At 31.2% G+C, this 55348-nt stretch overlaps 3 protein-coding genes across 4 annotated transcripts; all 3 read left to right on the top strand.

Moving 5' to 3' along the window:
* Positions 1 to 18334: 18334 nt before the first annotated feature.
* Positions 18335 to 37994, top strand: LOC131842492 (uncharacterized). The gene is made up of 7 exons (XM_059191030.1): positions 18335 to 18556; positions 24804 to 24930; positions 29519 to 29694; positions 32251 to 32421; positions 34893 to 34990; positions 35648 to 35749; positions 36283 to 37994. Exons 1-7 carry the CDS (start codon positions 18554 to 18556, stop codon positions 36656 to 36658), a joined length of 1053 nt encoding a protein of 350 aa, XP_059047013.1. The 5' UTR covers positions 18335 to 18553; the 3' UTR covers positions 36659 to 37994.
* Positions 19259 to 21070, top strand: LOC131842491 (dynein intermediate chain 3, ciliary-like). The gene has a single exon (XM_059191028.1). The coding sequence runs from the start codon at positions 19312 to 19314 to the stop codon at positions 21049 to 21051; it is 1740 nt and encodes a 579-aa protein (XP_059047011.1). The 5' UTR covers positions 19259 to 19311; the 3' UTR covers positions 21052 to 21070.
* Positions 37995 to 39909: 1915 nt separating the features above from the next.
* On the top strand, positions 39910 to 55076 carry LOC131842562 (protein phtf). Of its 2 annotated transcripts, XM_059191133.1 has the most exons (16): positions 39910 to 39951; positions 41029 to 41152; positions 41231 to 41306; positions 41912 to 42057; positions 43186 to 43388; positions 43621 to 43760; positions 44314 to 44460; positions 44768 to 45413; positions 46985 to 47099; positions 48169 to 48285; positions 48623 to 48801; positions 49437 to 49576; positions 49993 to 50221; positions 50801 to 50896; positions 51199 to 51441; positions 52048 to 55076. In XM_059191133.1, the coding sequence occupies exons 2-16, from the start codon at positions 41095 to 41097 to the stop codon at positions 52195 to 52197; spliced, it is 2685 nt and encodes an 894-aa protein (XP_059047116.1). In that variant the 5' UTR covers positions 39910 to 39951; positions 41029 to 41094; the 3' UTR covers positions 52198 to 55076. The 2 variants fall into 2 exon arrangements, with proteins under 2 accessions (XP_059047116.1, XP_059047117.1); XM_059191134.1 differs by lacking the exon at positions 41029 to 41152 and having other exon boundaries at positions 39916 to 39951.
* The last annotated feature ends 272 nt before the right edge of the window (positions 55077 to 55348 follow it).

The raw sequence follows: 55348 nt of genomic DNA, 5'->3' as shown, positions 1-55348 counted from the left end.
AAGATCTAAGATAGATAAACTGCTATCAAGTTTCAACTGTACATAACCAACATTAACCGTACATAATCAAAATCAAATCATAAATCACTTCAATTTCATTCACTTCTCGATGTTCGATTCGCTTGAAATAACAACAAGAATGTATCTAGTATAAAATTATTTAGTATGAGTACTAGGTATGAAAGAAAATCGCGTAAACTGTTAGGATCGGATGTACTCATTCATAATCAAATATGTGTATTTAAGAAAAATATATTAATATAATATGCTCTGCATACTGATTAATGATTATTAAGCCTTGTATTTCAGAATGGCCAACAAAAATTATGTTTTAATAGTGTTTATATATTTTGAATGAAGATTACCTGTTGTTTAAAACATCTTATATTAATTGTCATTCGCAAGTGCTTTCTCGACATAATTATAACGGACAAATGTAATGCTTACCTAATTTTGTAGTAAACGGCAGTATGATACTTCAAAATAATCTTGCAACTTTCTCTACATACCCGGGACTAACTCTTAAAAGGTGTACATGAACATGACAAAAGTTAAGTAAAGTTTAGCATCAAATAGGTGTGCGCTAACGAGCACAGTTTACTAAACTCCTAGTTTCCTTTATGACTCAGTGTCAGTTCGCTTACATAAGTCAAATAATAAGAGTTATCTTGTCTTCTACCTCTTGAAGTATTTACATCTTGTTTTAAAGTTTACGAGGCAGCTTCCGCTTGTTGTAGTAATGCCAGCGGCATATTCAAGCAAAATTAATTAGAATTCTGAATCAAAGAGGTAAAACGGAAACCTTATAATGGTATATTTTTATCCCATAACCATACGCCCGTTGGTATATTTTTAAATCATAACTCTATCTAAAAATCATAATTATGATAAATTTAGTCATTTGTGTATTAGATAAAACTTCAAAACACTTTATAATCTATATTTCTATTGAGCATGGTTTCCACTTAAAAGTATACTAACTATACTTCTAAAATATTTTTAATATAATTATCCTGTATGTGAAAAAAAAAATCTGTACCTATGACTTTTTCACAAATAACTATTATCCAGTAACGTAGATGTAAAAATTAGTATCTACTTCTATAATAATTTCGTCAAGGGGTACGGTAGACTCGACCGAAACCTTATGTGAATAACAAAACATAAAAAAATATTGATTTCGAGTCGACAACATATATCCGCAAAATTCGGATTATAGAGTATTTCGTTAAATTCTAATGACACTGACAAACAATCCGCAGTCGCCATCTTTTAATTTCACTAGCTAACCTATCAACACATGGCAGGCGTTTGCGCCAATAAGGTATCCATCACCTATTTACACACAACTTGCCAGGTATTTGCATTTTTTAAATAATGTGGTGTGGCACTATCCGAAATTAAATTATTTACTCGTTTTTGTAGGTTATACAGAAATAATGTGTGCGTGTTTATTTAAAAAGCATTAACACAAAATTAATAAAGTATAAGGTACTAATAAATATATGGTTGTTGTATCAAAATAGAATTTTCTTATTTTTCACTAAAATAAAGAGTGCCTTTTTTTATAAAACAAATGACCTTTTCATTGCGTCATATATTATGAAATTATTTAGCTGATTGTAAGAAAAAATGTTGGTTTGTAGATTAATACTGTAAAATTACTATTTGTACGGGAAACGACAAAAATATATTTTTGTGCTGCGACAAAAATAAATTATAAAATTCTGTTATGGAAACAACATATTAAGCTTTAAAACTAATTTGTTAAAATAAAAGTTTTCGATTAAACAAATCGTTATCGCAGGTACACCACTACACCGCTACAGGTGGTAACATTACTTGAAAATTTGACATATAAACCTGTCAATTTAGTCTCCGGGATTAATACACAAACTATAACCGAGTATGGCACATACAAACTAATTCCTAAGCTACTTGGTGTCCCTGTCGCCCCGCGCCCCGCATGTTTATGGGGGCTCGACCCCAGAGTGGGGGCATAGCAAATGGCTAACGCGGGGCGAGAGGGAAGGTTGAAAGGAAGAGGAAATGGAAAGGAAAAATAGGAAGAAGGGGAAAAGGATGATGGTGGACTACGTCGTCGTACTGAAAGAGCGACAGAACTAGGAACTCAGCAAGTCCCTGAGAGTAGCGCGGAATAAAAAAAAAGAATGAAAAATAAAACTTCTGTCCCCAAGTATGGCACAACGTGTAGTAAGCTTTAAGTACTTTTTCTTTATTTCTTTTTTTTATGTAACCTTGCCCTAGGGGTTTTGATCCAACCTTCACCTCCCTAGAGGGGTGCGGAAGACCAGACAGTCACTATAACCATAACCAGAAAAGTAGAAGTTTTAGTTCAAATGTCATTGTCATTTAGTTTTGCATAGTGATTTACTTTGTTTGGATTACACACATTATGCCGAAAATCGTAAGTATTTCATAAAATATTTCATTGGTCGTGTCTTTGTTTGGTCTTTTGTTTGATGATACCTGTATCATTTTGTTAACATCCGAATCTTCTTGCATTTGGTAAACATTGTCACAATTGTGGAAAGTGGGTGCAGCGAAGGGCTCTTCGTAAAGATGGTGAGTAGTATTTTAGTAGGTCTATATGTAGGCAGATTGTGTTTTTAAGTGAATTTTGTTCTATGTTTTCTTCTTAAAGTGAATAAAATAAGTACTTATTTACTTGCAGTTGACGATCAAGAATAGGGATTATGTTTGGGTGAAACAATAGGTTTTAAATATCTGCCAAAGTAGAGAGTGCTAAAACAAAGAGGTTTACAGAGAATAAACCTTAAAAGTTTTTATACAAATAAAAATTATTTGTATAAAAACTTTTGCACTTTTTATTTACTATATTTATTAAACACAATGAACGAAGTTATACGAATCTATGCCTTGATTACCTTTAATATTCCTTGAGAACTGATGACTACAGAAATATCTATCCATATTTCACCCGGGCGAAGCCGGGTTTTCATCTAGTATATTAAAAATACTCTCACCGACGTATTATAAAAGCTAATGACTACCTTTCAAAACATCACATGATTTTTAACAAATAATAATTGAATTGTCTATATTTACATATACGTACTTAACAGTTATTTTTAGGAAATATAATATTATCTAAAATATGTATTACAAGGTGTAGAAATAATCAAATAGTTACTATAATAATCTTGAAAAGAATAAACATCATGGTAATACTATTAGGTACGTACCACAATAGAAGAAAACTCATTAATGAAAACACTCAGAATAGGGTGGCTCGAGTGACGTTATTAACGCAAACAATAATGGTTGCAAAGCTTGGGTATGAAAATAAAGTTTTCAGTTTTGTCGCCGCCATGTTCCATTTTATTGTAAGAATACGCAGAGAAACAACGTTCCTCTTTATAGCGAGACATTTCATCAAGATTATATTTTTCTTTCGAACAATGTCCCTTGATATCTCAGCACTTCAATGAATGCTATCAATTCTGAAGACAAGAAGACACGACATCGCAGCAGCGGACTGAAATCTTTAATACATTTTCTGTTTTAATGAATTCATTTAATCTATATATTTGACACAGAAGAAAAATCATTATATTTGTCCATACCAATATTTATAAATAAATACGAAAGTATCTGTCTGTTTGATTATTACTTTTTCATGACAACGGATAGGCTTATTACCTGAAAAAAAATTGCCAAAGTCACGGGTAACAGCAAATTTTTATATAATGTAAAATTATTACATCTTAGTCATATAACTATATGAAATAATTGCATAAACATTTATTTATGGATAAATGTACCCACAAATACGTAATAAAAAACCTGCCAATATTTTACACAAGGAATCAATATCAATATTAATTAAAAATAATTTTAAAGCTAGTAGCTTTAAAATAATTTTTAATTAATAATATTTAATGAATTAAAAGATCACTGAAAGCTTTACTCCGCAAGAAGCATGGAAGCTATAAACAACGAAAACTTTAGACAAGTTTGAATATATTGTGGGTACGATTTTGTCAACAGGAAAATGGCGGACCCCGCTGTCTCGTTTAGATATTTATGACTACGACTCTACTAATTTTTGCATCCTTTTGCCAGCACCAAACTAATTATTAAGTAAAATTTATACGCACATAGAAAAATGACAACAGCTCCACTCGACTTTACATATATAAATAATCACACTGAAACTCGTAAAAATAGAATAGAATAGAATAGAAAATCATTTATTCAAATAAACTTAATTTAAGCACTTTTGAATAGTCATAACAATTTGTTTTTTATCTACCACTCGTTCGGAAAGCTGTCTCATCACAAGAAGAACGAGCAAGAAACTTGTGTGTTGCTCTTTTAAATAATCCTTGTAAGTTTACATTTACAAGTCGAAACGTGTGAATACAAACTACCAACAAGCACTAATTTTTTGGGTCAAATATAATCATGCAATAAGATTAAATCAGTCGTAGTGATAAGAGCAGACCAGTCCCTACAAGCAGCACTCGTTCACGAGTATGACGGATGAGCCAGCCATCACTGCGCTCGACCATATTTTAGGGAGCCCATTGACCCGGCCCACCACGCCGCCACATGTCTGGACATTTTAGTGAGCATGACTACTCATTCCACACGACCACGTCACAGCTACAAAAATTACTATATGGTAGTTACAGTATTCGCACTTTACATAAGGATGCATGCGGCAATCAATATAAAAGCCGCTACGCTATCATATATCAAGAAAGCAGTATAAAACAATAAAATACCTATTTCTTAAATTGTATTAAAATTTTGAGAGTCACGTATTATATTAGAAAACTTAGTGAGATACAAAAGTTTCACCTGTAATACTAAAGTTTGAAAATTCATGTAGCAAGTTTAAGATTATCTATGATGTTTCATTTATATTTCATTATTAACTATTGATGACTATTATTTTATTAATTGATGCAAATAGAAAAATCTAAAAGTATAAACGCAATGACTACAATTATACAATTTAGTATTTGTATAATTACACTCGTATACAAAATATAAAACTGTGATGGTTATAATATTTACGAGTCTGTGTTTAATGTTCTCTGTGTAAAATAATATGCAATATATAACAAGTCTTATACTCAAAGATATTCTATGATAAATGTTTGCTCTAAAAGATTTGGTCATACACTGTGAACAATAATAAAGCACTCGAACTGAAAGTATGACGACTAAACTTCCTTATATTCGCAGGCATTTGAATTTTATATTATTACCTACGTTGACAAAATGAAATTGTGTGTTCTTCATTTAATGACATTAAAAATAAAAATTCTCTTATTAATTTAATTGGTATTAAAGAAAATTTATGGTATTGATAAACATATATGTAATTTTCTGCTAGAATGTAGTAGGTATGAAGCATTGAATATATTATCGATTGTTAAACAGATAAATGGACTGTTCGCAACGATTTTCGTATGTAACGTAGTGAAAATGACGTCAGTCGTTAATGCGATATATTGACGCCATTTGACTAACTAGCATTCAACGTAAACGCAACTTTACATATCGATAAAAATTATTTCTATCGAATGTCGATTTAGTAACCTCGTTGCAACGTCATAATCGCTATTTTGCCGAAATGACAGCGTGGAATTGAAACATATTTTATATTATTTTAAAATATCAGCATTAGCAGCATTATTTATCTTGTTTTGGTAATTTTCATATTACATATATTTTTATGAAAAGTTGTGTGTTCAAATCACATTTATATTATTTCATGAATACGGTGCTCTGTGAACGGAATACAACGTTTATGATGCTCTGTGATTTGTTGAAAATAAATTTATTTGTTTAAAGTTTTTACATATAAAAAATTTAAAAAGATTCTATCTTATTTATATGGATTTAATTGGTATAGCACAAAAGAAAATTAATTTGTAGAGATTAATATTATTAATGATTATAAATAGTTTGTATAAAATATGATATTCAAAATTATTAACCATTTTTTTCATTAGAATAGACTATATAAAATTAAAATAAAAGAACAAGTAACGCTTATATTTTGTAATTTTTGAACGCAATAAAAATTGTTTCAAATCTAGAATAATTTAAAATGTATCCCTCTAAAGGTATAAGAAATGTACATTTTTAAATTGGTCGGATTAACAATATTCCGAATATATTATCGATTGTTAAACAGATAAATGGATCAGTTCCATGTTATTGCTTCATTTATGTGCCTAATCTGGATCTATATATTTTACCATTTTATGCGAAAGTTATTCTTACATAAAATTGTTCTACCTATAATTGTTCTATGTAAGTATTGTTTATTCTGTGCGGTTGCCATATAAAGTAGCTAGCAGTAACTGTGTAAAAAGTTTTATTGTATTGCTATAAAACCGTATAAAATAATCAAACTTTGATTTTAATTGTCTAGTTTTCTCTGTAACGAAAACATGAAATTTACCAAATAAAGTATTATAAGAAAATCGCGCACAAATTATGCAGACCCAAGATAAATTCTTCAGAGTATTCCCAAGTCCTCAGCTATAACCTCAACCGTTTATTTTATATTGCCTTCTGTTTTTTTTCGTCTCAGTAAAATTTAATTCGTTGACGTCTCTCAGTTGTTAATAAAAGGTATATTAAAATCTCTACCGATTTATTTCAAAACAAATTAAGCAAAGTAGGTAAGTAAATAGTAAGAAATACCGAATAAATTACCAACTACTACATATTTAGTTAACCTATATATTATAGATGAAATGTGATTAATAAATAGTTTTATTAAGATATACAGACACGCCGATAGAACTACAAGTACCTATCAAATACAGCACAAGTTAGCGTTTGGTAGTGGCAGAAGCATCGCCCAAAAACAATCTCACGGTTCAATACACGTTAATAACATTCTCGTATAGTTCAATTCCCAAATAGCCAATCTGAAATAGCCACCTGAACTTTGTAACTGCTCTTAACTGCAAATAAAATGTAACTTTAAAAATGTACACTAAATATTAGTGTACATTAAATGCGAAACTATGCCTGTTTCTCTGTCTACTTGATACCTTTTCAGAACTAAAGGATTAAACCGGTTTTAATGAAAATTTCTATTGAAATGTGTATATCATCTGTGATATGCATATTGAAATGAGCTCTTCCATAAGCAAAGTTATATGCACAATGTATGTAAACTCGACGCCATTGTACATTAATGGGAACACTTTTGTACTTACTATTTCCAAGCATTTTATACAAAGACCAATTACAGCATTAGATTTAGTACGCGGCATGGTGGATTCAGAGGTAAATTTACGCCAGCCGCGATACGAGAAGTAATGGATCGGACAACCGCACGTGCATTTTGAACATATTTGCCGTTTGCTTACTTCCAATTTTGGGACATAATGATAACTAGATATTAATGAGCATATAATTATCTTTTTTAATAAATTCAACTTTAATTCTTCATTTAGTGTCGTTCTACTAACGTAAACTTTATATAACGTGGTCTACTAATTACCTACCTCTGTGTTACCTATATCCGTGAAGAAGCTTTCTTTGTAAAATTGAGAAGATTGCTTTGTAAGATGTGCGATTTAAGTTTGTAATACTCTCTTATTTGCTGTTGCGGGGTGTAAAAAGATTGTGAAATCACAGGTTAAGGAGCCATGACATCTTAGTTCTCTAGATTGGCAATGCATGAATGATACCACACAATATGGTGATATCCGTAGTATTAGTAGTAATGTATGGTTATAGACAATAGTTACAATTACAATTATGTATGTGGCTCGTTAGCCTGTTTACGTATTTCCCATTTCAGTTAAGTATACAAAAAAAGCTTCACTCCTATTATAATGTGGCCTAACCATAAATCAATACTGAAAATTTCAGTTGTAAGGTAACAACCTACGCCTATGTAAAACATGATAAAGGCAAAGTTCAATGAACCTGGTTCGTAGCCTTTGTTCGTCGTTTCATAAGAGAGAATAGTCTGCAAACAAATCGTCTGGTACTTTTATATAGAACTGGATTCCTAATTTAAGTACAGTAATGGTTTTATATATATAAACAAGTTATATATACATAAGGAGTCATTATATAACCTAAATTAATATTTCCGGCTTAATATATTGTTACATTATATGACGACTCCTTTAGAAAGAATTCAAGTGTGACTAAACTCTATTCTTACTGTCACTTAGACTCTTGTTAAAGACAAAAGAGTTGATTGTTTATTTGAATTGCCATATATACCTACATGCACAAAACTACCTACCTATTGGAACGTAAAAGTACCTATTGTACCTATTGGAATTTTTATTTTATTCCAAACTAACTGTTACGTACGTCAGCGATGCCTGTGTGATTATGATAAAATATATTCTATATGTTTAATAATAATCCAGAATATGTATAGCAAATATCATTATTATAATATGAATAATATTTTTATTCATATTATAATAATGGTATTTGCTATACATATTCTGGATTATTATTTATTCTTTTGCATACTAAATTGTTTACACGATAGATTTAATACCCGATAGCATTCTCTACCATTACCTATGTATCAGTATATCCCTAATTAAATTTTGAAAATAATAAAGAGTGCGCAACAGAAAAGTATGACAATATTTTATAGGTACGTGGAATTTCAAAATTTTATGCGAATGCAAGGAGAGGGGATAATTCTGCCTATGAATTTTGTATAATGGAGTCTGGATTTTGAGAAGGGGATAATCTCAAAGCTACTGGGGGTGTATAAATGTGATTTATTACGCTTATATGAATAATACATTACCTATGTGGGATAAATTATCCATCATGCAGCGCACGCGATGTTGTTGGCGGGTACCTATCAAAACAAATTAGGCTTTCTCAGTAGTCAGTTGTCGGTGTTACAGAATAATAATTTTTCAATGCTTATTTGTATTTTATTTTCTACCATATTATATTATTTTATTTGATAATATTGTGACACTAATATATACATACTTAACTATCGTATATTATTAGTACGGTCAATAGTTTAGTGGAAAAATTATTTATTTATTTAAATTTTTTTACAGTTTCCTCTAAGTTTCACTAGCCGTAGCCACAAGCTACCTGGAGCGATTTCAATATCGATAGGTATCAGCACTTTATTTAATCACCGTCACTAGATTGTCCAAAGAAAGATCGAGACACAGAGTTACTTTAGTCTGTATACTTATTGACCAATGCTGATGATGAACAAATATTGTTCAAACTTCTTTATTACTAAAATGCACGCAAACTCAGTTAATTATAAAGGTTTAAAAATATACGTACAGCACATACCTACCTATATGTTTTTAAACCTATTTGTAACAGAATAGTTTTACCCCGGCCAATTAATAGTCGGGTATGCAAGAGATCTCATAGGTAAAAACTAGAATTTATTGTAACTAGAAAGAGAAGTATGTCTGCTTGTCTGTTATCTTAACTGCTCAACCAAGCATTATACAATATTGAATAACATGGTATTTGCGATGTGAAAAATGTAGGCCATCTTTTAAATATATGATTGAATTATACAGACAAATTAGTATATATAATTTTTTAAATATAAAATCAATTGATTTTATTAATTAGTAATTGATATATTAGGTAATAGGTTTATAATAAAAAAATATTAAGTAGATAAAAATTGTATTATTTAGTAAATACTATGCATTTCTGGTAATCCCTTGAAGAGGTAAGCGGTAATACAAAACGTCTACTGACATCCTGTACCTAACAGTGTATGTAGGTTGGTTGGACTGACCACATTTCCACGCACAATAGCTCCGCAATCACGAGGCTAAGTGCGGACATGGCTGGTCAAGCTAACTACAGGTAATAAAACGTTTATATAACACACTAACTAAGTATTGATTACCTACATACGAGTATTTCTGTTGGGAAGTACATTTGAAATATAAACGCTGATAACTCCGGAATCACTCACTTTACCTTGGCGTATCACAGTTTTTAATAAAAACTAGCACGGGGGGTAGTTTTCTTTCTTTGGTACTGGTACTGCTGTATGCTTAGTTTATTATGTACCCACTATAATTCTGCAAAATAAGGATTGTGTCCAATTTAACATACAAATTATTATCTAACTACTTAGAATTGATATTTGTTTCATCAGCATGCATTTAATAAGGACTTAAATTTATTTTGTTACCGCACTATGTCGTTTTTATTTGTTTGTTGTTTAATATTATTTGAATTGTTTAAGGGGGTCTTCCTATGTGATGGGTTGAAAAAATCGTTTTTTTTTTTTTCATAAATTTCTCCCTTAACATGTCTAGAATACGGTAGTAAAGCGATTTTAGAAAATTCGAAGTCGTTTTAAAGATACAGCAGGTAAAAGAAAGAGCGGTTCGGAGCGGTGAGTTGGCAGTTAGAGACCGGGCCTATTGTGTACCGTCGGCTTTATACCTGGCCTCCCTTTTATTAATATATTTGTTTATACAAGTTTAGACACGTTTCTACAGACTTAAACAGAAATTTCTATTGTTATAATATTTTACCGAAGTTATTTTAGTCTTGGTTGAACTTCGAGAGAAGAGAGCAACAGCTACAAATTATTTTTTTCTCATAATGAGTGGACGGAAAGGAAGTACGAGTGGAAATGTTCATCCTGGTCGTAGTAAAAAAAGAAAGTTTAGTGGAAACCGTTTTACCCACCAAAATGATACGGTATTTACATCAGCTTCGGCCAAAAAACTTAAAAATAACATGAACATGAATGTTCCCATCGCTTCGAATTTCGCATATTGCATTTTGGAGTTTGTTTCTGTATTTGCTGCAATCTCTGAAATAGTTATATGTAAAACTTGTAAAAGTGACGTGTCTATTTCGCGATCAAGTTTCCGAGGCCTAGGCTTTAAAATTATTTTATCGTGTGAGTGTGAAAAACAGACAGTTATAAACTCAGGCCCGTTGATCGGAAATGCATTAGAGGTTAATCGTCGGTTTGTATTTGCGATGCGATTATTGGGAGTTATGTCGATTATGGGATGCCCTTTGGTCGTGAAAAATATGTTGAGAAACGGGATGAAAAGCGAATCTTACGCTCTGAGCGGCGCGTAAGTGATGTCGTTAAACAAGCCAGGATTGACTCAAGAGCTGAACAATCTGCTTTAAAAGAGTTTCACGAGGAAGAAGGAATTGTCTATGGACCAGGCATCGCCGATTGAGAGTGTAATTGATATTATTAATAGTTTTTAACGGACTTGAAACTTTAAACGCGTTTTTCTCAAAACTGTGTTTTACAAACTTTCCTCCATTGTATCTCAGAAACGGCTGGACCGAATTACTTGAAATTTACAGGGCACACTCAATATATGTAAACGCATGGAATGAACTATTATCAATCGAAAATTTTCAAAACTTCGATTTTTTTGAAAAAACAAAAAAAAAAAAACGAATTTGCAACTTTTATTTCAAATGTCTATCAAAAATCTAATTTTTTTTATATTCATATGATTATAGGTCATTCCGTGCTTTTAATAAAAATTAAAACGCCGTTTTTTTTTTTTCAGATAAGCCGATCAGCCGGAATCGTGGAGGAAGTGGGAGCTCTTTTTTTCGAAGCGGGGGTGTTCAGAGCGCTGTAACTCTAGTTTGACTGAATATTTTTAGCTGAAATTTTATATTTATACTGTCCAAATATGTGTTAATAAATGATAAAAAACTTGAAGCTCTAAATATTTACTGGTCGTAGAAAAAAAATCCTAAAATATCCCTAAAAAACAGGCCGTCACATAGGAAGACCCCCTTAACTATAAAGTAAACGTGTACAAAACGCTGCTGTATTTACTAAGCAATTTTATTTTTGCAAGAATATTGTCAAGGCTGTACTAAATATTAGTTCAATAAACATTATTATTATTATTATTATCACTACGCGTAAATGTTGTCATGAATGGCATGCTTTATAGTCTGTTTTAGTTAATCATGGTATGATATTCTAAATGGAAGCAAATAGAATAGTGGACCCACCTGTGTGTCAAATTCACCAGCAGTTGACCATATTGGTTTCGAGAGCAACCGCGTGGACGCCGACCTAATAAGATATATTTTTAACAGTTGGCTACTAGTCCTATAAAAATCAACCTTTGTAGTATTTTGATATAGAGTTAATAAGTACAGCAACTTAAACGTGTGAACACAAAACTTTGAAGAAATTCTCAGAAGGGAAAACAGTAAAATTCATGGATCGCTGGCACACTGGCAACGGCTGAAATTGTCGGTGCTCTTGTGTCCAATAAATTTAATACTAAGCCAACCGGAGCCAGATACTTCCGATAGTTCTTCTTTGATTTTAGATAGGTATACGACACTATTTTCTACAATTAAAAAGATTCATGAATAATATAATTAAAAACTAATAACCAAAAATATATTGGTTTAATTTTAGAAATACAAAATAAAATGTACTGCAGTCATGTATAAATAAAATCAACAGATCAGATACATAACAAAAATATTATATTACATATATACCAGGTAGTCCAATGAGTTTAATTAATGGAAGTCTACATTCGAATAGGTATTTATTTATTATCATTCAGCTCAATGAATTATCAGCCACATATTATCAATCGGTAAACCTGCAGAGCAAACATTCATATGTATTATTAACGTAACAAAACTGGCTGTATTTGTTTTGCACTGACCTAAATTCCCCTTTTATTGCTTATTTCAATTCGTGCTCCATTTTACCAAAACCAATTTTCTACCACACTCAATTTAACCAATGTTACATAGCAAAATAAAATTTAATACAAAATTGCAGTCATCCTGTTACTACACCCAAACGGCCTATATTTATGCAAATATTTGGCGAGACTTCTATAAAGGACAGCTTACGACGTAATGAAAATATATCTAAAATGCGTGCCGTCATTTCGTCCCAGTAAATTGCGGGAGAAGAAAACCAAACAAATGCCCTAGCTGCGAAAATGGGTCGCTTTCCAATTGACAACGCATGATTAATGGTTTTCTAACTTCGCATAAATCACGCCGATGTTGTGGTATCAAATCTAAAGATATTGGGGATGAGGGATGTACATATTTCTATCATGTACCTACCTACTAGTATAACTTACAGAAAATATGGCCCTAGTTGATTGGACTGTCAATTTAGACACATTGCTGATTTGCTAACAGCCTTTGTACATTTTTTAAATATTACATTATTGGAATATATATTTTGTGAAAATAAACATAACATACAAATAACACGTAAACATCTCCGTTAAAATTAAAATTAAATATTCTGTAAATTTGTCAATGTTACAAATATTCAGATAGTAATTAAAAAAACGCCCAGTACTCAAGAGCTCCTCTGGAAGTCATTTTCTGTGTTGTATCTATTACACCTACCTATTTTTATTACATTCAATTTTGAATATTCAAATCTAATGTAATAAAAATAAATCTTTACCTATTTGTTATGTTTCCACGACTAAATGGCTGAACAGATCTTAATCAAATTTATCGTGAAGACCAACTGTACAACAAGAAGATGAGCAATTGACGAAGTCGTGAATATCAACTAGTTAAAATATATTACATACGTTCTCGAAGATAGTTTACATTATACACAGATCTTTCGTGTAGTATACATAAAAAGATCGTAAAAATTAGTCTTCAATATGTCATCATAATTGTATTAAAGCGGGACACAGGAACATAAAATCGTTACCTCTGTCTTGTTATTGGATTCATTCAGGCTACAAAGGCCCAATTACGAGGGGATAGCACGGACTACAAGGTCAATTGACAATCCGCTCAGTGGAATGACTCACGAGGATTTGTATACAAAACTTTATATTTTATCGTGACTTCAAGTTCGTGACTAGTTTTTTTTATCTCCGTAAAAATAAACGAAAATCTTTACTTTTATCATTGTTATTAATGTTTGGTTTCATGTAGCAATATATAATAAATCAACATATTTAATTGGTTAGCTCATAGTGTTTACTTTTGGGGGCAACGTATTTATATACCTTGGTCTATTTTTTTAAGTAGAAGTAGCCCATGTTTGTCCTCCTCATATAATCTATATTTACGTCAACCCGGACGGTTCCGCTATTTAGTCGGTTATAAGATAGATTATAAAGATATTATAGAAGCATAGATTTTCAGGTTCCATTGAGTATTCAATCGATTTCATTTTCTTTTTATTTCCGAAGAAATTTTGTTGTTATTCATTTTTAAAAACATCAAAATACTGAGTACTTACTCGTTAAGTTTAGATACTTAATATGAATAAAGATTGCTTGAATCGACGCTTCTATTAAAAATATATCTCCTCAATTAACGGAATAGGTATAATGAAATGAATATTAGTTGTTCACAGTATTTGATAGTTTATTAGAATTTTTTGTAAAATATAGGAAATAAAATTATGTCCAATAATATAAGATAACTTCGGATAAAAACTAGCAATAAATAAAAGACAACCTATACGATATTCGCAGTCTACTATCTATGAAAAATCGCACTTTTTTAGATCATTTACAACATTATAACGCAGCATGGCGGCTCGCCTCCATTGTCTATTGTGTCCGTAAAGTAAGAATTCGTTCATTTGTGTGGAATGAAGACGATGCTATGAAATATATCATACACCTATTGTCTATCTGCTGAAAATATTACATACTGTAAGATGACGACAAGTAGGTATTCGTCCATGACATTGAGACCAATTTTAAACTGTTATTTATGTTTAAGCTTTTTGTCAAATGTTACTTAAAAAATATTAAACAGCCTGTACAAACGTTAATTTCATATCCTCTCCTCACCCCCTTTACGTAGGACTCATCTAGTTATTGTTTTAAACTCTTCTAATACTGTCTGTTACTACTAATCTATACAGCTTCACCAGACGATTAAAATGAAAATAAAAGCGAGTGCAAAAGATACTTCCCAAAAACTCAAAGCGCGAAAACGCGTAAAGATTTATGCCTGAAGGATACGACTTAAGTCTGATGGCATCGCTAGTAGTTCCAATCTTGGCTCAGGCTCGTAATTTCAATCCCCATTGCAATAAGAAAGGAGATCGCTTGAAGGGGATGTCACATTGTGATAACGATTCTCTACTATGATGGTGATATTCAATAAACGGTAGCAGTAAATATAACTTATTCTTTCAATGTTTTCATCACTGCACATCAGGGACATACAATATGTTATTACTATTGCTAAGGACCAGTAGAACAATACTAATTTTAAGTGAGTTGTATTAAACATTGTATTTCGACCAATATGCCACGTCCACTTTCCACGACTAAACTGATAGTGAAGCGCGCCGTCTATATAATACATTCATTTTGATTGAAAAAATATTTCAAGTGGTTTCAGTAAAGCATTGATAATGTAATTATGATGTACTTTATGTTGTCATCAACGTAAAGTACATCATAATTACATTATAAATGCTGCTGAACAAACATACAAAATTCAAACTACGGAGTCTCTATGAAGACCAAGGTCTTTGACGTTCTAAATGGGATTACTGAATTTTCAACCATGACAGGTGCGACAGAACCCGTGTCAGTTTTAGCGATCTGTTTCGAACTTCTTACTAGTATAACCTGACACTCAGATTAACTGGCATTCCAAATGTTCATGAGCTTTTATTTTGCAAATCATTTTATATTTTCATGATTATGTAATTTAAGTTATTGACGAAGAACTCATCGCTGTAAAAAATTTAGTGGTTCCTTATTTTATTTACCCATATTATTATTAATTGTTTTCTTAAATAAATTAATGAATATATGCAAAATTAAAGTAATTATTTATTTAATTACTTTAATTTTGAAGCGATTAAAAAGAGTTATTAGTTTTGAAAAGATTAAAAAGAATTATTTAATTAAGAATTGTACTGACTACTGTGTCGTCAGTGACTCAATGGTACGCTGTTTACGTAAATGTATACCAAGTTTAATTGTCGAATGAAATTTAATAATGGACTCCTCTAAATTGACTCTATGTACTGGACGTTTCGGATTGTGCCGATACCTAATTTCTCAAATCTACTTATTAGTCATTGATAAAATCAATCGGGATTGCATTGCATATTATCCATTAATATTATAAATTAATAACCCTATTATGTGCCTTTAAAAATGCTTACTTGTCTATTTAAAACTAAATTATTATGTCGATATATTTTTTTAATATAAATCTACTTTCAATTTCGTTATAGTTAAATATAGAAAATAAAATTAAAATAATTATAATAACCCTGGACAATACATACAGCGCCGTCTAATCCCAGGTTAGGCAGTGGTTGTTTTATGTTTAGGTACTAAAGAACTGTTAAAATACTTAAATACATTTTTTGTAGAAATACATGCATAATAAATGTGGAACACTTAAAGAAATAACTTACAAACAATCGTACTTACAAATACAAATGTTCGCGTCCTTGCGAGGGATCGAACCTATGAACATCTGAAGTTAAGCGGTGCGGTAACCGCTGCACCACTGACACCATCTCAGAATTCGGGAGTGCATCTATCTGTCTACAATTGTTACATTTTGTTGACTAAACGTCTGTCCCAATGACTGTGGATATGATTATATTGTTAGGACGGTCGTTCGCTATCTTTTACCTTAAAAAGTATATTTATATATCGGCTCAATGCAATAAAGCTGCTGTATACAGATATATATATCATGGTCAATATTTGTACACAAAGCAATATCTGAGTATACGAATATAATACAATAGCTGGTATTGTGCAAACTAAACCCTAACAAATAGTACGTGACCAATAACAACCACGGCCTCTTTCAATTATGCATCAGATAACGTGATTAATCCTATCCTATAATTGAAAACGTAATGGTTATTATGGATCAAATCAAATTACAGACATCAGTTGCATAAATACATTGCTAGCTATTTCCTATAAATCAACAATAGTACCTATTTCATATACTTACATAATGTGTATATATTAGTGTGAATAGATGATTATGTACAATCATTATCTTATTGTTACCTTTTCACTACGAAACACCTGAATAGATCAAAGAAGCCTCTTTGAAATGAAATTTTACTTATGGATACACTATGGGATAAGTTTTGTTGAAATTTATTCAAACTCATACTTTGGATAGCTTTTTTTTATTCTACCACTCATTCGTAAACCAGATTCAGTTCAAGAAGAACGAAACTTGCCTGTTTATATTTTTAACAAATGTTGTTCCCGTTTTCATTTCATAAGATTTTGTGTGAATACAAACTACTAGATAGTACCAAGTCATAAGACTACAATAGATTAAATAAATATTTAGATACTTCAATAACAAAATAATAATGTTTGTTTTAAACAGAGTAAAATTGTCTCAATAAACCATATAGTTCTTGTTATAAGTAAATACACCTTATTAGTTTACTTAATTTCTGGTTTGAAGCAATATAACCATATCTGATAGTGTGGCGACCGCGGGCACAAGGCCAGACCGGGTCAATTACTAATCAACTCAGAAACAGCCGATCTTTCCAACTGACTAATGACCAATTATTTCAATTAGCTCGTAACTATCTTACCCACATAATTTTGCTCATAACGCTACTGTCTAACTTTAAAAATTGACCTATAGGTATACTAGAACTCGCAATTTACTAATTGTCTTCATAATTGCGACATAAAAATTTAGGATTTCGCAGTCCACTACTGAACATAGGCTATATAGTCTGCAGCACCAGAGGTCATAACTCTAACTACTGAGGGTCGCCGTATACTTCTTAGTAAATCTTCAGTAGAAGCTCTAAAGTAGATCTTTAGGATATGATGTGTATAGTTTATCGACTGCGGTAAGCTGGACTCACACATTCTAACAAGAGGTTCCAAATAAATATATAATATAAATAGAATAGACCGTGTACCAAGCAGCAAACATACGTGAAATACTACGTAATGATAAATATGAAAAATGAACTAGCGAACTTTAATATATACAATAATCTACTCAATATTTTAGTACTGATTGGCAGTCGAGAGAAAAGGACAATAAATAATATGAAAAAAAAGAAATTATCATTAGAACAAAATCTTTTTGGATATTCAATATTATACATTTTCAATTACCCTAGTTTTATTAGCAGATATACGCAAGCAAGAAGGTAATGTAGGTATTTCATATAGGTATAACAAAGCACTCTAAACCTTTTAATCATCAATCACCATCAGTTGCGAAGGAACTCGTGCAAACCAAACCAGTCGTTGTACTGGTCGTAAACCTGAGCCCCACTATACTCTTTACAGAGCACGCGCCAGTCACCGACAGAACGCCTCTGTATACAACCGTATGACGCGCGCGCACCTCACCACCTTTCAAATTCGAACGAATTCGTGACGTGACGTAAAGTGCTGTGACGAATAAGGACGATACTGTATTGATATCATCCATGTTACAAATTAATACACAATAACCTATCACGGTTACGTGCAGTGAAGACATGTGAACACAGTGCGTTACTGGTGCGCTGCACGGCGTTTACCTTTTTATGGTAAGGTAGTAGTTCATAATTTTATGCGTTCATCGACGTTATAAACAACAAAATATGCAAATGTTTCTATAATTAATTACTTTTATTAACATTTTTTGTAAAAATATATTACTAGCTGTTATTATTTTTTACTGTACGTGTTAAGTAAGATTAAAAGTATAGCTAAGTTAAATAATTTTAATTGATTATACTTGACTGTTACTTCCGCGATTATACAAGTCAAGTCTCTATAGAGGTTCATAAATTATAGCTTAAGAGGCGTATACCATACCTACACGTCCGGCAAATATTATTCTGTACTCAATGCATATTGATGCAGGCCACATAACAGCTCCTTACAAAGCCGAGGCGTAACAGTGTATTGCGACACTTCCTGATGCAAGAAACATTTTTTTCTAAGAAACAATGTAACTGAAATATTAGTGTAATTTTTTCTAATCATCACGATTTTCCTCACTCAGCATTGAAAATAATCTGATAGATAAAAAAATCATAAATCACTTCAAACTCTCGATGTGAATAAAATCTGGATTCAATTAATAATATTCTTCGCTGCCTATAATAATATAATTAGGTAGAACATCCTATCGAAACAAGGACACATATGTTTTCAGATAGTCGTCATACGTCAAGTTAATAATTTATATTCTTCGATTTAAGTCATGACCTTGCTGATTTATATTTACTTTTGACACAGTTCTCAGGAAATAAAGTAAAGATATTTATTTTTATTGTTTAGCGTTTACTTCTATAAAATGTGTAGTTACGTAAAATTGTATTACGAATACACAAAATTACGTAGACATTATGGTAGGCAACATTCATTCCAAGATGTTCCAGCTCAAATACTAGACTCCATTAAACCAAATATATGTCATCAAAGAGATTATATCCTCAGAAATCCTGTGAATCGTGAAGTGCAAGCGACATTACCGCAAACACAACATGATATAAATACAAAATCACTACTAACTCATGAGCAAGGAATAAATCATACAGAAGGTGGTTGGCCACGCGAGGTTCACTTACATAACGAAGAACATTTGATGCGACACCGTCGTAGAATTATACATGAAGATAACTATGTGCATACAGTTCTGAATTTGGTACCGATGATGGAGCATTATGTTGATCAAAATAATGCTATCAATATATATGAAACATACTTCGATGATATGCAATCACAAGAAGCTGTTGAAAAGTACAACATTCGGGTTACAAATGTATTTCGAGATTCTTTCAAGCGGCCTATCTCATGTATAGCTTGGACAAATGAAAAAATACCTAAAATAGCTGTATCATATTCAGATAGAACATGCAACTTAAATTCCTATATCTATCTGAATAATGATTGTTACGTATGGGACATTTGTAAACAAACTGAACCAATCTCAAAATTACAGCCAGATAACCCTTGTTGGCAATTGGCGTGTTCCCCCATACATCCGGAATTAGTTGTAGGTGGTCTGGTTAATGGAATTGTAAATATATTTGACATTAGAGAAAGCACTAAAGTTATATCAAGGAGTATAGTTTATAACTCTCACCGAGAACCTATAACAGCCTTACTTTTTACACTCTCTCGTACCAATACTGAGTTCTTTACCGGATCCCCTGATGGACAATGTTTCTGGTGGGATTTACGAAATCTATCAAAGCCATTAGATCAAGTACCAATATCTGTAAGAATTCCAGTTGGGCAAGAACCGAATTTGAATAACGCTGAAGGTGTGAGTTCTTTAGAATATCATCTTGGTTTACCAACGAAATTTCTTTGTGGAACAGAGTCAGGTCTGGTCATTAACGCTAATCGAATGGGTAGAAGTCATTCTGAAATCTTATCGTCATATTGGAATGCACATTCTGGTCCTGTTCGTGCAGTACATCGTAGTCCATGTACACTTAGAATGTTTTTAACCTGTGGAGACTGGACAGTGCGTCTATGGAGTGAAGAAGTTCGCACTGCACCCATAGTAGTAACAAAGCCATATAATAATGAAGTCACTGATGCTTCTTGGACACCCTTAAAATTTTCTAGCTATATGTCTATCTGTGCAGGTGGTATTTTTTACTACTGGGATTTTCTTCGTAAATATCGTGAGCCTATAGCTACTCTTAAAATCTCTAAACATCAACTTACAAGGCTTACTTGTCATCGTGAAGGCGAATCAGTAGCCATTGGAGATGTAAATGGATCAGTATACTTGGTACAGTTATCAGAAAATATGATTATACCTGGAAATCAGGATAAACACCTTATGTCACAGACATACGATCGTGAGACTCGACGTGAGCATATTCTTGATGCGCGTTTGAAAGAAATTCATTTAAAAATTCGGACAGAAGCAGAAGTAACTACTGCACCAACGTCTAATGAGAAGTCCAATGAAGATGAATTAATTCAAACAGCAGAAAAACAATATTTTCATATCGTGAATAATGAATTACGTCAAATGGAAACAATATCAATGCATAGTAATGAATCTATCACATAAATTTAATTCGGTAATAAAACTTGGAATAGATTTAAAAAATTTATTTTTTCTGATACGTCTAGTAGTCGTAGCCATACACATACTTACTATATAAATCATAATATTCTACATATCTAAAATCGATATTTTGGTCTATAATATATACGTTCAAGTAATTTAAACATTTGAGGGTTCAAACCGGATGTTTTGTCGAGACGCCCGCATGTTTTTCCTAAAGATCCGACTAGTCAGCGGGAGTTGTACTCACCGATATAACTGACTGCCAAATATATTGTGACCTTTCCTTTCAAGTTTCAATACTTCTCTGTGATACATCCTACATGGTTGTAAGGAGGGCAGAGGGGATCTCATTAGAATGGCTGCGTAAATTACTACTGCCCATGAGTTGCGTGAACACAAAAGTGCGTCACTAGCAACTTTCACCGCGAGTAGCTTCGACCACCGTAGCGCGTTCATAGACCGTCATGCAACAGCCTCGTTTTCATTCCAGGTTTCAAATTACTATTTACATATTATAATACTTAGTACTTACATAGAAAACTTACAAATGAGTCCTTGTATCAACCACGGCATCGATATCAGATATCCAACGAATACACACTAAGTTAAAAGTGTTTGTATTGTAAAGTTATTCAAACACAGTTCATCTAAATTTATTATGTTATTTCTTTATCTATTATTTAGGTATTACTGATGATATGTATATAATACAAAATATCTATTGTTTTATAAACATCCGATTCATACAATAATTACTATGGGATCACCAAAAACTCAAACAACAAACTGCAATAAAAATGAGAATCTTCTCCTTTTAATGATAACAGAAATTATGTGTATCAGAGATTGTAAATCTCTCTATTCCTTAAAATTTCCATTCGCATTTTATATTACTTTTACCGTAGTACTTTATAATGTAATCTGTGCTTTTAAAGCTGTTTTCTACTAAAGAGAAAAAATAAAAAATATAATTGTTACACCTTTTTTAAAATCGTAAAATGTTAAAGAAATATAATTTTATATTAAATCTACAATTTAAAATGTAGAGCTAATCTGAGGATACAATGAAACTTTTGTATCTTTTTTAAATAAAACGCACTGATTAGTTTGTGGAACAAAACTGTAATTAAATAATTTAGGACTGTAAAATACAAATAATTTGATTTGGTAAAATAAAATAATGAATAAATTTGTTGTTTTAAGTAAATCCTTTTGTTCATACAATTTATACCAACTTACTGTATGGATATTAAGAACGATTGAATCATCAATGTAGAAGCGAGACTACGAATACTAATCATTACTAAGCAAGTATTTATGTAGGTAGTACGTCTGAGTAACATTATATAAAAATCCGCACTAAGAATATAATTATGACCAATTATTCTTTATTTTTCCTCTTGTTATATTTAAATTGTCTACTTTACCTAGTTCGTACTACTATATTAGTTCCGTTGTAGTCAGTTTTTGTTTAAACAACAACATTTTAGCCATTTAAAATGTTATTACTACATAATCTAACACCCTTGCTAACTTTAATAATGTGATTTGCCTACTTTATCCGTCCTGTTTTACACATAGTGAATGGAAAATGAATAGTGATAATACTTATATGTAAAATATTACATAGGAGTACATAATGTAAATATTTGCCAACGAGAAGTACATGACAACCGGCCCCCACGACACTACAATAAATATACCTAGATACTAGTACGGATCAAATCGATCTATGCAACCGAAATTGCGTTCGGTTGCTGGCTGTATACTGACAATAGAAGTTCATATTCAATTCCATACGTATACTTTACAGATATATGTGCGTATTTTGTATCGCTACAGAAGACTAAAAAGGCATAATAAGTGGATTATATGACGAGTAGGTCAATTGACCTATCATAGCGAATTCACCAGGGCTATAGTTTCCATAAGGTTTGACATGGTACATTGATAAAATATCAAAAAATCGTCATTGCCAGGCTCTAAGCATCTAGGTATATGGCATTGTATGGAGTTTTCTTTCGCTTGCTCTATATAACTAATATTTGTTTAATTGTAATATGATGTTGACATCGCAGAAATGACAAGTAGTGGTATATTCATAGCATAGAATATTTTTATTCCAACTGACACAGATAAACTAAAATGAGGGGTTTTCCCCGTGCTTAATCAATAGTTAGTAATAGCAGTAACACGGTAGAGTTACAAAAATAAGTAAAATAAACTGTCATGCATAAGTAATTGAAGCTGATATGAATAAATGCCTTTAAATTCGAATTTTGCACGTGTAGATGCTGAAATTATGATAATTCAATTTGTCGTTCCGAATCTGTATCTCGGAGAAAGTATCTGTGACGCACACCAGTATTTCTAACTTGACAAGTCATAAACTTTGTTCTTATGATCTCCGTTTTGTTACTGCTTTATTTCCGCGCATCACCAACAAAACAAGTTTAAAAAAGTCACGATAATGTACAAGTAAAGTTAGGGTAAAGGTTTGAATGTCAAACGTGCAACGAGAATTAGTAACTTCACTTCACTTGGGGCTTAGATTTTACATATTTTGTTCAGCAAATATTACTATTCATTTACAGTATATATGTATAATTTATACAGGTACATGTATGCCTATTATAGGCATTTAGACTTTTTTGTAGACAAGATGTACCCATCTTCTTCTCTGTATGGATTTGTAATGGCTAACGGGCTCATTAAATCACAACCTACTCACTGTCGTTAGCAACATACAATCTTAAATATTTTTACCTTTTATTGGGCGCATTTCTTTAGAAAATGTTCCTAGTGGTTATGTTGATATTAACTTAATAAACACAATCAAAAATTCACCTAAATTTACATTTTTATTAACAACCTGACAGTACTTTTCTAATAACTAACCACTTAACTTAGCGTGTCAGTAATTAACAGAAGCTCACACACACTTGAGTTGTACCTATATGTTCGACAAACATGCGTGCATGTGTGGGCGTTAAAACCTCCGCGGTTATCGAATGCCAATGTCAACTAATTTGCAAACCCGTCGATACTGTTATGTCGGACTTGAGACCGCTGGACGAGACAATTTGACCCACATCAGTAGTAAACGTGTAAATTATATACACCAATAAACAGTTTATGACTTTAATAAATAAAATCACAAAATAGAAAAAAAATAAGTTTTGCTTTGCTGATTTTGTGATGTAACTGTGATGTTTGTAATGTAGGTTATGGACATAATTAAACTAAAATTAAAATTTATTTTATATGCTAATTAATACCTTGTAATTTGCATAATTGCATACGTTAATGTTTCCTCAAAGGAATTTCTTAACTATATATATATATTTTAAACGGTGCGCTAAATTACTTGATATACTAAGTAAATGCACTACTAATATGTAATACTTTTTGGTGGTAGTAGGTAGTACTACTCACTAATTATTAACTCTTACAATTATACAATTATATACTTACAATTATTAGTATAATAATAATAATTTCTATATTGAGTTCATTCACCTAATTGAGTTCAAGTTACATTATTTATTTTATAAATTATTTATAGGCCATATTTATAGTTATTGTTTAAAATATAATATTTTTGGCTTATCATAGAAGTACCTATATATAATACAATACAAATCATAATTTACTAAACTGACTGCATTTAAGATAAATTAGTAGCTAATATCATAAAAAGAGTAAGAAGATATACCAATATTATATTTCATAAATATATAATTTTTGGACAGTGTCACAATGGGCACCACTATGCGATGAGGCGCTTGGCGCTGGTGACTCTTGGTCTGCTGCTGACGGTATGCACGGCGGCCGCACAACTCCGTCCAGCCGACGCACCAACCGCCGATAACGACACACGTGAGTGAGTTTATGAGTATACAACCTGACCTAAAAATAATCTACCTTACTAAAGGGACTGCGCTGATAAAGACTACTTGTCCTTTGAAGACAAGTTTACGTCTTGTTTTAGGCTCGAATGGTTTCGATCCTGTGTGAGTTATGTAATAATAAAATAAGCGAGAACAATTCACACAACGCCATTTAGTCCCAGGTTAAGTAAAGCTTGTATTATTGGTACTAGACAACAGGTTGAAGTATTTAAGTACTTTTTTTATATATACACGTAAAAGTGTGGACTTAACTCGTAAAGTACCTACCTACAATTTTTGACGAACAGAATCCTCTGTGGATTATTTCTGCGGTATAGAATAATAACAATTATAGGTGTATTTATGGCTTGAATGTAGTTCCATAGAATTTCTGATATATGTACCTACGTTTTCCAAGAAACACAGCTTAGGCTACAGTATCGATTTACTACAAATATCAAAAGTGACCGAAGAATTCTTATTTGCGTTCATTGTGTTTAAGTGTTTAAAAAAGTAACTTAATATGATATATTTTGTTTCAAACTTGTGGAGTTCGAACAGTGAATTTTTTAAACAGTACCAAAACGATAATAGTACGCATTATATTCGTTCTATACATACTATAAAGCATATTTATGTAACAAAGAGAATTAAATTATTATTGAAAGATTTCAAACAAAAGAATAATAATATTTTTATCAGCACTATCAACAAGGATGTTTTAATACTGCATGTTTATACAGCGTGCAAGTGTAATGTTAAACAATTTAAAGTCATTCGGTGCAGCTTCCCAACCTATCAGCTAAATGTTCATGCTCTTGTGATATCTCCAAAGGTCAAATGATAAATACTGTTACTAAATTAATTATAAAACAAAATGTTACTTTATAAAAACACAAGGTGATTACCTTCTGAATTTATCATTGTATGATTATACAACCTATACGTACTATAAAAACTTAGTCACTACTAGAACCAAGCTAGTCATGTAATTTACAGCAACAGTATGGATTAGTAATTAATAGTAATTATCAGGTCTATTAGATACTGGGGTTCAAACGCCTAGGCAAAACGTATAATATACTTACTTTGAGAACAAGGACAACATTACTTTGTAACCTGTACATAAAATTATAAGTAAGAAGTCCTAACATAATATTTATAATAGTTATCTAGTCTCAAATTAAACGCAATTTGTACTTTGTGAATTATAAAATTACGTGTAAGGGCCTAATTGCAAAATAAGTACTTGTTTGAATTTACATTTGTGTCCTATTCTTTAAATGCACCATACAAGTTATGTCATAGAAAAAATCATCGTCATCCCTAAAATATTCAAAGATTATATTTATGTATTTTATTATATATTTATATTATATATTTGAGTATACTCAAAAACTTAAAAGTAGGTACTTGCCAGCACTATAGATATCTTACGAAGATTTTTTTAAGTTTCCTAAATATATCTTTCAAAATTTTTATTCAGCTCAAACCAAAACACAGGTACGTTCTTTTAACATCCTACCAGAATCATTGAAACCGTATATTGGGTTGGAACCATACTAAGTGTCTGGCAATGAGCAGCGCATGTTATAATACTGTTACAAGCAATATATGAAAAAACTGAGTTTCATAAATTAACGAATTTGATATGAAATTGTATACACCGTTGTTACCAATATACCGTTTAAATGATTCTGGTAGGATGTTAAAAGAACATCGCGTACCTACAGCACAATAATGAAGTGACCCTAAAATTACAAACCTTGGAGAGTCCATTCTATGTTTTAACATTAAATTCTAATATCAAATTTAATTTAATTTGAAACAAAATCAATTTTATTTTTAAATAATCCAGTATTGTACAAGGTCTGGCATATATGACTTTTGTATAGACGGAATATTGGATCTTACTTTAGCAATAGCATATTGAACAACCCAGCAAGTAAACTACTTACATTAGTAACAAACAATCACATCGAAATTGTCATGTCGACCAGGGATGTCAACCGTACCCCAGTACATGTAAAGATTTTTGGTACCAGGAAATTCATTCTTATACAAGTATGTGTGACGTTTTGATTTACGAAATACGATGATGTATAAAAATATTGACTTTGAAAATTTTTGACTTCTTGTTACGAGATTAAATGTTTAAAAATTGACAACCCTGGTATTGTCTATAATGTTGCAATTAATCTACAAAACATACTTTGTTTCACAATAACTGAACCATATCTTACGTGCATGTTTATGCAAGTGCAAACATAATTACTGTTATGACACGTACACAAATCTGCTACCCACCCAGTATTATAAGTTTATTATGAAATGATATTTTAATTTGTAGATACCATATTTTGTCTCTCGTAACTATTAGCCAATTCATTATTTTTCCGTTAATAAATACCCAATATTACTCAAGACAATTTACGTAGCACTATCTAGTCCAAAGCAAAGTAGAGCATACAATAAATAAGAAACAATCATATTCATTAATACAAATATTGTTCGAGGATGCGAACCGATCGATCATCGAATATAAGGTACTGTGCTTAACCGCTAAATCAACGAGACCGTGCATATGAGACCATAATATACTGATATCAACAACAATTCTTTCAATGCCCGTTGCTAGTAACAAAATGAAATTATCAGGTACCAATTACTTTAGAAGTAATTTATATGTCAAAAACCTCTCGAGTTTTATCGAAAACCCTTCTCTATAAAGGCAATCGAATATACTTGAACAAAATACAGTGACCATTCAATCGTTTAGTACCGTTAATTTAACTGCGCCACTCTAATCGCATATTGCTCGCACTTTCCCTTTGAAAGTACCGAATAATACGCTAAGTCAACAGTGAACACAAATTATTTTTCAAGTCATCATATCAGAAGCAATTGAAAAATGTAAACATACACAGATTACTCAATAGAAATGCAGTGTTTTATTAGGAAAGTTCGCTTCGAGTGGCGAACGTTAGGTAATTACAATTAAAAACCTTAATGATGTACTTTCATAACTATTTCTTTGTTTTATAAAATTACAGCATTATATGTCTTATCTTTATACCAAGTTCTTTATAGAATAGACAGAAAAATATCAGTGTATATGTTTGAAGACTCTAATCTACTAACTCATATTCCTGTTCAGAAGCAGATAATACATAAGGAGCATGAATGAAATGGAACTTATGTTGATGCAATTTTAGATGAATCCGATTTTATAGGAAAGGTTAATGTTTCCCAACAAAATATCAATATAACAATTTACGCAATGTAATAACAAAGTGTGGGAGTGGTAAAATTTGTTATTCACCATTTGCCACATTTGTTCTGTGTTCGAATAAACGTGCATCGCTATGCATACATTACGCCCAAATACAGAATATTAACATAGAAATTCCAATATGGGTATCGAGTTGGGTATTGAGGAATCCAAAACAATGGAATGATTTAGGTTAGATTTTGAAATACAGAGTGTATTTCAAGCAGAACTTATAATAATATAGAATAGAATAGTTTCCCTATGCAATATCCATGTGAACAAACAGTATGTGGATTAGTACATTATGCCTTATATAATTGTAATTTTGAAACTGAAATTCTGAACTTGAGAGTTGGAGCATGACCTGCGGCCTGATTATGTAACGTATGATTTTCTAAAATTATCTCACCTAAACTAATATCACCAATTAAGTACTCTACTCTCACATTACATATTATCACAATCTTTGTTTGTTCTTGTACAAACTTTATCACGATTATACTAAAGACTATATCTAAAGTAAAAAATCCACTCAAAAGTTCTTCGTCGATTGCTTTACATAAATTTTTAGTACGTAATCACAAAGAATTTCGTCAGCCGCTTTTTAGTAGAATTAATTAATTCGTTCTCTAAGCTAAAAATTAAAGGAAACATGAATGACTGAATGAAAACTTTTTCTTGTTCCCTCAAAGATAGATAAAATATTATGTAGATGAGATACAAACACTACATATATAATAACGCTAAGAATTAACAATGAATGACCTTATCATTATCACTATGTTTCCGAGCATATCTTGGATGCGTAAAAGATAGAAGTATTTAGACTGGTAACTCTGTAAACACAAAATGGACACTTTTTCTGCTGTTTATGAAATGATTTTCAAAATAGGAATATAGGTAATATTTATACAAACTTCAAGCAATTATCAATACCCACCTGAAATATAGTTCATATTATTAGGTGACAATGTTGCTTCCTCTAAGTAAAAGAATTAAAAAAATGGGACAAATATTTTTTTATCTATTCATTACAAACAAAAAGACAAAATATTATGTTTAAACACTCCGTACACCTTTATGAGAAATTTAATAATAGTAGTTGAATTTCCTTACAATTCTCCTTAATTAATCTAACATTGTAGACTAGCCGAAAAGGACGCTAAGTGTAGCGATAAAAAATATTTGGCATGCATTAGTAACAAAATATATCCAATATGATATTGGATATAATTTGTTAATATCCAGTTCCGCTAAACCATATTTATTTCAACAACAAACAAACAATGTATTTTTTTATTTTCAGGATGTGGTATAGAATGTGTAAGGTGTGCAGCGGACGGGTGTGTGAAGTGCGCTCGCCTACTCATATGGCCAGAAGGTACCTGCGCTCACGACTGCCCTTCTGGTACCCGCGAGTCATGGGCGCACGATGACCACCTCATGGGCCGAGTCTGCTATCCCTCACACACATATAGCGAGGTCAGTAGTAACCATTATTAAATGAATAAATTAAATATTTATTTGTAATTATGCATAATACCACACTGCACCATATTCATATGAAAAGTGTAATATAAATAATAGAAGTAAAAGGATTATTTCTTCTCGAAAGAACACATATAATGTTGTAGTTATATAATATATAACTACAACATTATATGTGTTCTTTCGGAAGGATGTAGTAGTAGTTTGAACGAAATTACTGACTAACTGTATACTGTGATTCCTACTGTCCAGTAAAAGGGTCATCAGACATACTGCTTTCCAACCCTGACCTATAAAAAACATAGAATTTTGTAGTAGGATACTACATATATGACTAACTAATAATTCTTAAATAAAAATCTTAGTAATCTAATGGTTAGGCATGCTGTTTCTTCTTCCAATGGTTGCGGTTTTATTCACCGCATAGTACAAATATTATTTTTAGGAATAACTATTTATATCGATCTTGATATTTATCAACAAATTTACAAAAAAAATCTGAAAGAAAAACATTTTTACATTGTTCTAAAAATATTCTGTTTCAGGTTTGATTTACTCGTATATAACACAAAAAAAATATATATTTAATTCGTAATGAGTCTCTCAAGTTGTCACAATTATTTACTTTACACATATGGATACTTTCTGCATAGATAAGATAATACTTTCTGTGTGTGTAACGTATTCCCATGAGATTAGTTAAAATGCTATTCGTTTATTTGAACAATATTAATTATTACATTTATATTAATGTGTAATTTAATGTTGTGAGATTTGCTACCAAATCGCAATAGAGCATTTGGTCTAAATTCATATCCGTATTCATAGATTTGTAGATTTAGATAGTATTTTTAGATAGTAGGTATACCTAAGCGTGGTGTAAAATCGTCGGCTGTAGTAATAGATACAGTAACTTGATAGTAACTAATCAATTTGAAAACAAAGTTTTTATATTATCTTCTATATATAGGCGAAAAGTTCTATCACATTGCTAAATTCGATTTTAATGTCAAGTACGCAAGTATGCTAATAGAATGTCAACACCTGCCTCAGTGAATGTGTTTTTAATAGCATTATAAGTATATAATGAGATGTTAATAACGCTTATAATGGTGAGGAAGAGCCTTACATTATTTGTTGTACGGCATTGTTCGAAACCTTTCTCGCTAATGTGTTTTGTTATTTTGTTCTACGCATATACCTAATGAATCTTGGTTAAAGATATTCATTACACAGCACATTTTACTAGCGTTCTTTCACATAGTACATATACTAACGAATAATATATGCGTTATATTTCTAGTAGTACTATACTCTAAAGTTAATATTAACATTAGAGTTAAAAGCAGTATCCAAAATTCGTTAGTTTTTATTTTTATTTATTCCCACGGATCCATGTAGCGCTTATTATTTATAGGCCCATGCGTGTAATAAAATATTATAAATGTATTTGTAACCGAATCCAAGATGTATAAATCTTGACACCCTGAAAACTTGTTTTTAAAAATATCTTCTAGTGAATATCACTTGAAGTAACATCTCTTGTTATAGGTATAATGTAGATAATAAATATACTGTATACTAACTAGAACTATAAATACGTTTAATAATTTTTTTTTATTTAACAATGTCTGACGTATTACGTATTATCTACTAAACACATGAAGTTCTATCTATAAACTTTATCTTAAATTCAATTCAATTAATTTCGTTCCGCCTGACAGCAGAGTGATTACAAATACAAATATTCATGGCAGCCAACACATCAAAATTTAAACAAATGCATTTTAGATTATAAACGCGACCCTAATGTCTTTGTTACGCAACCCAATGTGGATGAAGCTACTTTGAAATTATTAAATAACAGTAATTACCTAATATTTGTAACGTATTAAGAGATGTCTCCATATGTGTACTTTATAGGTTTATATTCAACGAGCGACTCGTCCCGGCTTCGCACGGATTTATTACAAATCTTTGAATTCCCTGGCTTGTTCTATACTATAAGACGTATGTATTATACATATAAAACTTCCTCTTCAATCTCTCTATCTACTGCTGAAAATACATTAAAATCCATTATGTAATTTAAAAGGTATAAGCGAAAAAACGAGGCGGCTACTTTGTTTTTTACTATGTATATAAAGAACTAGTTGTGCTCGTGACTTCGTCCGCATGGAATAGTGACCTTGGATGTCATAAAATATTTAATAACATCTTACCCAAAAAAGTTTCCTGCTTCAAAAATGACGAAACTCCATAGAAACTTTCATTCCCTATTTTATTTTTACCCCAAATAAGAGTTATTTTTTTCAAACTGTATGTCATATTTAATCTAAAAAACAATCTTTTTTACTATGTTATATACATAATATATCTAAGAATAATGAAGTAGGTAATGCAATGCATTAAGTCTAAAATGTCTGGTTTTTTATAATTAACCAGAATAGGTATACTACTTCATAAATATGATATAAAAACAACAATTTAATTAAATTATAACGGCGAAAGTAATAATATTTGTGAGTGTAATGTTTACTTGGTATTCAGGTATTAGTCGGCGGTGCGTGTGGTGCAGTGGCGTGCGTGGCGCTGGTAGCCGCGGGCGCCGCGTACGCACGCTGCAGGAGCGCGCGCTCTCACCCACGCCCCCTGCCGGCGTCGCACCACGACGATGACACGCGGCTCAGGGAATTTCACAAGCAACTCGACTGCTTACGAGTGAGTAATTACAATGGAGAAATCAATTCTAGTGTCACTTTACCATGTCCGTTTCACCGGCATCGGTTTACTTCCGATGGTTGCGGGATTAATTTCTCGTACATGGCAAACATTTGTTGTCATCAGTATGATTATTTGTAGTAGTCCCAGTTTCAAGTAAAAATTCATTCTTAATTTGTTCAAAATAGTCAAGATTATTTGACGTTTCGACTAGTAGTCCCAGTTTCAAGTAAAAATTCATTCTTAAGTAATCAAAATAGTTCGATATATTTTGGATCGTTTGGTTCGGATTTGGTTCAGCTTGGAACTAATGTCGGTGCGTGAATTGTCCTGAAATATTTTATAATTACTTGCCTTATACTATTATTTAAAATATAAATTACTTCGATACATTTAGAATATCTTACTTTCTCTTCTCTCTGCGACTATCTTAATTATATTGTAGAATTTATTTAAAGTAAACAATTCGTGCCTTTTTCTGTTATCATGTACATGAAATGCATTAAACCTATTTTAGTCATACAGCATTGTTACTGCCAGTGCAGAACACGTAGTTTCTTTTGTCTGACGGTGTGCTTATTTCCTACTTCTATATACCTAAATAGTGTCAGAAAAAAGTTTTTGCTCCAAAGTATCGATTATTATACTATTCATATCTAGTTAATTGACACATTCAGTTTATCTTTACTTACATTTATGTACTTGATGTTTGTAGGTATACCTACTAAATTAAGCATAGGTAGGTACTATGTTTTACTACAATATACTAATATTAGTAATATAATGATCATCATTAATAGATACCTAATTGTTTATCTGGTCATACAACTATTTATTGTTCATACATAATTCATCTGTGACATATCTAAGTAAAAAAAACAAGAATCTTATCATTTGTTAAAAACTTAATTCCAGCTATATAGGTAGGTAGATATTTTTCACTTATAGGATGATATAGGTACATTAATAGTTTTTTCCTTTAAACTTTTTCGATTACAGATTTCTTCATACCGACTAAGTTACTAAAAGTTTTATGGAATATTTAATGTGTGTGTATCAATAAATATATAATTCGTACATATTACATAAGCGGTCATCGCCACCAGTAATTTATGGTTTGTGTAGTAGATTCTATTCTATTATTCTTTTATTATTTATAACTATATTAATTTTTATTATTATATATCTAACATTGTTATAAATAAACCGCAAATGTTGCACTCTTTACTTATGTAGGTGTACCATGTTTTTTTTATCTCATATTTATAAATTGTGGAATTTTAAAAAGTAACTAGTTTTTACACTTAGTGTAATTTCGCATAGTTAAACTGTTGTTAAATTGTAAATAATAAATTAAATAAAAAAATGTACCACACAAAATTATTAGAAACTAGCTATTCGCCCTGGCTTTGACTGGGTGGAAGGCTTATGTATTATATACATAAACCTTCCAATTGAACCACTCTATCTATTAAAAAAAATCGCTTCAAAATCAGTTGCATGGTTTTAAATATTTAAGCATACATAGGGACGAACAGAGAGCGACAGCGACTTTGTTTATACTATGTACCTAATGATATAGATGTGCACTTAATAACTAAAAAGTTAAGCAATCATAATAAATATATTTTGTAAACATTGAGTTACATTCCGGTTATCTCACATCTTAAATATTGTATGTACCTATATATGTATCTACATACGTATAAGTAACTGGTTGTTATCATCAAAAACTTCTCTCCAATTAATACAAGTTTAACACTGCGTGAAACATGCGAGATAATGGTTGCGTATTGTTTAGAGAGCAAGCTTACACGGTCGTGCCAGTCTCACTTTCGAAACCTACGTGAAATGCGAGCAGTGAGATTGATTTCTTGTGCATACACTGTCAATAATGATACATAAATTAAACATGTTTTTTTAAGTATGTTTTTCCCTCCTTTTATTTCATTCTAGAGCTGTAACAACAGCGCAATAAACTGACTGTTCATATAAATAATATTGACAGAAAGATACTATCTAGTTCTTTATTTAATGCTTGAATATGGAAATGTGTGGCCGTTTATGTTAATGGTGTATGCTTATTAGGTGCCAATAGAGAATGAGAGGATGAGCACAAAGTCATGTTTAGTAACCCATCGTAGCGAATTCACCATGAATTAACTACGATGGCTTGCGGTTTGACCGCCATGAGTTCGATCTATACGGCTTCTTTAATACTCTGCATTGAAAATATTAATATACTAATAATAATTACAACCGTTGTATTCGAGCAACCTATATCTAACCTATATAATTATCAAGAAGGCTTTTTATTTAGCTGGAATTACAAAGTATATGCCCAAGCCGACCAGGTATATATATAGACATATATAGAGCAGCACTCTAATGTGACGTGAAAACGTAAACAAATAATATAGATGTGGTAACTTTGAATGAAACGTCGTGTCATTTATGTTCGTATTTTCCAGCCTCATGCGTATACGTTGCTGGCAATACTGAACCATACACGAAACCAGGTGCGCGAACTTTACCAATTAGGAAATAACGACGCTGCGATGGCTTACAGGTATTAAATATCTTACTAATTTCTAATTAAAGTTATACCACAGTTCAGTGGAGTCACATTCGTACTAATTAAAGTATACAGTTCCGCAGATTTCAACGAGAGATAAATTTGTTTTATCTTTCTATATTAGTAAATCCAAAGTATATACATATATATCAATATTGATTATTTATGTAAACTACTGCACTGCTAAGATTTTACTTAGGTACTCATAACTTTGCGAGTTTCAAATATATTTATCATAGTATATATAATATATATAATGTATATAGTATATGTAGAAGTAATATACCTACCTATCCTGTAGTGAAAGATTCTTAAATCGGTGTACACGTACAGGTACAAGAGTCACATGGTAACAAAATCTTCCTTTGTATGACATTTATAATACAGATAAGAATTAGGAGTTATTTAACACTTTCTTCTACATAGATAGAAGAAAGATAAAAAGATCTTATAAAAATATAAAATTATATTTATGGAACTATCTAACAATTAATATATTATCAGTACAAACTTTCAGATAATCTATATAACTTAGCTCTTTATAGCCAAACAACTGCATCAACGTTCAAAGAGTCAATATAGACATTGCAAGCGCTTGTTTGTTAGTATAATCGTTTAACTACTAACATCTAATAATAGCTTCCGTTGCAGCTGCGTTCTGAGCGACCTGGCGAAGCTACTCATTCTACTAAACAAGCAACAGGTACCAGTGGTTCCGGACGAGTGGCCGCGCCTTGCAAGTTGGGCTGAACGGTAATGTACACATTATTTGAACTTTCCATTAGTCTCATCAAAGATAACAATATTTATTTACAGTCTAAAAGCGTGTATTTCCGTTGTACAAATTAAGTTATGATTTCTTTCAATTGTTGTGTCTCTACTAATAATTTAAAATAAACCTGCTATGGTAGATAGAACCTGTAACAACTCTACCATAATTTTTTTCTTGTTCTCTTTTTAATAGTGGAATATTACAATTTTAAACAGTTTACTAAAGAAAAACTTTTTATAAGTCATGGCTACTTCCCTGGTATCTTATAAATCTGCCACTATGCATGCATTCCATCAGAGGGTGAGTTATAAGTTATAACAAACAAACATAACATTAATAACTAAATATGCGCTCAGTGATATCCATGATTGTGATCATACCTTTAGATTAGTAGTACGCAATCTTAAATTCAGTCATTACATCAATGTCCACTTAGACGTAAGTGCATACAATTTGGTAAAATCACTATTACTTACAAGAGTATAAAAAATATTAATAAGACATTATTTTTCAGGATTCTCAAAAGGTACAGTCGTATTGATTCAGTTCAACCACAACAAGAAGGACAATTGGTGAATTTTCTAACAGCCCCACCGAGTCAGACCTCCGACTCCGAAGGTACACACCAATCCTTCTCTACTTTCAAGCCTCCATCCTACTCCCCCTCTTCATACCACAGCAACATTGACAAAGAGACGGACAGTCAGTGCGAATGGAGTGATGTAGGACGACCACCAAGTTATACGCAAATAGAAAGAGAAAGAGACGCAATAGTCCTCTCTGACCCGTGGGAAAGACGACCTATAGTGAGGAGAGAAAGCATATGGCTAGAAGATGAGCTGTTCGAGATGACGAGGCGGCCACAGGACGAACTTACTACCGAATTATAGATACTGCAGAATTATTCGTATTCCTCGAATAACAAGTACAAATAGATTTTTATAAACTATTCTTTAAATTTAAAGTTTTTTAAATACCTACAACAGTATGTATTATCGCCAAAATATGTTTACTTCAAATAATTAAATAAACGTGTGTTCTATTATAATTTTAAATTCTATTGACTAATTTTAAAATTGTATTAACTGCCAGTAATAACTAGTTATAAACCAAGCAAAGTTAATAACTACATAATTCAAAAACACACAAACGTACTTAGACTTAGTAATTACTTGTTCAGTGTTCAATGTTTTCAATCCAAAATTATGTATATTATGTATATACAGGGGACCTATTGCGAATTAACAAATCGCAGATATAGACTTTTTTTACTACGCAAAAAAAAGGTTTTGTTCGTTTGCTATGCACTTTTTATTAACTATTTATTATGTCTAATATGTTAAATTAGGTACTCTAAACAACTTAGATGAGTGAGACAAATCACTTGAAATCGAAAAACTAGATCAAAATATCTAACGAATTCGGATATTTCGTATTTCCCAGTTGGGCCCAGTTCATTATATATATATACATCCATATTATATATTTGTTTTTAGTCCCTGGCATTCCCTGGCATATGCGTTATTTTGTATTTTTGTTCTGAATGATGACCAATGGTGGTGCTATCACACAAAATATAATTGGAGTGTTTTAGTCTTCTTAACTGTAAATACTTTATAGATTAAGTCGAACTAAAGATGTTCGTATATTATTTTTAATAATAATACCATTCCGTACCTGTATGTAATAAATAGTACGTATATTTAAGTATACAAAATGTAGAGCTGAAGTTACATATAGAGAAATATTTTTAATTAGCGTACTACACGTATGCAATATATTTAAAAAATCAATTAAATTATTATCGTAATATATTATGTAATTACTACTAAATTTAATTCTCATTACAATATTTAAAATTTTTATTTCAATTAATGGATTACAAAATACTATTAATACAATAATATTGAAATTATTTAAGAAAATGGGAAATGCACCTTATCTGAAAATTAAACCAAAGTAGCTGTTAAGTTAGATGTCTAGTCTTGTATATAGATTTAACTAGTGGTAATATAGTTAGATATGTAATTATCTATATTTCATATATATTTACTAAAATTAATAAGCATTTTTGTATATAAACACATAGGATCACTTCCTATGATATTTTTACATTGTATACAAAAAAATAGTCACATGTTCTCCATAATATTGCTAGCTTTATAATATGGCTTCATATGGTTTAATCAAGTCATCCAGAACAAGCACTTTTGCAATATATTATATTATATACTAGCTGTTCCGGCAAACGTATTCCCATATATATTGATATCGCTAATAAAAAATAGGAATTGATGGTAGAAAGATGATATGTAGGGGTGTATGTATTTTTTTGAAACGCAACGAAAGTGCAACGATAATATAAAACAATTACTAACCCGTAGGTATATTTTCAATCACTAAATATCTATCTATATTTATTTAAATAGAATACCTAATTATTTTAAAAGGTACCAATTCAACAAATAAAAGTGTTTATATATTTTGTTTCATGGTTTTTTATTGATAAATTTATATCCTAAACCTTAACAAGTTTAGCTTTTACATATTTTTTTTTTATTTTATATATGTCTAAAATTTAATTAAAAATGAATTTGGCCATTCTTATCCCTTAGGGTATTAAAAATAGATAACCTAGCGAAACCAAACTCTCAGACCTACCGAATATATACATATAAAATTGAAACATAATCATTTTAGTACTTTAGGATTCCATCGCGGACAAACAAAGGGACAAGATTTACCATTAATATCTAATACTCTTATAACAGAATTCCTTATAACAATAAAACTTTATTCCCAACAAAAATCTAAACTTAATCAATATTATAATTTACAAGCCATATTTAATGTAAAGCAATAAACCAGAACTTTATAGATTTTCACTCTAATAAGTAGCTAAATATATACAAGTTGCTTTCTACTGCATGTCTACTTGTTTATAAGTATATATGTTGCTATATATAAATTAAGATTCTTTAAACTAAAGAATGAAACGCAACGAAAGTGCAACGATAATATAAAACAATTACTAACCCGTAGGTATATTTTCAATTACTAAATATCTATCTATATTTATTTATATAGGTAGGTATACTTAGGTAATTTATTTTGTTAATTACTTAAATATATTATTATTTTTTTCAAGATACCTAATTATTTTAAAAGGTACCAATTCAACAAATAAAAGTGTTTATATTATTATTGTTTCATGGTTTTTTATTGATAAATTTATATCCTAAACCTTAACAAGTTTAGCTTTTATAGAACAACAATATAATTTAATTTTCAATTAAAACATTGCAAGGTAAAAACAACTGAAGCTTTTAGTATTATTTGTGTAAAGTAAACCTTTCAATCTGTTCTTTGTAGTTACATCATTTTTTTTATTTTTATGATGACTTGTGTTCTGTTGACTGTATAACATAAATGTGCATAACTCAATGTTATAACTAATATTTTCAAAATGACCGCCATAACAAGTTATCGGATGTTATGCTTTGTATTAAGCCTTTCCATGGTAGAATCAGAGACCTCATGGCCTCATGGCATGCTACGGCTTTTAGAGAGTAACCCGAAATTTGATTAATGATCATTTTCGAATTTTCCCAATGGTCAAATTATTATATAGACTAGGCCTAAACATAAAGAACAGAATTTGGTATTTTCTGTAAAAATATGATACTGTAAAATAATTTATAATTAAATTATTAATTATAAAGGATTAGCCAAATTTTATGACAAATCTCATATCAAGTTAGCAACACTGGTGCAATTTACTTTTGTAGTCTGTGACTGTCTGTCACTTTGTGACTCTGGACTCTGTGGTTTTTAAAGAAACAAAACAACATCAAATTAAAGTTCAAAGTATTCTAGAATATAATTTATTTTTCTTACTTTTCATTAAGTGTATTGACCTATTGGACATAATCTAAATAAAAAAATAATATTAAAAATATTGTATCGCTTAGAAACTTAACAAACTGTTTCTCTAAATTAAATTAGATAGCTTATTCAGGGCAGACAATAGCGGTAATTTAGAGACATTTTAGAAAAATAATTTAATTATATTTTATATATTTATTGGCTTAATAAAATCATACTTGCATGTTCATCATTTACACATAAGTATAAAATTGAGATTTGATGCTCTCACAGCAGTATTGGACGGAATGTGAAATCGGTGAGTAAAGATAATACCTGACATAATATACTGTGCTTATTTACTTTCTTGATACATTTATAAGTTTAATAAACTAGTAAATTATATTTTGTTAAAAAAAAGTGTTTAAAATTTACATAATTGTATAAAAAATACTTATGTCATAATCCAGTTGATAGGAAACCTTTGTGTTAATATTATGGAGAACCTTATTATAATTTATTAGAAAAATATGTCCTGCTACTTGTGGTTCTACATTTAAACACTCTCTATTTCTCAATTATAAAAGTAATGATTTTTACATGCATGTGACCTAATTGACATTACTTTGTATCAAAATATATTTCAGTTACTATACATCTTGCAGTATAAGCTAACTTGTGATGTTTGAGGCTATAATGTAATTCTATAATTAAACTATCATTGTTATCATGAATCAAGTTAGCCACTATTCTGAAACTATTTAATGAAGTGATATTTATAGTTTGAAATAACCATGGACAAATCACAACAAATCTTTTTCAAACTATACTCCAACTTGTCAGAGTGACACCTCACATGTGAATATACTTTTTACCAGAAAAGACCTGTGTCTTTACAAGATAACTTAAGAAATCAGTATCAGAACATGCAAATTATTACTTGTATTCTTTAGAGGATATAGGAGGGCATAGGACACAAGCTGATAGCACATGTGATGTAAACTAATATTTGTCACCAATATACATGTATGTATGTATGTGATATCATACATGTCTGATAGTAATAAGTAACCATCACATATGCTTGTGATACTACTAATGAGTTGCCATTCTGGAGAACTAGGATGTTATGCCGCATTATGATTATGGTGCCAAATCTCACCTTTCAACTGCGTTACAGCTAACATAACAAATTGCACCTCAGTCTCATCTACTTCAGCTGCCAGAAGTGGACGAGACTGAAGTGCCCATATAAGACACTTTACCAAATCTACCTCAGCGAATTGTGAATTATTTTGGCACACAACATAGATTAGCACAATAATATAAATAAGAAAAATGCATTCACATTCAGGGATGAATTAAGAATGAAATAATCTGTACTTCTCTTTTGTAGAATAAAATCAGTAACAAATATTTTCTCTAAGAATAGTCAAGAAAATGACTATTGTCTTCCAAATTTATGCCAATAAGAAATATTGTAGTGCCCTTGCAGGCTTCATGTCGGAAACTTATTATATGTAAGTAACTAATATCTGTATGACCACAAAAAAATAAAACAATTTGAATTAATACTTATACTAACTAAATATTTGCAGATCTCCTAGATGATAACAAATTATTAGGTACAAAATCTACAATTTCAACCAACATTATGAAGCAATTGGCAGCATGGTAAGTAATAATTAACTATTTAATATAATGAATTAGATATTGCAATAATATAAAGTGTTGTGAGTAAATTGTTATGCAATACATGGAACAAAAAAGAGAATTTCTTACAAGTCTCATTATTTGTTTGTCGCCTGTCTCTGTCATTTGAGCTTATCAGGCCATAAATAACAATAAATCTTATTTTTATGCACATGTACTTTGGTTTATCTTGTCATTTTATATATTATTATACTAACATAAGCAATAACATATTATCTAAATGCACATGAATACCTACCTTCTAGATACCAGAATGAGTTCTGTAATCTGTTCCCATTAAGAACACATTATTGTTCATGGTCCATACGTTTTTTCCATTCTCTCTCATTTACAGTATTCCACAACATCATTGTAAGAATTGCCCAATCCTTTGAGAGAATTTTGAAAATATTTTTTCCTGTTATTACCATTTGTATCCCTTTATAAAGTATATTCTTTTTTTTTTTAATTATTAAATTAAATAAATGTTGCACACAACAATAAACATTTGAGCTATACATTGCTTATTATATCATTTCACTAATATAATAGTAAGTTTATGAATATATATAAAAAATATTTATTAGGTATCAAAAGAAGATCAGTTCCTATGACAAAGAAGAATGGGAAACCATGGTGGAACAATTGCTTATGCGTGGAACATACCGTCGTCGGATAGTGGATTTTTCCACTCATGCCCGCTCCTATCTCATTGATGTTGATTTGGTCAGAGGTAGTTATTATAATTTCTTAATACAGAATTATTTAAAGCAAAATATTTATGCCTACATTCTTAAGTAGACACAAAATATTATCTGTCTGTCATTATTTCGCATTCTTACCAATAAGTACGCATTTATAAAAATGTTTATAATAAATTTCATTTCAATCAAGTTTTAAAATAGTGGAATGCTAATATTACATAAAACATTTACTACCCGAGATAGACTATAAAGAGTTGTCTTCATAGGTCTGCAAACATAGCTTATTAAGCATCCTGCTTAGGTTGCTTAGTAGTAAGCTATGTTTTGGTGGTAGCGTTTGATTAGGCTGGAAATTACAGGATAAAACGCAGACATTTTAGTCATCTGAAATGACAACGCATAAGTGGGATCGCAGGTGTCACGTGATGATGTGATATTAGGAATGCTGTTCATGTATATAGCCCTACTTACTATTAGGTTGGCAGTCATCTTGTTTGCTATTATAATTATATAAAATATACCTCTAACTACCACACCGATCGTTTGAGATTACACGCTATTGAACTTTTTTCAATAGTTACATAAAAAGAAAGGGATAAATGTCACATCACAAGCGTTATAATACCATTTAAAAAATTTAGGTGTTTGGTAGTGCCAGATCTAAAACTAATTATCACTATGAAATAGTATAGATACCTATATTTATTTTGAATGTTAAAGCGTGAAGTTTTATCAAACTTAATAATCACCATATATTACATATGCCAATCACTTGTTATCGGATAATAAATGCATAGTTTAAAGTCTAAAATTTCTTATATCGAAAAAAATTTATTATTGACACAATACCTAAACTTTATAGCCCTAAAATTTTTGTTGTCAACTTATGTGGACTATATGACTTCAATGAAATTTTAATACAAGAGTAAAATTATTGTCAACTTATGCGGACTATAGATTTCAATGATATTTCAATAGAAGAGTAAAAAACTGTATTGGATTGAAATCTATATTGAGATTACATTCCAAAGTAAAAAAATCTGAGACCTTCCTAAGACCAGACGCAAAGTTATCGTGAAAATACATTTTTTGTTGCTCATCTTATCGATCCCACTTTTCTGCCTGGCAATGAACATGTTAAAAGATGTAAATTTTAGGGTCGTCGTTCCCGAAAGCGAAGCCGACCCTGGGAATGCGGCGCGTCGTATGGTTCGCACTTGTACGACTAGTATTTCTACCGGCATTGTATCAGTGGTGGGCGCAGCAGACTTCGCCTACATGCGCCAAGTTTCTTCTCTCTTTGTGGCTCATGCAACTCCTCAATATATCCCTATACGTTATGACTCCGCTAGACATAGACGTGAGTAATATGTATAAACTATATAATGTAATTATTTTTCTTATTCACATCCTAAAGAGCTATAACACAATAGGTTTCTGCCAATGATCAAATTCAATTTCGTTTTATGTTACAATCTATATCTATAATTAACAGTTTAATTGGAACTCAGGATTAATGTTTAATGAATTCCTTAATTTTCAACACCACTAATGTGTTCAGCTTACCATTATAGGAATTATATATTTTTCAGGCTAATTGTTGGTTAGTGCCAATGGGTTTAATGTTTGTTTTGAGCATTGTACATTCGCAAATTGTGAGCACTACTGAAATGGAACTAGCTAGAGTGCGGCCCCGGTCCACTTATCACAGGAAATTACCGCGATATTTCAGGTATATATTTTCTGACCGATTAATTTAGATAATAGTAATAAACCCTGTATTGTGTACATAGAGGAAATGCAATAAGAAAAACAGTATATTCATGAATATTGATATTTATAATTTCTATTGTGCGGCGATCGAACCGGTGAACATCAGAAGGTGAGGTATTATTAAATTATTCCAACACCAAGGTTATTTATACTAATATTACAGCTGAAGTGTGATTGTCAGTCTGTCTTTTTATTACCTTATAATGACAAAACGGTTAAACGGATCTTAATGATATTTGACATTGTATTACGAGTACGGGCATAGTCTATCTAATATCTCAATAAAAATACAAACGAAATCCCGGAATATATCTAGTATAGTATAGATAATTTAAACATTTCTTTTATAACGGCTATTAAAAAAATATTTAAATGAAATACCTAGGTATTGCCAAAAATTATATTTATCAATTGTATATAAATGTAAATATAATTTTTGACAACGCCTCAATACAAATTAAACTGTCTTAATCAATTAATTAGTTACTGATTGACAGTTGATTATAATCCAGGCGACCGCGATCGGACTGCGAGGGTGGTAGTGGTGGTGGATCAGCCGAGAGTGGTGCCACATCCAGTCAAAGCAAAACACCATCGACAAAATCTGCTAAATTCCGAAGAAGACTTTCTCGTTCCGAATTGGCTGATAATGGTCTAAGGTACCTGAACAACATTATATATAGCTATATATAATGTTACTCCTTATTACATCAGCCAAAAAGCTATTATGCAGCTGCATTAAATAAATTTCTCAAGATAAACTAATAGATAGATAGATTGCAATTATAATAATATCAAATAATTACACATATTATTATCTACCTCTCATCCTAAGTATGCAACAACTTTTCGTATTCATAAGTATACAAACATCGTGTGAGGCAATCCTTCTGTGTATGTCAATTTGATTCTGTGTTTGATTTGATATAATTTAGAACTATATTATTAATAAAATAAAACTTTCAGAAAACGCAAAAAAGAACTAACAAAAGATAATCTGATAAAAAACTTAGAGCCGACTATAAAACCGAAATCTTTAATTAAAGTCAAGGTAAAAGATTCAGATGACGAAGACTACATGGCTTGGAAGAAGCCTGATATGACCACACCTATAGTCACATTCACTCCACCGCCAGACGATGCCTCAGCCAGTGTTCAAATTAAGAAGCTAACAAAGAAACAGCTGGAAACATTTAATGTACGGCAAAACCAACAGGTAAATGTGGTACGGGCTATGCTTCCTGACGGTGACGATGGGTTCGAAAGCCTTAATGGCTATAATTCAAATGGTAGCGACGGCGATAATAAAAATAAATATCCTGACTTACAAAAGAAGAATGAGAAAATAAGTAATCTAAACATAACGGAACCGGAAGTTCAATTAAACGTGAATAAAAGTAATGACGCAGTTGATAAGACTGAAAATGAATTATTCGAGGGCTTAGAAAATATGAAAAAAGAAGTTGATGAAAAATCTCTCGACTCTGATTGTGGGCTACCACCCAGTAGCCCTAGTGTAGGAAAAAGGATCAGATTTAGAGGTTCATGGGTACAAGATGATAGAAGAGAATCTAGTGATGATGATTTTACTTCTATTAAAAAGAAACATAAGGTAATATTTTAGTTAAATAAACATTTTCGAAAGATATCGCTATATATCGCTATATTTGCTTTCACACCAAAATAATGATATTAATATCACTAGTTCGTTAGTCTTTATGATAAGAGCTTCTTTGGATGCAGTATGAGATGTGGTTAAAGATACTATTTTAAAGATTTTGCTGTAACAAAAGTATGAACAGCACGCCCATATTATGTCAGAGCGAGCGCTGCATATGTTCTATAAACGATACTCATAAAACTTTTGTTGTATGTTACTATGCAGCCTTTGACCCGAACGTCGGGTCACATAACCCATACAATAATATAAAATATTTGGTCCTTGCTGCAGGCCTAGTTTTGTCATTCTTACAAGATTTTACACCCCTAGGGTGGACTTTGTATAAAGTCGTTGTCATGGATACTTCTATCTGTAAGCTGTGATCTGTGGGTTGTGATACGATGGAGTTATGGCAGTGAAATTACAAGTTAGGGAGGCATAATATCTTACAATTAGTCCTTTAGAATGATAAGCCATAAGAGATATCATGAGCGTCGTTGATGACGTTATGTGGAACTCTCCCAGCGTCTATGTTTCCTATGTCTTACAACATTAAAAGCCTGCCAAAAAAAAGATTTAAATGTCAAATAAAACACTTCCTTTGCAAAATAGCTTACTATAAAATTGAAGAATTCGTAAACGATAATAATGTTTTTGTAGAAAAAATTTAAATACATAGCACTGACAATATTATCTGATTACACTAATAATGAGTGCGTAGCGATTTCTATGTTGATTATCGCATGCCTCTTACTTGTTACACTGTAATTATTTATATAAAAAAACATCTATTAAAAAGAGCAACACACAAGTTTCTTGCTCATTCTTCTTGTGATGAATCTGCATTCCGAATGAGTGGTAGAATCAAAATATGACTATTCAAAAGTGCTTGTAATGAGTTTATTTGAATAAAGATTATTTCTATTTCTATTTCTATTGGGTATTTCGAGTCAAAAGTGAATAGGCAGTATTTGTGCTTGCGTGTAACAGCTTAGACCGCATCATCATTTAACATCAGGTGAGATTACGGTCAAACGAGCTCAAATTTTGAAGTTAATAAATTTCATTCATGTATATAAACGACGGTCATTTTATTACTATTAGGCGTTATTGATCCTTGTTGTTTAGCTTGTAATTACACTTGCATAAAAAAATTGATTTCAAAACTTTCAAGTTCTCAGACGGTGCAGTGTCGCATTTGTCTGATTGACGAACGCTTAAGTCATCCACTTATACCTCATACTCATCTAGGACACTCGAATTATAACGAATAAAGGCAAACTCCTGTGTATCGGCAAGCATGACTAAAGTATTATTTGTTTAATTATGCACTGTTTATACATTAAAGTACACACGTATTAATCATTTAATTTTTATAATATTAGGTTATTGGTGAAAGGAATATTCCTCACGCGAACACAGGTAGCTATGTGACTGGTTACTGCAGTATGCTTATGCTTGTTAGTAAATAACAGCTCACGTCATCCAAACATATCTAATTATTTCATTCTGCATTTATATAGAATATAGAAAATTACCAGAGCTCATCATCGGATGGCGAATGCTCCGCTTCAGCGCCATCCATCGCTCTTCCTTCACATCATACCATGTCTGACTGGGTTGGGCAAACCACTAATAGTAAGAACAATATGTACATTAACGCCTATGATAAGTCCTTTATTTGATTATTTAAACTAGATTTAATAAACTCATATTACGTTCTACAAACAATCCAAATTTTATCATAAAGAAAATTATTAGATTATTCACTCAGTAAACTATATTGATTAAAAAAACATCAAAATCAATGCAATGTACACCTGCGAGAATAGCATACTAAGCAATAGTATACTATTATTAATGGATATATATATATATATATATATATTAATGGTTCTGTTCATGTGATAAATAAATCTAGAATAGGGATATTACATATCATGGAAATCAAATGTCACTGTCATTCATATTGAAATGGGCACCTGAAAACACATTAAAAGTAACCTAACGGTTCCACCGTTAGGTGGCGCTACTTTTCCGGGCAGAACGACGTACCGTACGTATGTTAGTCACTAATGTTGCTTTCTGTCATGTTTTTAATGAATGGATTACCTATTTATGAATATTAAATATGTTTATTACGGCTAGGTGGCGGCGGAATGAAAATAATAAAAGATCTCACCATAATATTTCCCGGTATACATTTTATATTTTAGTGACAAGCTTATTGTAGAAAGACAAAACTTATAAAGTAAAGTATGTATATAGTAAACACGTGTCACATTTAAAAGCAAATTATCAAAAGAGGTCTGTCGCCAACAATGATACGTAGTTATAATAATGTGAAATTTGTCCCCAACGGACTTCAAGCTATGTCCTAAACTAAAAATGGTCTTGAAGGGCAGGTGCAGGTGATTCAAAGTACTGTTACCGACGTCCTGAAGCGGCAGTGAAAGAGGAGTTCTCTGACTGCATCCAATCTTTTAATAGAAGATTTCAACGTTGTATCAATGTGGAAGGGTCATATCTTGAATAAATTGAAATTTTTTTTTTTATTTGACCAACCGTTTTGATTTTATGGGAGCAGTCCGCGAACTTTTGGCCCAACTGTATATGTTTCATTGCAAACACATATTAAATGTTATAGGCAAAAATAAAATTCTTTCCTCTTTATAGTACCTATTACATATACAATTTGTGTATGTAGGTGAAGAAAGCAGTTATGGCTCCCAATCAGAAGGTGGTCACTCGGATGTTGGCTTCCACTATGCAGCGGACAGTTCGTGGGATCCTTTCGCTTTGTTAGACCCTTCAAATGACACAGGTAATTCTAATATTTTCGTTCATGTGCATGTTACCCGTTGGTATTTTGGTATTTGTTGGTGTATACTATATGTTTCATGATTAACATTTTAGGTCATAAGTATTTACAATCTTAGAATAATTTACAAGTGGTTTTTAAAATTAAAAAGTTGTTACGCCAATCATGGCATGCCATGAGACTTAACCATACGATATAGAAAAGGACATGGGCTTGTTTTTATCCCTGTCAGTCATAGCACAATCTACTCCGAGTCTGATGAATGCCGAAAGTTACAGACGTTGTTAGACTTCAATAATGAACCTTGGTAAGAGTCAATAAAGTTTATTCTTATATGTAGTAAAGTGTACAATGTGGGAGCGTGGGTCGACACTGCGCGCGGAGCTGTCTGCGGTGGACATCAGCTGGTACGTGGTAGCACGCGCCGAGCGGACGATGGCGGCCGACGGCGGACTGTGGACCGGCCTCGCCATGGCTGCTGCCGTCGCTCTCTTCGCGCCCGCCACCAGGCTCGTTCAGGTATGGTATAATATTTTAGTAAATTAAACACGTGTGTTTTTTTAGCTATTTTAACCCCTTCCCTGGGAAGGAAACTGTTAGTGTTGTGGACTAATAATCCCTTCGCTAACAATGTACTATATCTATATATCGGTTGTTTAGTACTCATAACAAAACCACAGCTTGGCTTGGGACTAGAAGACACGGCGTGAATTCTCCTAAGATTTTTTTTTTACTTTTACTGGTATCTTTAGAACTTTGTCTATGTAAACTTTATTAATTAGGTATGAGTGCTAAGTGAAATATAAAAATGTAAGTAGTATATTTAAATTGCTAAAATTATATATAAGTTTAAGTGCACTATTAACTTGTTGTTGTTTTAGTTAGACTACAGCACAATGACATTACTTTAACATATATAGTGTTTTTAATAATATATTTTAATAAGAATTTCCTCGAGTAGTACACGATCTATGGGTGTATGAGTTCATATATAGTCTAATGGCTAGATTTTGAATGAATTATGAGGTAACCGCAAGCGAAAATAAATAAAAGAGAATGTTGTCAGTTTGTTTAATTCATCATCTATTTGAACCAACACCAAATACACCAAATATAGAAATGATTTCCTAATTTTACATTATTCAAATTTACAGGTAGCAATAGAACAAGACAATAGAAGCGAAGAAGAATTGCAATCAATATCGCTCATAACTTACATACCATCACTGGTAGTCAATTATAGTCAAGGATCTATCTTTTCTGTGATTGGTGGTGCTCTTGGAGACAATGTGTGGTAAGTTTAGCATTAATATTCTTATTTTAAACGCCATAATCATGTATTATAATTGAAAAATTAACATACCTTCCAACATAAAAAAATCCTATACTTCATTATACAGAAGTTACAATTGTCAAAATACAAGTTTTTACACTAACCTCCGAAACAACGTAGCTAATTTTAATCCCGTTTCTTTGTTTTATTTCAAACACCGCTAATCTTTACATATAATAAAATTACAAAATCGTCGCGAAACGTAGACGCGTTTGCGTGTTAAGGTTTTTATTTCTTGTTATCGTTCCATTTATGACGAATAAATGACTTCTCCAAACGTACACATTTACAAAATTGCTGGCACCACTAGTTTTGAAATATAATCTGTTTAATATTTCCCCAATATTCCAATGTTAAATAAAATATTTTTTCATTAGGGAAATATCAACGAACATTCTATCTTGCTTGCTCCGATTCGCGCTAAGTGGTTTGGTGTTTTTCCTACTGGCGGTAGCAGAGCGCGCGTTCAAGCAACGTTTCTTATACGCGAAGCTCTTCTCACACTTGACGTCAGCGCGTCGCGCTCGCAAATCCGAACTGCCTCACTTTAGACTCAACACCGTGAGGAACATTAAGACGTGGCTATCAACAAGATCTTACCTGCGAGTAAGTATCTTTAACCTGTTACAAAAAAGAAGGAACATATTAATTGAGGTATGATTTTTTTGTGTGTAGTTTATACAATACTTTCACGCAATAGGACTGACGTACGGGTAAAAATATTTTGGTAAAACATACTACAAATTTGCATTCCATATATAACGTTACGCGTTAAGAGGTTGGGTCACAAAATGTGACATTATGTGACAAGGAGTGAGTCCGAACAAGGACCTTTGTCCTAAATTTCGATCGTTACATTTCAAAACCTATCGAATTTAATTATATCTAAGTACTGACATGTACTCACTAAAATTGTACTATTATTGAAACACATAAAATAGTTTCAAACTTATCTGTTATAAGCATAAGTTTTAAATTGTTTTATAGGCGAACTTACACCTATTTTATTAGAGCAATATTCCAAAATACGTAACATCCACTAGGGAGGGGGACAGTCTCAGTTACCAGAATGGGCAAGAGGTTAAACTATCGTAAATCTAATGATGTTAATTCGATGATTTATGGATTATAATAAGATACATTTTCGTACCCAACAAGAAATGCTACATATATTCTTTTTTTCAGCGCCGTGGACCGCAGCGGTCAGTCGATGTGATCGTGTCAGCCGCTTTCATGCTCACTATTATACTGCTGGCGTGTGTCAGCGCTCAGTTACTACGAGTAAGTATCGCACATATGAAAAAAAAACAGTTATCGTTAAAATACATTATTTCATAAGCAATATCAAAACAAACGTAGAAGTCTTTTGCTTAGGTACCTCTAGCTCATCTATTGTTCATTTCTGAAGTGAAACGATGTCACAATTGACGTGAATGTAGAAGATACTGGTGTCATACCTTTGAAGTATCACAATATATTTTGCAATATCCGTAGTACTATTTATGTATTTAAGATAGTTACCACTTTTTGGAGCGCTGTTAGGTTGTTTATTATTAAAAATTAAATAAATGGCAACCTTCCAGGAGTCCGTGACACTAGAGCATGGTTGGTTACTAGAGGCTATGGTGTGGAGTATTTGCCTGGGTATCTACCTATTGCGCTTCGTGACGCTGGGCAGCAACGTTAATCGCAAGTACCGCGGCTGTCTCTCCGCCATACTGACCGAGCAGATCAACCTACATCTCGCTATAGAACAGCGACCTGAGAGCAAGGAACAACTCACAGTTGCAAACAACGTGCTCAAATTGGCAGGCGATCTACTCAAAGTATGTATCTATAATAAGATTTTATAAGATACAAGCTCCACCCGCGATTTCTTCCGCGTGGAAGTTAACTTTATTTTTCTAAAATAAAAGTAGCCTAAGTTACTCGTTATTACATCAGCTACCTGCCAAAAAAAGTCCCGTCAAAATAGGTCCAGCCATTTCAGAGATTAGCCGGACAGACAGACAGATAGATAACAATTATAAATATTATTTTGCTGTATGTATCACATTTATATCATATGCATGTAGTAAAAAACGGGTATTTCTATATTACAAACATACACTCAAATTTTATTTATATGTATAGATGTATAGATTATGTATCAATAGTGGTTGCCAAATCTGTTATATAATATAGTATGGGTTTTGAGCCAAGAAACAATATACTATTGATCACATATACTTTATTTTTACTAAAGCTAACACTAAACAAATTCCCGTTTCATTCTCTATTTCTGTGCTTATGTCATAAACTGCTAACGATTTTAAATATAATATAAACAATTTATACAAGCTGTAATTATATGGGCCTTAGGACACCATATATTGAGTAGGACAAGTGTATTTATAGATCGTATTGTTGAGACGTATTTTAATATTTTCCAGGAATTGGACGCGCCCTTCAAGATATCAGGAATCTGCGCTAACCATTATCTGTATACAATAACGAAAGTAGTCATATTGTCCGCTCTCTCGGGAGTACTCTCGGAAATGTTAGGTTTTAAACTAAAATTACACAAAATAAAAATAAAGTAAAAGTAGTCGTTTCATGCCATGTATAAGGTTTAAAGGAAATAGTGTTCAATGTTATTAGAGGCCGAATAGTAAATAATAATGATCTCATTTATTTAATAAATGTTACAATATACATATTATCATTACTAAGTATAATTATTTATAGTTACTATTTATCATAGAATAAAACGTGTTGAGCGTACTATTAACCATTTAACATAGATTTAGATTCACTAATTTCCGGACATAGAACTATTTTTACAAACTCTCCTATCTCCTTGGAATTGAGCACTATTTTAGTTAGACTTTATCTTAATTCCATTCGATTTTTCATCGTATTCACAACTAAAATATTATAGAAATCATATAATAAAATTACAAATTGTAAAAAACTTTCGATGTCCAGTCTTAGTGTCATACTTATTTCTCTACATACAATGCCGCCTTACGGTACGGATTGTACCTTTGTATTATTTATACCATAATACTAAGATGATTTTAACTACAAAAAAAATTGCAATAAAGTGACTTTTAATATTTTGTCTATATTTCTGCCATTTTAATATTTTAAATGATGTGTCGCTGCAGTACTAAAGTCTATGTAGAAATATATAGATAAGAGTAGAAGTTTTCCAAAATAAGGCAACGTCATGTATAGTGTAATGCCATTGTGCATACACCATTTCGTTTCGCTTTATAATTGTAGATTAAGAACAGATATGTATGGATCTCTGACTTTTAATAGATTTTATTGTATCCTATTAAATAAAATTTATCAAGTTGTGTTGTATAATATACCTAGTTTATTATGAAGTAGTAGCCTAGGTTTTAATGAAACATCCAGTTTCATATCGCAGTCTTTCATATACTCCCCACACACTATTTATTTATATTTATTGTAATGGGAATAATGCCAGATCTTACCTTATTTACATACAAAAAAATATGTAATGATTAAATCGTTTAAGTTATACATTTACCTACATAATAATTTAACAAATGAAATGTTAATAATTCAATTTCAGATTACTTAAAAGATTATATACCGACTCTTCTCTATTGTATTAATAATAATTTAATGTATTATATTGTAAGATGATTGTAACAACATATAAATCTATAATGTACTAAATGCAGTAAATGCATTTATTTTACTGATCTCATTTTACTGATATGAGATTAATTTTACAGACGGACAAAAATTGAAACATGTCCAACATTTGAAATAATACTGTAAATTAATTTTATTGGTCAAATTTTAATCTACGAGTTGATTTTTTTTATCATTTTATAACATAGATTATGTATTCCGGTATGTATGTAGTAGCAATTTGAGATTATTTGAATGTAATATTATATTCGAACACCTAAAATATTACTTTTTTTTAATATCATATTTTAATTTTATATATTTTCTGTTGCAATATTTTGAACTAATAATTATTTTACACCAATATATCATATTTTTTATTTTTGTTATGGATTCATGGTACATGTTTGCACAAAAGAACGTGAACTAAAGCTCCTGACTATTGAACATACAGTCGATGCTTAAATAGTCGCTGCGTAAGATGTGATAAAAAATTTATAATACAAGGTATATCTCGAACTGTAACAATAGTGTTACAACTAATAAATATATATAAATAGAACTGCATTCATAACATGAATTCACTATTCACAATTAAATTAATTTATTGTTCTCATTATAAAGTTAATTTGTCATGAAATATTTACATCTATAAACACTGAAGTCCTCGAGTTGAACAGATAAAGAAATGTTATTAGAATATCGAGTCGCGTTGTGTTCTATATATATGTACATAGGACATAACGCAACTCGATATCCAAAGCCTAGTTTTCTTTACCTGAGTGGATAGATACATTCTTATATAAGTTAATATGTTTGACCATAACTAAAATGTATCGTATTCGCCTAGCAATAATAATATGTAGAATACATTTATAAGTGCCTATAATTGAGTCCAAGAATATTATACGTAACTAACGCACCGCCCTTGCTTTACATAACATATTTTTCTTGAGAAGCAAGGGCAATGGAAAACGAAATCTATATTTTAAGCTACACTGGTTACCACATAAATACATTGCTGAATTGTTGCTGCATTCAATTTGAGGTAGTATTCATTGCATGTTGCAAGTACAAACATAAAGACAGAGAGACATAAAAATCACTATAATATATGGACATAAGCCTGATACAATTATATAGAAATTGGAACAATGTTAATTTGTATATTATAAGATACATTTTTTATTTTATTTCTCACATTGAAAACTGGGCTTATATGTGGTTACTATACAATACAATGTGATATATTATATTGTTTAAACCCAACCGCCATTATGAATTTTTAGTAATTTACAAAATGTTTTATTAATGTTCCTATTATTATTATGTTTGTGTGATATAGTACTATTATAAGTAAAATGTAGCGAACGTCTTCAAATCCGCTTATTTTAATAGCACTATAAATTGTTAATTTTAAATTTTATCCAACAACACTAAAATATGTGATGTTTTATTTTTAGACACTTGATTAATGTAGTTTTAAAGACTGAATTTAATTTAAAATATGAAATTTAAATAATTTTGTTTTTACATGTTCAATGTATGTATGTAGTATGAACAATGAAAGGCGTACCTATCAATTTACGTACCAAATTGTGTAGGTACTTTTTACTTACAGTTGCATAAAATTTAAACACCGTGTACTGTATTGGTATTCACGATGATAAAAATCTATTCATTATTTAATAGACAGGTTTAGGTGTTACGTAATTTGGTGCTTATTATTTTGATTGTTAAATAATATTACGTACTAGATAGATGTGTACTTAAGTACCTCACTGTAAGTAGCATGAAATGCAAAATAAATAATTATTCTACTTATTTTCTTTTTTCCTTTAATCTTATTTATTGATCTCTTTTCAGTATCCTATGTATGACTTGAATAATCGTAGAATGAGCTGAACATAATATGTATATAATCTATTTTTTTTTAATATATTGCAAGAATAGTCTATTTTCTATTTCGTAGACAAATTTAACATTCATTGTTTCCATTATTGCATTTTTTCAATAGGGATGTGGCACTATAAGAAATTAATATTATTTACTCAATTTTATAGGTTACTTAGAAATAACGTG

Source organism: Achroia grisella, unplaced genomic scaffold (genome assembly GCF_030625045.1).
Source record: "Achroia grisella isolate CSIRO2021 unplaced genomic scaffold, CSIRO_AGI_Agris_v1 utg241, whole genome shotgun sequence".
NCBI classification, from domain to species: Eukaryota; Metazoa; Arthropoda; class Insecta; order Lepidoptera; family Pyralidae; genus Achroia; species Achroia grisella.
This window is presented reverse-complemented; position numbering and strand designations above follow the sequence as displayed.

Excerpts from the sequence above, each read along its gene's own strand:
- LOC131842492 (XM_059191030.1), top strand. Across the intron at positions 29,695-32,250 it reads CCTCACACACATATAGCGAG|GTATTAGTCGGCGGTGCGTG; the intron begins GTCAGTAGTAAC and ends CTTGGTATTCAG. Across the intron at positions 35,750-36,282 it reads CTTGCAAGTTGGGCTGAACG|GATTCTCAAAAGGTACAGTC; the intron begins GTAATGTACACA and ends ATTATTTTTCAG.
- LOC131842491 (XM_059191028.1), top strand. The coding sequence starts at position 19,312 with ATGTGTAGTTACGTAAAATTGTATTACGAATACACAAAATTACGTAGA.
- LOC131842562 (XM_059191133.1), top strand. The coding sequence starts at position 41,095 with ATGCCAATAAGAAATATTGTAGTGCCCTTGCAGGCTTCATGTCGGAAA. Across the intron at positions 43,389-43,620 it reads TGACTCCGCTAGACATAGAC|GCTAATTGTTGGTTAGTGCC; the intron begins GTGAGTAATATG and ends TATATTTTTCAG. Across the intron at positions 43,761-44,313 it reads AAATTACCGCGATATTTCAG|GCGACCGCGATCGGACTGCG; the intron begins GTATATATTTTC and ends ATTATAATCCAG.